Genomic DNA, 70,211 nt, shown 5'->3' on the forward strand with positions numbered 1-70,211 from the left:
CCCGGTGTTCCAGTCCTGCTAACCAGTGTCTTCGTCCCCTCTGTTTGCCTTGGTTTCGGTTCTGCACGTCTGTCCGCCTGCCTATCTCCTGCTGTGTCTCCTCTGTCCTCCTCGGGTACCGGCTGCCGTGGTGAGTAGTTTCCCCTGGGCCTGTCCCTAACGCTCCCTGTATAGGGGGCGGTGTTATGAATGAGTCACCGAAGGAGGAAAAAACAAAAATACAAGCTAAGTCCAGAAAACCAGAGAGGTTGGTAGCTATCGGATTGCAGACCCGTGATCCTATTCACCACAACTAACAGTAGCCGTGGGGGGTTCCTACGGTGCCCTAGACCCCTCGTTCACAGCCGGAGAACTAAATAAGCCTAAAGAAAGGGGAAATCTAAACTGCCCCAGAGCAGACCCCAAAGCAATAGACAGCCCCTAACATGTATTGTCGGTGAAAAGCAGATGAAAACACAAACACAGACAGAAAGACAGGTTGAGCAAACGATGGGGCCCAACTAACTAAATAGTACAGGACAGAAAAGATGCTGGCTGCAATCCGCAAAAAAACCCTACCAAAAATGTCCCAACCGTCTGATAGGGAAAAAGGCCCTGAAGTCGCTAGACTTCAAAATCACTATATCAGCACTCAGGTATATTCTGAAAACAGAGCAAAGAGATAAACTGATCAGAGACAAAAAATGGAGCTCAGCCCGTCCCAACAAAGGCAGGCTGAACACAAAACACGAAGCAAACAGACAAAATCTCATGGAAAAATAAGAGAGCAAAAACTTAGCTTTCAGTAGACAGGACTAACTGGTTGCAAGAGCTCAGAGCAGAAAGGATCACCAGCACCCCTGTAGGGCGTCGGCTGCCTTATATCCACTCAGTGGTTCCGGGTGTCCAATCAGGCTCCACCTGTTCAGATGACAGGTTCTTCTCAACCCAATCAATTTCACTACCTCTCTTCACCAGCAGAGGGAGTTCATCAGACATCAACGGTGAAGGGGAAAATTAACTCACAACAGGGCGGTCCACCTGGTCCGCTTGCCCGGGGAGGTTTGCTTACCATGGTCCAGTGGGTTCACCCTTGGGAACCATCACACCAGCCATCCTCCACTCCATCCATCTGGACCATCGAGCGTTGCACGGCACTCATCGGTGAACAGAACAGTTTGGAAGTCAGTCTTCATGTATCGATTGGCCCACTGGAGCCATTTCTGCTTGTGTGCAGTGGATAGAGTTGGTCGACAGGATGGCTTACGCACAGCTGCAAACCTCTGAAGGACCCTGCTCGGGGGACGTTGGAGGCAGCAGCAGCTTCAAAAATTTACCTGCTGCTATGACAAGGCATTTTTGCAGCTGCTCTTTTAACCTGACGCAATTGCCTGTTGGAAAGAGTCCTCCATTTTTCCTTATCAGCATGCACACGTGTGTGCTGGGAATCAGCTACATACTTCTTGATTGTGCGATGATCACGATGAAGTGTCTTGGCAATGATGATTGTAGTCATGCCTTGGCCTAAATACTCCACAATTTGTTGCTTCTCAGCAGCCGACACATCCTTTTTCTTTCCCATTTTGGCAAAAAATTTAGGCTGCTTAATAATGTGGAACAGCCTTTTTAAGTAGTCTTGCCTTTATTTAGACACACCTGCCAAACTAATTTGCACAGGTATCTGCAATTGCTTTCAGTGATATAAAGAGCCCAGACACACATCACCATCAATGAGTTTAAATGACAAACAAAAAAATTCGAACCTTATCACGCCTAAACTCTTTTTGCATAATTTGGAACACAGTTTAGAGAGGGCAGCACGGTGGCTCAGTAGCTAGCAGTATACTATGTGTAGGACAGCAGGGTAGCTTATCGGTTAGGCATTATATATAGGGCATCGGGTGGCTCAGTGGTTAGCACTAAATTGCATATAGAGCAGCAGGGTAGCTCAGTGGTTAGCACAGTACGATACATAGGAAAGCAGGGTGGCTCAGTGGTTAGGACTGCGCTATAAAGAGGGCAGCAGGGTGACTCAGTGGTTTTCATTGTACTAAATAATTGACAGTACGGTGGCTCAGTGGTTAGCATTGTACTATTTATAGGTCAGGAGGGTAATTCAGTAGTTAGCATTGTTGCTTTGCAGCTCTGGGTGTGCAGCCCTCCAAGGACAACATATGCCAGGACCCTGCATGTTCTCTTTGGGTTTCTGCTCACATTCTAATGACATACTGATAGGGAATTGAGATTGTGACCAATGATAACAGAAGGCTGAGAATGGACTCGGCTCTGATGTAGTCCAAATCCATGAACCTGTGCAGACGTCTCCTCTTCACCCTAAAGCTATGGCCACCAGTTTCCATACGAGGAGGGTCATTAGGAATGGTTTGGTTCTTCTCTGGTTGCTGACCTGGTCTCAGGTCCTAGATCGTCCTCCTGAAGTTCTGGGGAATAGTGGATTCTGTAATCTATGGTGTGTAGCACACGTGTAATAGCCCCAGGCCAGCTGTTTTCTGTCTGTAAGAGCTTTGTAGGATAAAAGTCAGATCTGTAGGAGACACCGAGACGACCTCAGATCCCAGATTGTGTGAAGAGGGAGTGTCTGATCCTGGGGACTCCCTGCAGGGCTCCTCCATCTTCAGCTCTCAGGGATAAAGATGATCTGATCATACATGAAATCCCAGGATTAGTAAATGGTGATGGCAGTAGCCGCCTGAGCACATATAGGGGGTCACTTCTGCCATCTTTCTACATCCCACTCAGTCACATTACAGATGTCCTGGTCCTCGGCTACACACATCAGTCACGTCACTGCAGGAGGCAGCTCTCATATCTACATGTTGGTTTCCATGGATCCTTATCCTGGAGGACTGTGGCATTTCTGAGGAATTGTTGCATATTTCCCGCTAGCAGCCACTAAGGGCCTCCATTGTTTGACCCTGGTCATCTGATGTGACGCAGGTGCAGAGCGTCCCAAGATTCTATCAGAGCAGAGGTCCAGAGAGGAACGGAGCCCGAGCAGATCCCAGGCCATGCCCTGCAGTCAGTAGTATCCAGGAAAACTGTTAGAGCAGAGGACCGGAGCCTGACCAGTCCTCAGGCCAGGCACTGTGGTCAGCACTATTCAGGAAAACTGTCAGAGCAGAGGACCGGAGCCCGACCAGACCTCAGGCCAGGCACTGTGGTCAGCACTATTCGGGAAATCTGTCAGAGCAGAGGAGCGGAGCCCGAGAAGATCCCAAGCCATGCCCTGCAGTCAGCACTATCGGGGAAAACTGTCATAGCAGAGGACCAGAGCCCGAGTAGATCCCATGCCAGGCACTGCGGTCAGCACTATCCGGGAAAACTGTCAGAGCAGAGGAGCGGAGCCCGAGAAGATCCCAGGCCAGGCATTGTGGTCAGCACTATTCGGGAAAACTGTCAGAGCAGAGGACCGGAGTCCAGCCAGGCACTGTGGTCAGCACTATTCGGGAAATCTGTCACAGCAGAGGAGCGGAGCCCGAGAAGATCCCAAGCCATGCACTGCGGTCAGCACTATCTGGGAAAACTGTCAGAGCAGAGGAGCCCGAGAAGATCCCAAGCCATGCACTGTGGTCAGCACTATCCGGGAAAACTGTCAGAGCAGAGGAGCGGAGCCCGAGAAAATTCCAGACCAGGCACTCCACATTACTAAATGAAGGTGCAGAGGCGTCACTCGTATATGGCGGAATTATTATAGTGGCACAAAAGGACACTGAGAAGATATGGAGGCACATGGAGCATTATTAATATGGTGGCACCCAGGGGTATTACTCTTATTGGTAGAATTCATATATATGTATATATTTTTATCATTTAGGAAGGATAGCACGGCAGCCTTGCAGCGCTGGGGTACTCAGTGCAAATCTCACCAAGGACAACATCTGCAAAGAGTCTGTATGTTCTCCCCGTGTTTGCATCTCCTCTGGGTTAGAAGCAACAAAGCTCCGTTCACCTCCTCTCCAGTCCCACCACGCGGATCATGCAGTGCTGCAAGTAGTATGAAGGTGAAGCAGAAGTCCAGCGTGGGTGATATACATAATAAATAACTTATATTCGATTTTCATTAAAAGCACATAAGTCCAAATTCCATCTTTATATTTAGAGACAAAAAACGGGTAATTCCTACCAGCCACAAGACACAAAGCATTTGATTTCCTCCCTGGATAAAACTGGTCTAGAGCCTGTATATTCATCTCCTGTGATGTGGAGGCTCTGGATCCTTCCCTGATCCCTGATCTGACGATTTCAATCCTGAGAAGACATCTCCAGGATCACAGTGATTACACTCTGGCAATACAAGAATTTTTAAATTCCTCTGTGGACTTTCTCCTGAAACTTCTTTTCCTTTAACAAGGAATTTGTTTTGCAGGTTTGTGGAGCCCCGATGGGCGCGAGGTTCTCTCCATCTATCACTAACTTGTATATGGCAGCCTGTGAGAGTCTGTTCATGTTTTCACATGTCAACCCCTTCTCCCCCCACATTAGGTGGCTGGGGCGCTATCTGGATGACTTGCTCCTGATATGGGAGGGACCTGCGGATTTGATAACTGAATTTATCAAATATATGAATGATAATGAAATGAATATGAAATTCACCTATACAACGAGTGGCAGAAACATTAATTTTTTAGATGTTACTTTAGACCTAAATTCAGATTCAATCATCACAATCTCCCCTCTCAGGGAAAGTACCGCCACTAACTCCGTATTATACCCCAAATCATGTCATCCAAGACATGTAATAAAAAACATACCTGTGGGGGAACTCTACAGATTTAAGAGGGATTCTACCACCAAAGAAGCCTATGACAGGAGCAAAAGAGAGGGGGAAGGACAGGATGGCTCATAGGGGTTATCCCAGCTGAATGCTACAGAGGGATGAGCATTGTTGATGATATTGATCGGGACACTATGCTTAATAATGCAAGTAATGACTGCATGTCTGGTGAGGAGCACATCACCTTCACCGCTACATACAGCCCTCAGTGTAAGGAAATCACTAATATCATCAGAAGGAGAATCCCTATGTTGGGCCAGGATAAAAAGCTGAACCAAATCCTGTCCAAACCAGTGCGTTATACTGCTAAAGAAGCTCCTAGTCTGAACGACAGCTTATCCCCCAGCCTCTTTGTTAGTGAAGACAAAAGGTTAAAAGAGAAAAAAAACTGGCTCAGTACAAAAAGTCCATACAAGTGTGGGCATAATATACAGTTGCGGCCAAAAGTATTGACATCCCTGCAATTCTGTCAGATAATACTCAGTTTCTTCCTGAAAATGATTGCAAACACAAATTCTTTGGTATTATTATCTTCATTTAATTTGTCTTAAATGAAAAAACACAAAAGAGAATGAAGCAAAAAGCAAAACATTGATCATTTCACACAAAACTCCAAAAATGGGCCAGACAAAAGTATTGACACCCTCAGCCTAATACTTGGTTGCACAACCTTTAGCCAAAATAACTGCGACCAACTGCTTCCGGTAACCATCAATGAGTTTCTTACAATACTCTGCTGGAATTTTAGACCATTCTTCTTTGGCAAACTGCTCCAGGTCCCTGATATTTGAAGGGTGCCTTCTCCAAACTGCCATTTTTAGATCTCTCCACAGGTGTTCTATGGGATTCAGGTCTGGACTCATTGCTGGCCACCTTAGAAGTCTCCAGTGCTTTCTCTCAAACCATTTTCCAGTGCTTTCTGAAGTGTGTTTTGGGTCATTGTCCTGCTGGAAGACCCAGCTTTCTCACACTGGGCCCTACATTATGCTGCAAAATTTGTTGGTAGTCTTCAGACTTCATAATGCCATGCACACGGTCAAGCAGTCCAGTGCCAGAGGCAGCAAAGCAACCCCAAAACATCAGGGAACCTCCGCCATGTTTGACTGTAGGGACCGTGTTTTTTCTTTGAATGCCTCTTTTTTTCCTCCTGTAAACTTTATGTTGATGCCTTTGCCCAAAAAGCTCTACTTTTGTCTCATGTGACCAGAGAACATTCTTTCAAAACGTTTTAGGCTTTTTCAGGTAAGTTTTGGCAAACTCCAGCCTGGCTTTTTTATGTCTCGGGGTAAGAAGTGGGGTCTTCCTGGGTCTTCTACCATACAGTCCCTTTTCATTCAGACGCTGACGGATAGTTCGGGTTGACACTGTTGTACCCTCAGACTGCAGGGCAGCTTGAACTTGTTTGGATGTTAGTCGAGGTTCTTTATCCAACATCCGCACAATCTTGTGTTGAAATCTCTTGTCAATTTTTCTTTTCTGTCCACATCTAGGGAGGTTAGCCACAGTGCCATGGGCTTTAAACTTCTTGATGACACTGCGCACGGTAGACACAGGAACATTCAGGTCTTTGGAGATGGACTTGTAGCCTTGAGATTGCTCATGCTTCCTCACAATTTGGTTTCTCAAGTCCTCAGACAGTTCTTTGGTCTTCTTTCTTTTCTCCATGCTCAATGTGGTACACACAAGGACACAGGACAGCGGTTGAGTCAACTTTAATCCATGTCAACTGGCTGCAAGTGTGATTTAGTTATTGCCAACACCTGTTAGGTGCCACAGGTAAGTTACAGGTGCTGCTAATTACACAAATTAGAGAAGCATCACATGATTTTTACAACAGTGCCAATACTTTTGTCCACCCTCTTTGTTATGTTTGGTGTGGAATTATATCCAATTTGGCTTCAGGACAATTCTTTTTGTGTTTTTTCATTTAAGACAAATTAAATGAAGATAGTAATACCAAAGAATTTGTGTTTGCAATCATTTTCAGGAAGAAACTGAGAATTATCTGACAGAATTGCAGGGGTATCAATACTTTTGGCCACAACTGTATGCACCTGCTGGAAATACATGGGGGATAGCAAGGAATTTCACTCATCGGTCACTGAAAGGACATACAAAATTAACCCCTACATGACCTGTAACACCCCCATTATGTATTTGTGACCAGCAATATGTGGGGTTTACGGCGCCCCCTGAAGGTCAGAATCAGGAGGCACCTGTCTGATGCAGTGAATAAAATCACTCATAAAAGCTCTGCTGCATCCAAACATTTCATCCAGAAACACAATGGGGATGTCAGTTCATGTGAGGTCTGCTGTACTGAAAGGGTTAAAGCTCCGTTTCGAGGGGGAGATATAAAAAGAAAAAATGACCAACAGAGAGACATGGTGGATGACAGAATCATAGAATCGTAGAGTTGGAAGGGACCTCCTGGGCCATCAGGTCCAACCCCCTGCTCAAAGCAGGATTCACTAAATCATCCCAGACAGATGTCTGTCCAGCCTGTTTGAAGATTCCATGGAAGGAGAACTCACCACCTATCGTGGCAGCTAGAGTTGAGCGACTTTGGTCATATCGGGTTTCAAGAAACAAAATTTGTTTCAGATGAAACTGGTCCGACTAGGGCAAAAAAAGTCGGAGTTTCGCCCGATACCCAACCCCAATGCAAGTCAATGGGGAATAAAAGTCGGCATTGAGTGGATGAATGTCACAGCTCTCTGCCATTTTATATTTATCACAATGATTGAGGCGGTATGACCAATGAAACGCATTTGATTGTAAATGCACTGTAAGCCTGTGACAGTCACTGGTAGGAATTACCCGTTCTTGTGTCTTCGGATATAAAGATGGATTCGGGACTTATGTGCTTTTAATGAAAATGGAATAAAAGTTATTTCTTCTGGATATCACTCACGCTGGACTTCTGCTTCACTTTCCTCCGGGTACTCCGGTTTCCTCCCACATTCCATAGACATAGTGATAGGGAATCTAGATTGTGAGCCCCATCAGGGACAGTGCCGATAATATCTGTAAAGCACTGTGGAATTAATGACCCTATGTAAATGAGTAAAATAAATATCAGCAGCAGCTCCAGGGCATCCAAGTGCCAACGTAGTGAGGGGTCAGACGCTGGCCTGCAGGAGACCGTCAGCTGGGATCTCCTGTACCATAAGCCTGGACACTTCATCCATCAGTGATTTACGGCAGGCTTCATGACTGCTGCACTTACAGCGCCCCCTCCCAGTCATACACAGGAAGAGCAGCTGCTCATAAACAGATGTGACATGGTGAATAATTGGAGACATGTATTCATTACAGAAGCTACAACCTCTCCGTCATCAGCCAGGGTCTCCAACAACCAGAGGCTAAACCCACCCATATCTCTGTGCTCCAGACAGATAGCACTGGTGTCAGGGACTGAGCTCCATGTTAACCCTTCACTCACTTCTTTCTCAGCATTTTCCACAAGAAAAAAGCAAAGAAAAAAAAGTGACAATCTGAGTCCAGAAACTATGACCCTCCAGTGCAAAACCAAGCGACAAAGATGGTTGTCACCTCCCCGGCCTCCTGTGCAGGCTTTTATGGGCAGGATTGGGGGCCCCTGTCTTTCCTCTCCGCACCTCCATCTTCTTGTCATTTCCTTCACATCCAGAGTCCAGCGTCTTGTATCTCAGATGTGGGCGAAGAGCTCATTGGTAAGACCATAACGCTTTCCCTGCCAGGTAAAGCAGATGGGAGGACCAGCATTGGATCCTGCAGCAAACTCAAAGCAAGGACTCAGCTCGAAGGCCAGTGAGGATTTCACAAGTCCGACCCCTCCAGTTCTCTCTGGGGCCGGGTGATAGACTCGTCCGTTCTCCGGTAACATGATGAGTTTCTGGGGCTCAAACCTGACGGTGAGCCGATCCCCTCCCCCGCAGTAGGACAGGAGCTGGGCTCCTGAGCTCTCCTCACTTAGCAGGTGGGTGAAGACCACGGGCCGGTCATCACAGCGGATGTAATTCCTCTCCCTGCCACAGGGGGAGATGTAGGGGAAATCTTCTGCATAACGACCGCTCTCATTCCTCCGAACTTGTTTGAAAAAGAAGACTAGAAATTGTTTATCTGAAAGACAAAATAAAAGTCGGAATCAGCAGAAGGCAGAGATTATAGCAAGGAGCAGAGCGATGAGGACGGCGCCCGGCCACACACCCCTCACACAATATCTACAGTCCAGACACGTCCTCGAAACTGTCAGCGGCACAAGCCTCTCTATAATCCCCCTACAGAGGACACGAGGGGCTGCGGCCGCTGAAGGATCACGAGGACACATTCACGCCACCGACTGGAATCAATGTCTGTGTAATGTCGGATGTGCGGCTCCTCCAGTGACAGCCGCTCCGTCTCGCTGATCTATAGGAACAGATATGGGGGGTCTGCATGTAGAGACCCTCCCATGAGTCTGCCCCACTGAGATCCATACTTGTTTTTTAGGTGTAGTGATGCCCCTTTTCTCCATTATGCCTCAGACTTGCCCCATGAATATCCAATAAGGATCCACCATAGCAGTCTGAATCCGGCTTTCCCGGAAGTTTTGGTCAGGTTTCAGCAGGACCTGGGAGAATTGCGAACTCCTACAGGAGTCTGGGGGTCTCCGCTCTGATATCATGGCCTCGCAGGGTGGTGGGACTGTTATAAATGATGCTGCCCTCCTATCTGCAGCAGAGACATCCAGCATTATACAGTGTCTGGAAGCTGCACCCCGTTCTGCACATACGAGGGTCCGGGGTCACCTGGGGAGGTGTATGTAAAGTCCTGAATCCAAACACTATGAATCTGCAGGTAAAACTAGAAGGAACCCGAGTGGCAATGGATCTGGGTGTAAGTAGACATGACACAGACGCTCAATGCCTTTCAGGAGCTAGTAAAGTATCGTGGGCTGGAGGGCCTGGGACACACAAGCTCTGCACAGGATGATAGCGACGTGCCATACAGACAATGCCGACCAGTCCTCGAGAAAAATGGAGAAGCAGAAGTAATAAGAGGCGACGATTGGTCTGAGCCGTGACAGCTGATGGGCAAAACTGCGCCTTGCTTCCATGGTGGTTCTGATGAACCCAATACAGGAGGACATTTGTAGGACTGAAGTCCTGGTGAGTATTGGTGCCCACTGTCGGCAGACCCCATTCAGAGCATGTGCACACTCAGCCTTTACTGCAGAACCGACTTTTTGAGTTTTGCATTTTTTGAGGATTATTAGTTTTCACTCAGTTTCTGCTTCAAAAGCTTGGTGTGCACACAGCTTTACAGGAATCTGAGGCCACTGCCCCCTGCTGCCCCACACAAGCCCTGCACCCGGAGCTGCGCTCGCTCCTCAGTGTAGCGCTGCACCGTTTAATGTGATGTATAGACAGTGCTCTGCGCTCCAGATGGTGCAGGCAACCAGCCGCCTAATGACACGAGGAAAGCACATTTATAGCACATAATAACAAAGAAAATCCTGCAAAAGGGCCGAACAAAGCAGGAGGCGGACATTCATCTCACGTGTCCCCCGGAGGCTGTAATGTAAAATGTCTGTAAGATCTGTATGTTAAAGTATGATATTTCTAGAACTTTCTAGAATCTCCCATTGCTACACATCAAGGAGACGAGCCTGTCATGTAGCTGCAATCCCCCCTCCCTTACAGCCCCCTCCTTTTGCCCCTTATCAGGCTCTGTGCTTGCTGGTAACCTAAAACCGTCCATTTCCTCTCGAAGAACAGCTAGGGGGAAAATATCTCTTTGTTCTGAAAACACAGGCTGTATGCCAGTATATGGGAAGTATTAAAACAAGTCATATTGAAAAAAGCAGAGATATAAAATGCACATTTCTGCAAAGGGCACGAGGCCAGCTTTCTAAGTCCTAATTTTCACGGTTATAACCTCACCAGAACATGAGATATGGATTGCTCCCAAATGAAGCGTCCTAGCTAGTGCATTCTTGATGTCTTCTTGTTGGATTCGTTAAATCACAAACAATGATGCCCTATGTGTTGTGGCACGGGCTTTTCTCGTTTAGATATAGCTATTCTAAGTTTATCATAACTTGGAGAGAGGGAGGTGGGACCTCTCCAGACCACCCATTTCGTGAGGTCACAGACCCAAAGGGATATGGTAAACCCTCCCAAACTCAGTCAGTTCAGCCGGGGTCCTCATGCCAGAGAGACGTGCCGATGAGTGGGGACGTTTGGTTAAGTGCCCCTCCCCCCTCAGCCACATGGTCTGCCAGACACCAACTCCGCACATGAGTGTTACTTTCTGCTCTTTCATCCACTTTGTTTTATATTTGTATTGTACATATTTAATGTCTCAACTTTATAGCAACTTTTATCTTTACTGTATAATCACTGCCCTTTTGGGAATAAATCGTAAAATTATCAGTTTGTCTCGATGCTTTAAGAAACGAACTATGCGCCTCTTTTAGATAATCGCTACTGATTTCCAGGGGTTTGCCACGGACCCTCTTAATTTAACTCTGTGAATTAAGAAAAGCGTGGATGGTGGCAGTGTGGTGTGTGCGATTAGACTAGTTGGCAGGACAGAAGGGTCTTATATTGCTAAAGGGGGGCTGCGGCCACAGCATTGATAATTCCCTTACTGCGGTAGCTTAATTGTCCGTGCACAACAAGCAGCCCGTCCGGCGACTAATTATCCTAGGTGCAGTTCCCTGACTGACCTGGGGGCACCGGAGAGCTGCGAGTTCCAAAGTGGAACTGAGATAGTGGGATATACATAAATCCCCGCAGTTCTTGGAAGGTTATAGCAGTGGTGGGGCATCCAAAATAACCCCCCTGCGGTAAATTGTTAGAGCAAGGTTAGCTTGCTGCATTTTTGTCACATGGTGCCAGTGGTGGGATAACTAAGATAAGCCCCTACTGTGCCTGTGATAGCCGAGTGCCGGCAGTGTGTCGCGTCCCTCCGTCCGCTGATACACCCGTGTCAGTGGTGGGATTGTGACATATTGGTGACACAGGGTCGCGTTCGTCGCGTTTTGGTGGCAGCGGGACCCCCGTTCGTCACAGAGGCGACGATCCAAGGCTGGGGGCCCCAAATACTGCAGCATTTAAAGGGGAAGCTCACATATACATGCGATGGGAGTCATTAATGCCGCCTTCTACCCCTGGTAGTCGCTCCTGTGATCTCAGTCAGGTGCGGCTTCCCCCATTACACCTCACATATGGTTATTACACTTCTTCACAGTAACACAAATGTTCTGCTACTATGATGTTGTGAGAGACAGAATAGTGAAACGTGTATGTGATGTGGGAGCCAGGAAGAGACGTGGGCACGATGCACAATGTGACTGCTCACTGACATCTGTCCTACCGCAGACAATCTGGCGGAGCAAGGGTTAATGGGCACCGACAGCAGCCTCAAAAGCATCAGAGGGAAATTCTGGGAAGGTGAAACCACATTCTCCATGGAAACAATGGAGGAGACAAGAAAACTTCAGTCACCGCACGGACCATCACCGAGCCCGATCACACAGACAAGTGGGGGAGGTGCGGGCTAATCATTAATATCAACATCTGCAATGCCAATGCCAGCGAGGAATGGGGAAGCTATATATGACCCCAACAGGAGACTAGTGAGTGCAGCTGCTGCTGATTCTGGTGATTGTGGGTGCAGTTGACACTGATCCTGCTGTGTGCTCCTGAGCTCTGAGATCCAACACCTCTCCACCCGGGGACCTGCTCTCTCTCCTACCCAGGGAGGGAGTGTGTTTCCTGGAATGAGTGAAGGAGCCAAGTCCCAGGCTTCTGTTTCCCAGTCCAGGCCGGCGGGGAACAGAAGAAACCAGCAACCGGCCTGAACATCAGAGGACTCAGGGGTGAGACGCTCCACCAGGAGTCACAGCAATGTGGCTCCTACTCCCAAGTCTGCAGAGACCCAGAGAAGCCGTCAGGCTTCCAACATGGAGAAGCCTGCTAGCAGCGTGCAAGATGGTGGTCCTTCCGGAGGAAAGCTGAGTGCTCACGGAGGTGAGGCCAACTTCACAGAGGAAGGTGGGGGACTGCAGAAACCAAAGGAGTCTGTGTCCACCTATGCCTCCCAGGTCATGAGCCACCTCTGTATTAACAGGCAAGTAAGACCATCAGGAGGCTCCGGGAGGAGCAGCGCTGCACAAGCGCCAAAGCTGCAGGTTCCTCCAGAACCCAGGAAGACCCAACTCCAGGCGGAGGTAAAGAGACTGAAGCTTGAAATTAGTGAGCTGGAGGTGAGGAAAGCATTCCTAAGAGAAAAAAGTGGCCCATTTAAAGAGAAACTAATATATCATAGAATCGTAGCGTTGGAAGGGACCTCCTGGGCCATCTGGTCCAACCCCCTGCTCAAAGCAGGATTCGCTAAATCATCCCAGTCAGATGTCTGTCCAGCCTCTGTTTGAAGACTTCCATTGAAGGAGAACTCACCACTTCTCGTGGCAGCCTGTTCCACTCATTGATCACTCTGTCAAAAAAAATTTTCTAATATCTAATCTGTGTCTCCTCCCATTCAGTTTCATCCCATTGCTTCTAGTCTTTCCTTGTGCAAATGAGAATAAAGATGATCCTTCTACAATGTGACAGCCCTTCAGATATTTGTAGACAGCTATTAAGTCTCCTCTCAGTCTTCTCTTTTGCAAACTAAACATTCCCAAATCCTGCAACCTTTCCTCATAAGACAGGGTTTGCAGACCGGTCATCATTCTGGTCGCTCTTTTCTGAACTTGTTCCAGTTTGTTGATGTCTTTTTTAAAATGTGGTGCCCAAAACTGGACACAATATTCCAGATGAGGTCTGACCATGAGGACAGATTTAGAGAAACGGCTGATACCAGAGAGCAAAGACAGATGGGGCTGCAGCCTGAGAGCCAGGTGGATGATGATGATGACCAGCAGGAAACCCCACATGGCAGCCTGCAAAGTCACCCGCAGGCCACATGCAGCGAGCTCCCTGCAGGACAGGCGACATTGGCATCTGGTCGCAGTTCTGCTGACTCTGGGGAGGACAGTGACAACAGCGGCCAGGGAGGGGCACTAATGGTGGAGATCAAGCTCCTGGAGTCCACAGTGTGCCTTTAGAATTTCCATCTTGGTGACGATTTACCAGAGGAGGCACCTGGGGGCCAGAATAAAAAGGCAAAAAGACCAAGCCAAAGCTGCAGGAAGTGGGAATAATAATAATAAATAATCTTTATTTTTATATAGCGCTAACATATTCCGCAGCGCTTTACAGTTTGCACACTATATCATCACTGTCCCCGATGTGACTCACAATCTAAATTCCCTATCAGTATGTCTTTGGAATGTGGGAGGAAACCGGAGTACCCGGAGGAAACCCACGCAAACACGGGGAGAACATACAAACTCCTTGCAGATGTTGTGCTTGCTGCCCCTGAAAGCTATGTATATGCCCCCCTCCCTGTACCCCCTGAGTCAGCTGCAGGGTCAGCTCACTGTATAAGCCCCGTTGCCCAGCCCAGCCTGGGTTCTGCTGAGGATCCGGTGCAAAGGCGCGGGAAGAGTACAGAGCACGGTAGTGAGGCGCAGAGCTCCGTCTCTGCTTGTAGTAGCAGAGACGTAGCAGCAGGTGCATCAGCCGAGAGGCTGGACAGTGAGGGCAGCCCGGCGGCGGGCATACGGTTAGGCCATGATACTATGGTGTGCTCCTCAGTGGGAGGGGGGAGAGTTGTGAATTCTCTTCTGAGTCAGGGCTCCCTCTGATGGTTACTGTGGGTAGTGGAGCTGGCCGGATTGACAGAGGTCTGCCACCTGATGATGACTGGAGATCTGGGGTTACTGATTGGGAGTATTTAAATGAGCAGGCTTCCCTCAATTGTTGCTGGTCTGCTGTCTCCTGCCTGATCCTGCATTTTTTAGCTAAGTTGTTCATTTGCTAATCCTTTGCTTCTGATCTGGTTTTGCCTCTTTCTGCTTTGCTGCACGGGTTCGGTATGCTCCCTGCTGGGTCAGTGCTAGACCCCGCTCCATATGTTACAGCTTGTGTCAGTTTGTTCAGTTCCCTGTTATATTAGTCTCTTTTGCGTTGCCAGTTTACACCAGAATGCTGATATAGTGGGGGAGAGGTCGTGAGATCGCAGGGTTTTTTGTACATCAGACGTGTTGGACTTTTTAGGGTTTTTACATGATTTCAGTGTCTTTCCTATCCTATCTAGTCAGTTCGGGCCCCATCCTTTGCTCAGTCTATTTTCTGCCTGTGTTTGTCCCTCATCTGATCTCACCGACAATATATGTTTGGGGGCTATTTCTTTGGGGTTCTACTCCGGGGCAGTTTAGATTTCACCTTTCTTGCTTTAGGCTTAATTAGTTTTCTGGCTGTGCCGAGGCGTCTAGGGCATCGTAGGTATGCTCCACGGCTACTGCTAGTTGTGTTGTTAGGGTTAGGGGTCTGCAATCCGCTAAGTTACCAACCTTTCTGGTTTCCTGGTGGCCTAGCCTATTTCTGCCATCCTCCTCGGTGACCTGTTGATAACAAGGGAGTGGCCCAGTGTTGGGGGCAGCTCCAGTAGCCTCGGCGCCCCTGAATGCTGTTGCTGCTGATCACTTAGTTGAGAAGCAGCCGCAGTGTGAGGGGGTTGCCGGGGCTGGGCGCTCCGATCCTCCCAAAGTCCTGTTCTGCGTTGGCGCTGCTGGTCAGCAAGATCTTGATATAAGGGATCAGTGGTGCCTCATGTCAATAATAAAGCAGCGGAAAATATCAACTGATGATGCGGAGGGCACACGTAAGACCAGGGGTGAGGTAGCCTCCAGTTCTGTGGAGGAGATTGATGATGCTGAGGTCAAAATGTCACCCCCTGTTGTCACTGGTCCAGCAGGAGTGAATGTATTGGGGGGTATGAATGTGGAAAATTCTTTGTCTAGTGGTGTGGTTGCTGGTTTGGTGGAGAGTGAGGGTGTTATGGAGGTGGGTAATAGTGATACTGTTGGTGTTGATGTGGTCACTGGTCCGGTTGCCCCACTGGTGGAGGCAGAACCCATCCGGAGTTATGCCGCTGTCACCTCCGGGGGAAATAGGGCATCCTCCTCATCTCCGGTGATGGCATGTTGCAGCGGCGTCTCCTGGAGGCTCTAAAGAAGGGGGAGAGATCACTACTGGTAGAGGGTTGAGAAGTTGATCTATCCTTCTGGATAGAGAGGCATGGCCTTGGGGCCTTCTGAGAGCAAAATGGGGGAAAAACAGTGTGGTCCGTAGTGTGCGTAGGAATGTGGTCCGTCTTCGGTGGAGGGGCAGTGATGTATGTCCTCCAAGGTCTAAGGTTGTGGAGCTCCTGCTGAGGATGGGCTTTAAGGCTATTGACATCTACACCTTGATACATCCCTATTCCACGCCTGAGTTTGATGTCAGCTTTGTTTGGCCAGAGGGGCTTGAGCTCTTCTGGTCGAATTATGAATTGGCAAAAAATGAGCTCGGCTGGCAAGACTTTGTCATCCAGGCTTTGTCTCGCTAAAATCAAGTCAAGAAAGTGACCGTGATGACTTGTAACGAGTCACTTTCTTGTTATGACATCATGACGTGGCTTGGCCGATATGGAGAAGTGGTGGAGATGCGAAAGAAAAACCGTGACAAGTATGGTATCTGGTCAGGGGCCTGGACGTTTATGGTAAAACTTAAGCGTTCAGGTGGTACGGTTGCCCACATTCCAACATCTGCCTTCCTGGGTAGGGATCGTACCCAGGTCTTCTACCGGGGCAACCGAGGCTCTGCCACAGGTGCGGCGACCCCACACACTTCAATGCAAACTGCACTGTGCAGAAATGTGCATTGTGTGGGGATATCGATCATCTTGCGGCATCTTGTGTGGAGAATAGGTGCCACCTGTGTGGTGACTTAGGTCACCCATTCAGCCGTTGTCCTCGCTCCTTCCTAATGCAGTCGTGACCCCGGTGGGAGAAAACCATGAGGCTGATTCTGCTGGGGAAGGGACTAGCAGGGGTGAGGGAGCTGAGGGGCCAAGGAGGAAAAGCAATAAAAAGACACCTGCCCAGCTGAGGCGTCTAGACACGTGCAGACAGGAGAGGGAGCTGGGCGAGCCCCGGGCTACTGAGGTAACCCCTGTCCTGGATGCCAGTCTTGCTGCTGAGGCCCCGAGGGATGACGAGTTGGATGAGGAGGTCAGGAGGATCCACAGGGAGGAAACTGCCACTGCCTCCGAATCCTCCCATTATGAAAGTATGGATGAGGATAATAGGCAGTGGCTAGAGGACAAGCATAAGCACGACCCCAAAAAGAACAGAAAGAAGGGAGATAAAACATCTTCTCTTGCTCTGACCAAGGTACCTAAGGAAGGAAAAACTGACTCCCCTCTGGTTGGTCTTTCTAACTGATTCCAAGCCCTTGAGAACATCTTTTCCTCTGAGGAGGACGCTGAGGGTGAGGTTCTTTCTTTGGCAAAGCTTACAGGGGATGCCGAGTCTCCTTCTTCTGGGAATGTAAGGTCCTTGGAGGGAGGGACTGGCCCAGAGTCTGGAGACGAGGACAAAAAGAAAAAAAACGTGGGACTGGACACCTCTGTGTCTTTAAAGAGGGGGAAAGATTCCTTCTCTGAGGCAGATGATAAGCGGAGTGGGAAGAAGAAAGCCATCTAACTCAATCACCAGTGATGGCGGTACCCACTCCGTTGACGCTGGCGTCCATTAATTTCGCCATCATAAAGTCAAATACGGACAGATTTGCGGCCTTTGATTTTCTCAGCCATGGCTGGAGCTGACATTTTCTTTTGCAAGAGACCAGGCTGCCAAACACGGCAGACGTGTTTGAAGCCAAGAGCGAGTGGAGACTCGGGCCCTCCTATTGATCTCTTGCGGAAGAGCCGTGTAGCGGAGTGGCGGTCGTTTTTACCGCATCGGTGGAATGCCGGTGGCTTACTGAGTTAGAAATGGGGAGGTGCCTGATCTTAGGTGTCCTCATGAAGGGACAAGAGCTCTGGCTTATTAACATCTATGGTCCCCAATCTAAGTGGGAGCGGAAATGTCTCTTTATGAGGATAAAGCCCTACCTTTTTAAAAGTCGGCAGGTTGTCATTGGAGGGGACTTCAATACTGTCACAAGGCCCCGAGATAGAGGAGGTTCCAGAGACAAGCTGACTTATGATAGCGTCGCCCTTAATAGTATAGCTAGCGAGGCTCGTCTGGTAGACGTACACGTTCGGCACACCCTGGGCCACAAGGTGTTCACCTATCATAGAGGTAACTGTAGGTCCAGAATAGATAGGTTTTATTTAAAGGAGGAAGCTGTCTCTTCAGCAGTGTCTGTTGTTGAGGTGACGTTCTCCGACCACTGTTTAATTTTGTTTTCTCTGAATGTTACAGAGACCCTCCAGATGGGTAGAGGCTTTTGGAGGCTCAATTCGTCTCTCTTGGAAGAAGCGGAGATAAGACAGTCCTTTGAGGTTTTTCTTCAGAGCCAGGTACCATTACTGGATCTTTGTAGTAGTAAGTCAGAGTGGTGGGAGATGTTCAAGAAAAGGGTGGCGAGATTCTTCCGCCAGCTTTCGAGCCCCAGGAGTCTGAACAAGTACCACCTGTATCGGGGTCTGAGGAGGAAACTCAAGCATCTTTTCTCAAATGGAGGTAGCCACGAGGAGATCTCCAGAGTGAAATCTTTGCTTATGAGGTGTCAGTACAATAGACACGTATCTTTGGTTTTTGAGAGGGATTACGGGAAGTATCACATGCCTGACCCTTATTGAAACTGCAAAATGTCAGTGAATAGTAAAGTGGTTACAGGACTGGTTGACACTGTGCGGTCCCTGAGGCGATCCAGATCACGGAGCCAGGAGGTTGTCAGATCCTTCTACTCGCACCTCTTGGGGAAGAGGGATTTTGATAGGGATGAGATGTCAACTTTCCTGGCTGAAGCAGTCCCCGAACCATGGGCAGACCCCTCTCTTGATGTTTAGACAGAGAAGATCAGTGAAGAGGATGTTAAGTTGGCGATTGAAGGCCTTGCCCCCCAAAAATTGCCCGGTCCAGATGGCTTAACATCTGAATTATATAAGACCTTTAAGGACGCTTTGGTTCCACTCTTGACTGAGGTATTCAATGAGTGTCTTTCCTCGGGCACTCTGCCAAAGTCAATGAGATCTGCCCTGATCATCTTATCAAAGGGTAAAGACCCATCATGCATTGAGAATTGGCATCCCATAGTGCTTCTCAATGCAGACAGGAAGGTTCTGGCAAAGGTGCTGTTTAATCGGCTGGTGAAAATAGCACCCTGACTACTTTCGGAGGTCCAGAATTGCTCTGTTCAAGGCCGCAGCACATTTAGTACTGTGCTCGGTGTCCGTGAGGCAGTGGAGCAGGGTAGGGCTGGTCACTGGAAGGGGTACATGCTGTCATTGGACCAGGCAAAAGCGTTTCGTCGGGTCAATCATGAGTACCTCTGGTTGGTCCTTCTGAGATATGGCCTGGTTTGTTGATTGGCTTAAGACCTTGTATGGTGGGGCAGAGTTTCCCGCTTGAGAATTGGATTGGCAGCTGTTTTGATGTTGGATATAGTGTTCACCAGGGTTGTCCCTTGAGCCCGCTGCTGTACGTGTTTGCGATTGACCCACTTCTTGGGGGGGGTGAGGCGTGGACCATTGGCTGGGATCGGGATGGACTGGGCAGCACCGGAAGCCACTCTGAGAGTGGTGGTGTATGCCGATGATGTCACTGTTTTTTGTTTCCTTTCATGAGGAGGCGTTGTGGCTGATGTCAGAGGTAGATCGCTACTCGTAGACATCCGGGTCCAAGATCAACCAGGATAAGTGTGAGAGTTTCTGGCTGGGAGGAGGAAATCCTGGTTTTGATCTCCTGGACACCCTTCCAGGGACCAAAGTCTCTGCAAAAGTCCTTGGCATCGAATTTAGCTAGAGGGATTACCCAAAACAAAATTGGGACAGCAGGCTAGAGATCGCCAATCAGAAGGTGAACCAATGGAAGGGTTGGTCTCTGACCCTAAGGGAAAGGGTAAACCTGATCAAAACTTACCTGCTTCCTTTACTGATTTATCTGGGCAGTGAGTCCAGTCTCTCTGGACTCGGAACTATAGTTTCTTCTTCCAACTTTTGTGGGGGAATAGACTGAACCTGGTCAGGAGGGAGGTTACTTAACGTACGAGGAGACTAGGAGGTTTGGGTATGGTCAATCCTGTGGTATTCCTTGTGGATGCCTTCATTAAGATCAATATTGCTAACCTCTGGAAAGAGAGGGCTCCTCTGTGGTTATTGTCCTGTAGGGGAAGTTTTCAGCCTTTCTTCCAGGAATGGAAGACGGGAGGGCAAGTGAAGGATCTTCGCACACCGCATGGATATCTTCCGGCTTACACATTGTGTCGCATTGTATGTTAGAAACGCGTATATCTGCACAGAGATTGAAGCTTCAGAGACTGGGAGTTCTGTGGAAACTGTTTGGGTAAGAATACAAGGACAGAACAATGGAAAGGACACCATTGTAGGCATTTACTACAGGCCGCCTGTGCAAGCTGAAGCTATGGATGAACTCTTTATGCATCAAATGGCCAAGTTCTCCAAAAAATATGACATAGTTGTCATGGGAGATTTCAACTATCCAGGCATTTGTTGGGAATCTCTCTCAGGCAAAACTAACAGGTCAAGGAAATTCTTATCCTCTCTTGCTGACAACTTTATCTTCCAAAAGGTAAGGGAGAAAACAAGGGGAACTGCTACCTTGGATCTAATCCTTATAAACAGGGAGGAAATGGTTGAGGAGGTAAAAGTGGCTGGGACCCTAGGAGGTAGCGACCATGCTATTTTAGAATTTTGGATAACTAGAGGCGGAAGACCTGTGAAGACTCAGACGTCAAGGTTAGATTTCAGAAAGGCAGATTTTAAGGGATTCAGAAAGAGAATTGGAGGGATCCAATGGCTGGATATCCTTAAAGACAAAAATGTCCAGGAAGGATGGGAAATCTTGAAAAATGAAATTCTCAAAGCACAGTTGTTAACAATTCCGAAAAGAGGGAAGAATAGGAAGCAGTTAAGGAAACCAGGATGGATGAACACAGAACTTAAGCACATGCTAAAAAGGAAGAAAAAAATGTTTATAAAATGGAAAGAGGGAGGCATATCTAAAGAAGAATATAATGCTGTCTGCAGAACCTGCAGGGCACAAATCAGATTAGCTAAAGCTGAAAATGAATTGAGGCTTGCAAGAGATGTCAAAAGCAATAATAAAGGATTTTGGGGATATGTCAAAAGTAAAAGAAAAGTCAAAGATGCTACAGGATTTTTACAGGATGAAAATGATGAAATGGTAAGACAGGATGTTGAGAAGGCTGAACTTTTAAATTCCTATTTTGCATCTGTTTTCTCTCAGAAAGGAAATGTAACATCAACTGTTATTCACTGTCCTATTAAGGGAATAGAAGAATCCAGGATATCTATAAACAGAAAGATAGTGAGGAAACACTTAGCTAGCCTAAATGAATTCAAGTCTCCAGGTCCAGATGAATTACACCCCAGAGTACTGAAGGAGATAGCAGAAGAAATTTTTGAACCCCTCTCTATAATCTTTGAAAATTCTTGGAGAACAGGAGAAGTGCCAGAAGACTGGAGAAGAGCAAATGTTGTTCCTATCTTCAAAAAGGGGAAGAAGGTGGACCCAGGTAACTATAGGCCGGTGAGTCTGACTTCTATACCAGGAAAGATCTTTGAACAAATTATTAAACAACATGTATGTCAATACCTGGATAAGAATGAAGTGATTAAACAGAGTCAGCATGGGTTTGTAACTAATAAGTCATGTCAGACTAACTTAATTTCCTTCTATGACGGTATCACTGATTGGGTGGATCAAGGAAATGCTGTAGATATAGTATATCTTGACTTCAGCAAAGCATTTGACAAAGTCTCTCATACAATCCTTATTGAAAAAATGATTAAGTATGGAATGGACAAGGCAACTGTTAGGTGGATTCATAACTGGCTTAGTGATCGGACCCAAAGAGTGGTCGTAAATGGCTGCACATCCAGTTGGAAGAATGTCTCAAGTGGGGTACCACAGGGCTCTGTCCTGGGCCCTGTATTGTTCAACATCTTTATCAACGATTTAGATGAAGGAATTGAGGGTAAACTGATTAAATTTGCTGATGACACAAAGCTAGGAGGGATAGCTAATACTAGAGAAGAGAGAGAGAGGATTCAAAAAGATTTAAATAAACTGGAGAAGTGGGCAGCAACTAACAGAATGGTTTTTAACAGGGAGAAATGCAAAGTACTACATCTGGGCAATAAAAATGGAAAAAGCATATATAGAATGGGAGGAATAGGGCTAAGTGACAGCACATGTGAAAAAGACTTGGGTATACTAATAGATCACAGACTGAATATGAGTCAACAGTGTGATGCAGCAGCAAAAAAGGCAAATGCAATTCTAGGATGTATTAACAGAAGCATACAGTCTAGATCACGTGAAGTCATTATTTCCCTCTACTCCTCTTTGGTCAGACCTCATCTGGAATATTGTGTCCAGTTTTGGGCACCACATTTTAAAAAAGACATCAACAAACTGGAGCAAGTTCAGAAAAGAGCGACCAGAATGGTGACCGGTCTGCAAACCCTGTCTTATGAGGAAAGGTTGCAGGATTTGGGAATGTTTAGTTTGCAAAAGAGAAGACTGAGAGGAGACTTAATAGCTGTCTACAAATATCTAAAGGGCTGTCACATTGTAGAAGGATCAACTTTATTCTCATTTGCACAAGGAAAGACTAGAAGCAATGGGATGAAACTGAATGGGAGGAGACACAGATTAGATATTAGAAAAAACTTTTTGACAGTTAGAGTGATCAATGAGTGGAACAGGCTGCCACGAGAAGTGGTGAGTTCTCCTTCAATGGAAGTCTTCAAACAGAGGCTGGACAGACATCTGACTGGGATGATTTAGCGAATCCTGCTTTGAGCAGGGGGTTGGACCAGATGGCCCAGGAGGTCCCTTCCAACTCTACGATTCTATGATTCTACACTACCTTGGTTCTGAAGGTAATTCGCTGGTGGGGTCTGGGAATGTGAGAGATCAGGACTCTGCCAAGGAAACTCATTGACAACAGGCTTCTGTTGACCCATTTTCAGACACTTTTGACACTCAGGGATTGCCCAAATCGGGATCTTGAGGTGGGTTTGCATCTTTTGAATTCTATCAGGATCCCCTCGAAGTTTTTGAACTTGGCTTGGTGCTGCTTCCAGGGGAAACTGTGTGTGAGGGACAATCTAAAGTGCAGGAGCTCTGAGGACAGGAACTGTCCTCGGGAGCATTGTGTTACCGTGCTGGAAACCATGGACCACTTCCTGCTTCATTGTCTCTTCAACTCAGAGGTTTACAACAAGGTGGGCGCCTCCATTGGCTGGTCTCGGCTGGCCGGTCTCTCCTATGCGGAATGAGCCTATGGAGCATTCAGAGACCTTGGTGGCCGGGACCGCTGCACATTAGTTCTAGTCAGCGCAGTGGTTAGGTATCACACGTCGAACGCACGGTGCTTAGTATCGACCCAACGGAAAATCCTCCCAGTGGACGATGTGTTTAGGACCATACTCGCTGACTTGGTGAAGGAGCGCTCTCTGGAGTATGAGAGATTGGGCACACGTAGGGCCGCTCTCCTCTGGAGGGGTTTTTCTTTTAGTGTGCCCTAGTCTGGTCATCTCCTTTCCTGGTGGTGGGCTGCTGCTGACACTGTAGATTTTTGTTTTGTGATCGGTATACAGTGATGTAGCGCTGCAGGCGCCGAACTTGGGCTTTGTGATTTGCTGTATTGTAGTGTTTGTTTCTGTATATATTGTATATAGGGATATAGATTTGGGTGTAGGTGTTAGGTTGGGTGGTGGGAAAAGGGGGGAGGTGGGTTTATCTTGTGGGACTATGGGACACTGGAGTGTTTGGGGAAAACATTGGCACTGCCTGATCTGGCCTATGGAAGTTGGACATGGACTGAGACATGAGACGCAGGACCAGCTCTCAGGTCAGTGGCGGGGTTGGGAATGGTGGGCATAAGTGTGGGGTGTTTAGTTTAGTGTTGTATATATTGGCATAGTTTGTGTTTATTTTATATATATCTACTTATATAATTGCCAATCGGCTCTGTCACAGCTTTCAGCGATTGTGTCGCTTTCCACCAATCCACCGTGCCACACCGGAAGTACGCCGACCGCCATATTGGAATACCCAAGTGATGGGTATTCCAATATGGCACCCGCTGGTGGTACCAGGCCCTTGCGCAGTACCACCAGCGGGACCCCCGCCACTGCAACGACCCCCGCCGCCGCATCCCGCAGCTGCCTGCCCACCCACCTCCGTGCAGCCACAGCTGGCAGGAAAGACCGCGGCTTGTGGCATGTGCTGGAGATAGGGTGCGGGCGCACTCTGGTGGCACTGCACCCCATCTCCAGCACAGACCGCAAACCATCTTTCCTGCCGGCTGTGACTGCACGGAGGTGAGTGGGCAGGCAGCTGCGGGACACACACCCCACACACTACAGACATGAATGTACACACACATACGTATACATATATGTACTCACATATATACACACACATAGACATGAATACATATACACATAGTATAATGTCCCCACACGCACTTACAAACACACGCATAAACAAACACATACACAGAGTATAATGTCCCCACATACACACAAAAGCACGCACATACACTCACGTGCATACACACACACGTATATCCATGCAGATACTCACATACGCACACAGTGTAATGTCCCCACATACACATTCATGTGCACGCACATACACACACAGTATAATGAAGCCACAAACACACACATGCCCGTGCATGCACACACGCAGATATACACATGTAGATACACACACATACAAACACGCATGCACACACAGTATTATGTTCCCACACGCACATACACACAAACACACATACACAGTATAACATCCCCACATACTCATACACACATGCACGCACATATACACACACAATCACGCACATACAAGCACAAACATACACACGCAAGCGCATACACGCCTGTGCATACCCACACGCAGATACAAACATACACACATGCATATACAAATACACACATTATAATATCCGCATACACACAAACACACATGCTCGTGCATACACACACACAAATACACACGCACTCACAAAAACGCGTATACACACAGTATAATGTCCGCACGTATACATTGTGAGAATCATGTGGGAATAGTGGATGAGGGCAGGTATATCTCACCCAGATACCTTTCCTATGTGGCCTAGTCTGGTCAGTATCGCACCTGGGGACTAATGCATAATGGGAGGTGGATATAAAATGATGCCAGGTGGTTGTGTGAGTGTCTCAGCCTGGGGACACAGAGAGCCTGTCTGTGTGAGAGACACACGTGAGTGGAAGCAGTGCCCACTGCAACTGTGGTTTGGCTGGACGGGAGAAGCCCGCCAGTTGGTAGTTAGGTTGTACCTTGTTTAGTTAGTGCCGGACAGGCAAGGATTTGTTTTATGTTTTATTTCCTTTTGCATTGCTTTCACCTTTAATAAACCTGACCCAGTGTCAGTTATACCCGAATCCCAGCTCTGCGCCTGAGTTTCATGCTGAACGCACGTGACCTTTGACCCCAGCAAAGGCGATCCCAGTGTGTTTTATCACATTGTGGTGGTGAACGCGGGCATCACGTTGGAAGCATGAACATGGAGGACAAGGTGAAAGCGCTGGTACAGTCCACCGCCGTCCAGCAAGAAGCTAATCGGGTGATGATAGCCCAGCTTTAGGCCTCTTTCACACTTCAGTTTTTTACAATCAGCCACAATCCGCCAGGTTTTGAAAAAAACGGATCCTCAATTTTCTTTTGAGGATCCGTTTTTTTTCCCCATTGACTTGCATTAATGGCGGATTGTGACGGATTGCTGTCCGTTGCATCCGTTTCTCTCTCTCTCTCTCCCCATACCTGACCACGTTTGAACGGACGGTGGTGCGAGAAAAATGGCCGAAGGCATAATGGGCCGGCCTGATTGCCCCGTTTCTTTCCGGTGAGGCCCAAAAGGCTTATTATGACGTAGAACCTGAAGCCGCGCAGGACTGTTAGACGTCGCCAAAGAATCCTGAGAGGGTCAGGTCACTCCGTTTAAAACGGTGATAGATCACGTATCCCAAATGCAGGACCGTATTGCGGCTGTTATGCCTATCGTCAAAGAACACATGATGCAGGCTCAAGGAGCCCAAAAAAGAATCTATGATAGGGGCGCCAAGATCCGTACGTTTGCACACGGAGATAGGGTGTTGATCCTGGTCCCCACGGTGGACAGTAAGTTCCTAGCAAAGTGGCAGGGTCCCTTTGAGATTAAGGAAAGAGTTGGTGAAGTAAACTACAAAGTATACCAGGCAGGTAAACGGAAACCTGAACAGGTTTATCATGTAAATCTGATAAAACCCTGGAAAGATCGGTCTGCCTTGTCAGCGGAGCTGGCCCGTCCCGTCTGCTCGCATACCGTACCGGAGGTACGGGTTGCAGAGACTCTCTCGGAGCGGCAAAAAACTGAGGTCAGGCAGTTTCTACTTCACAACCAAAAGTTTTTCTCAGAAAAACCCGGGCAGACTACGCTAATGAAACATGACATCGTAACGGAACCTGGTATCACAGTTCATGTAAAACCCTACCGAATCCCGGAAGCGCGCCGTGAAGCCGTTTCCCGAGAAGTGAAGGCAATGTTAGAGTTAGGTGTCATTGAGAAATCGCACAGTGCTTGGTCCAGCCCGATTGTTTTAATTCCTAAACCGGACGGCACCATCCGGTTCTGCAATGACTTCAGGAAACTGAATGCGGTCTCAAAATTTGATGCCTACCCTATGCCCCGGGTCGACGAGTTAATAGATCGGTTAGGAAAAGCCCGGTATATTACGACCCTAGACCTAACAAAGGGGTATTGGCAGATCTCTCTGGCGGAGGCGGCTAGAGAAAAGACGGCATTTGGTACGCCGGAAGGTTTATTTCAGTATGTGTATATGCCGTTTGGACTGCACGGAGCACCGGCGACCTTCCAGAGACTGATGGATCGAGTCCTGAGGCCACATAGGCAGTACGCTTCGGCCTATTTGGATGACATTGTCATTTACAGCTTGGACTGGGAGACTCATCTCCAGAAAGTACAAGCTGTGATTGACGACCTGTGGGAGGCAGGTCTAACCGCGAACCCCAAGAAATGTCACATCGGGCTAGAAGAAGCCCGGTATTTGGGGTATGTAATTGGGAGGGGTATTGTTAAACCCCAGGTTGATAAGATTCAAGCGGTTCAGGACTGGCCGCAACCTGTCAACAAGAAGCAGGTGCAAGCCTTTCTGGGGATCACCGGCTATTATCGCCGGTTCATACCCAATTTTGCAGCCATTGTTACCCCCCTGATGGATCTTACCAAAGGGAAAGACTCTGTCATGATTAAATGGAATTTAGTGGCTGAAGAAGCCTTCCATAGCCTAAAACAGGCACTTTGCTCTCAACCCGTACTGGTGACTCCAGACTTCTGCAACGAGTTTGTGGTACAAACGGTTGCCTCTGATACCGGTATCGGGGCCGTACTGTCACAAGTGAGGGACGGAGTGGAACACCCAGTCCTCTATCTCAGCAGGAAGCTGAATAAACATGAGCAAAAGTATGCAGTCGTAGAAAAAGAGTGCCTCGCCATTAAGTGGGCTCTAGAGGCCCTCAAATATTACCTGGTGGGCCGAAAGTTCAGGCTGATCACTGACCATGCCCCTCTCAAGTGGATGCACTTGCACAAGGAACGGAATAGCCGGGTGACCCGGTGGTTCCTTGCCCTGCAGGCCTACACTTTTATGGTGGAGCACCGCCCAGGGGTACAGATGGGGAATGCAGATGCCCTGTCCCGAGTGCACTGTTTGGCAGGTGTTATTGCTCGACAGGAGTGGTCTGAGCAGAGGGGGGGGGGATATGTGAGAAGCATGTGGGAATAGTGGATGAGGGCAGGTATATCTCGCCCAGATACCTTTCCTATGTGGCCTAGTCTGGTCAGTATCTCACCCGGTGACTAATGAATGATGGGAGGCGGATATAAAAGGATGCCAGGTGGTTGTGTGAGTGTCTCAGCCTGGGAACACAGAGAGCCTGTCTGTGTGAGAGACACACGTGAGTGAAAGCAGTGCCCATGGTAACTGTGGTTTGGCTGGACGGGAGAAGCCCGCCAGTTGGTAATTAGGCTGTACTTTGTTTAGTTAGTGCCTGACAGGCAAGGATTTGTTTTATGTTTTTATTTCCTTTATGCATTGCTTTCACCTTTAATGAACCTGACCCAGTGTCAGTTATACCCGGACCCCGGCTGTGCGCTTGAGTTTCATGCTAAACGCACGTGACCTTTGACCCCAGCAAAGGCGATCCCGGAGTGTTTTATCACAACATGCATGCACGAACATACAAACACATACACAGTATAATGCCCCCACACACGCAGATAGGCTATGTGCCCACGGTGCGGATTCTGCTGTGGATTTTTCCAGGCAGATTTTGCTAAATCTGCAGGTAAAATGACCTGCGTTTTACCTGCAGTTTTAGTGCAGATTTTGTGCGGATTTCCCCTGCAGTTTTCACCTGCAGATTTCTATAATGGAGCAGGTGGAAAACTGCAGCAAAACCGCACAAAAGAGGAGACATGCTGCTTCTTTTATTCCGCACCAAATCTGCGCGGAAAAATCTGCAGAATGTGCACAGCGTTTCTTGTTTTACATAGCCTTAAATGGTACTGTACATCACGTGCAGTTCTGCAGGGCCAAATCTGCTGCAGAACTGCACAGAATCTGCACCGTGTGCACAGGGCCATACAGACGCACATACGCACGCGCATACGAGACACATACACACAGTATAATGTCAACACACATACGCACAAAATGCACATACACACATACATGCAGACACAAACACACATATACACATGCAAGTATACACATACACACAAACACGCACAGTATGTCCCAACACACGTGGATACGTACATACACAAACATGCACATACACACGCACGTGCACTCGCAGAAGTACGCACATACATGCATACAGAAACACACATACGCACAAACACGCCTGTAAAGTACTCACACACATGCACATACATTCACACATACACAAGTACGCACAAACATACAGACACACACGCAACATACATACAAGCATACATGCACACATACACACGCGGACGCCATCTTTGGACACAGGGCTGTGGAGTCGGAGTCGTGGAGTCGTAGTTAGTTTTGGTTGGAGTCGGTAGAAATGTACCGACTCCAGCTTTAAAAAAAATGTATTAATATTTCATAATTGAACTTTCATATGAATTTTATAAATGTTACTCAAATATATATGTTCTATCAAACTATGAACAACAGTGATAAGCAGTTCTGCTGGAGATAGAGACATTTCTTACTTCTTGTGTGTCACTGTTCTCCACTGCCCTTATCTAATCTTATACTTGGTTAACCTCATGCTGCCCCAACCCCCCTACTTACAATGTATGAAACTGAAAGTGAAAATGTGCTGCAAATTCTTAGTAGTAAAGCTCCTCCTCTAGACTAGATCATACTAGGTGTGCGTCTTCCAAGCATCTCACAGCTGCCTGCTACTCAGAAGAGGAAGACTGTAAGAAGTATTATCCTTTCAACAAACTTTGCATCAGTTAACTGTGAGTACATGAGGAATAATAACAGTATTACTGACCACTATATCAGTTGTACGACCTGGCAATAATTTTGTACAATTGTTTTTAGGAAAAACAATTGTCATTTGGATTGTGAATGCAGAATTAAAAACCTGAGAATGTCAAAGAAGCATCACATTAAATCAGCTGTATTTGAACATTTCACCATCACTCAAGATAGAAAACATTATGTCTGTCAGTGTATGACAAATGATCCAGACGAAAACAAATGCTGTGAAGCCAAGATGAGTGCATATTCAGGCAAAGATAAAAATGCTCCTACCAGAGCTTCTAATCTAAAGAGACATTTACAGCGCTTTCATCCAGAAGTACTGAAAGCAGTGGATGAGAAAGACTGCATCCAAACCAATGAACCAGTGCCCAGCTCTTCCAGCCAAAGGAGCAGAGAACTTTGCAGCCATCAGTTGCAAGATATTTTGTCAGTGACAAAGTTACTGTGACAATGACAGAAGATACATTTAAAAAACAGATCATAGAGCTTGTTGTAAAGGATAGTGTGCCTATTTCATTATTTTCACGACCAGCTTTTATGTGTCTGAATGGGGAAATGGCCCGCAAGCTTGGTGTTTCTCTGGAGAGAGAGAGTATTAGAAAATTAGTAATCGAAGAAGCTTTTAAACAAAAGGAAGAACTTAAAAAAACTCTCAAGGGACGCTTTCTGTTTCTTAAAATGGATGCCTGCACACGTCACAGAGTGAACTATTTTGCCATCAATGTCCGATTTGTTTGTGACAAAAATGAAATAGTTACCAAGACATTGGCAGTAAAAGACACCAAAGCTCATCACACCAGTGAGTTTCTCCAGGTCTTGGTGGAAAAGGTTCTGCAAGACTATGAACTTAAAAAAGAGCAAGTTCTTTCTGTCGTAACTGACAATGCTTCAAATATGATAAGTACTATTAAGCTAATGAATGAGTGTAATGATGGTGACCAGCAGCTAGAAGAACATTCTGGGTCCACAGACACAGAAATGTTTGAAATAGAGGAACACAGTATTGTAACTGAGGAGCAAACTGAAGTTGCTTCAGATGAACAGCAACATGATAGTTTAGATGATCTTGCTGAAACTGTGTCAATATGTTCTTTCATTCATCACTGCTGTGTTGTGCATACGCTACAGCTGGCTATAAGAGACAGTCTGCAAGAAGGACATGCTGCTGCACTGATTGGCAAGGTGAGAAAATTGGCTACTGTTGCCAGAACCCCTAAAGTTGACTCAATTTTGAAGAGACGTGCTGGAAAAGGGGCAATTATTGATCAAGCCACACGATGGGGCAGTACTTACTTAATGATTCAGCGCTTGGTTGAACTGAAAACCTTTCTTGTAGACATGGCTAACCCTCAACTGACGCTAAATGAAGGTCAGTGGAATCAGGTGACTGAGCTGGAAAAATTGCTAGAGCACCCATTTACAGTGACTAAAAAATTACAAGCAGAGGACTTAACTCCAGGTATTTTCTTAAAGGAGTGGAAGAACCTGATGTTTCGCCTGTCCCAAAGAGGAGGGTTAATTGCAAGTGGCATTGCTACATCAATGAAACGGAGAGAGGAGCTACTATTACAAAATAACATTCTTTTGGCAGCTGTTTATGTAGACCCAATGCATCGGATTCTTCTAGATGATCAACAGCTAAGTAAAGGAAAAGAAGCTCTGTTTGAAATAGCAGTAAGGATGAAAGGGTTGCAGAACAGTCAGGAGGAACAAGAAGAATTTGGTCGTCCTGCCACATCTTCACCCTCATCATCAACTGATGAAGAATTTAATTTCGAAAAATATTTGGATCACAAGGACCGTGCAAAGCGTTCCCGCATAGAAGAAGAGTCATCCCCATCAAGGAACACAGCCAGTACATTTCAGCAGAATTTTTCATGTGCACTAAAAGAAATTGAGAAATTTGACCATTCATCAAAAATAACAGTGCAACAAGCGATTCCTCTGTATCCTGACATTGTCAGAGATGTTGCCCGAGTGGTTACTGCTTTGCCACCAACACAAGTTAGTGTAGAGAGGTTGTTCTCTGCTCTCAAAATAATTAGATCAGATTTGAGGGCATCCATGAAGGAGGATCTGACAGAGGCAATACTTTTTCTGAGGACAAATTTATAGATTTCTTATTAACTGCATAAAAGTGTTTATTGCATATTTACTTACAGTTTAGAAAAGGTTATAAAAGTTATTTGCTATATTCTAATTGTATTCTAATAAATGTAGTTTTTGCTCTAAGTGGTCTGATTACTTATATGATGGTGAGAAACTGAATAAGCACGATGTTTAATATTTTACAACAGTAAATTTGTTGTTATGAATTGGCCATTTATGAAGGAGTCGGAGCCGGAGTCGCAACTGTGGCTTACCGACTCCACAGCCCTGTTTGGACACTCACTCAGGTATACAAAGGTGGTGGCCGTGTGACACATCACACCGCCACCCCCAGCACCACACAGCTGCCCCCATCGTTATGTCACTGCCCTCCCGATGCGATAACATCAAGCCCACATCTAGCATGAATATAACTAGAAATAGGTCTGATGCAGCAGGGCGGTAATGTCACGATGGGGGCAGGCTTTGCAGCCCAAGTAATTTCACCGCTTTCCGATGCGATAGCATTGGGCCTATTTCTAGTAATATATATATATACACTCACTGGCCACTTTATTAGGTACACCTGTCCAACTGTGTGTTAAGACTTAATTTCTAATCAGCCAATCACATGGCGGCAACTCAGTGCATTTAGGCATGTAGACATGGTCAAGACAATCTCCTGCAGTTCAAACCGAGCATCAGTATGGGGAAGAAAGGTGATTTGAGTGCCTTTGAACGTGGCATGATTGTTTGTGCCAGAAGGGCTGGTCTGAGAATTTCAGAAACTGCTGATCTACTGGGATTTTCACGCACAACCATCTCTAGGGTTTACAGAGAATGGTCCGAAAAAGAAAAAAAATCCAGTGAGCGGCAGTTCTGTGGCCGGAAATGCCATGTTGATGCCAGAGGTCAGAGGAGAATGGGCAGACTGGTTCGAGCTGATAGAAAGGCAACAGTGACTCAAATTGCCACCCGTTACAACCAAGGTAGGCAGAAGAGCATCTCTGAACGCACAGTGCGTCGAACTTTGAGGCAGATGGGCTACAGCAGCAGAAGACCACACTGGGTACCACTCCTCTCAGCTAAGAACAGGAAACTGAGGCTACAATTTGCACAAGCTCATCGAAATTGGACAGTAGAAGATTGGAAAAACGTTGCCTGGTCTGATGAGTCTCGATTTCTGCTGCGACATTCGGATGGTAGGGTCAGAATTTGGCGTAAACAACATGAAAGCATGGATCCATCCTGCCTTGTATCAACGGTTCAGGCTGGTGGTGGTGGTGTCATGGTGTGGGGAATTTTTTCTGGGCACTCTTTGGGCCCCTTGGTACCAATTGAGCATCGTTGCAACGCCACAGCCTACCTGAGTATTGTTGCTGACCATGTCCATCCCTTTATGACCACAATGTACCCAACATCTGATGGCTACTTTCAGCAGGATAATGCGCCATGTCATAAAGCTCGAATCATCTCAGATTGGTTTCTTGAACATGACAATGAGTTTACTGTACTCAAATGGCCTCCTCAGTCACCAGATCTCAATCCAATAGAGCATCTTTGGGATGTGGTGGAACGGGAGATTCGCATCAGGGATGTGCAGCCGACAAATCTGCGCCAACTGTGTGATGCCATCATGTCAATATGGTCCAAAATCTCTGAGGAATGCTTCCAGCACCTTGTTGAATCTCTGCCACGAAGAATTGAGGCAGTTCTGAAGGCAAAAGGGGGTCCAACCCCTTACTAGCATGGTGTACCTAATAAAGTGGCCAGTGAGTGTATATATACATATATTACACACAGTACAGAGCAAAATTTTGGACACACCTTCTCATTCAAAGAGTTTTCTTTATTTTCATGACTATGTAATTGTAGATTCACTCTGAAGGCATCAAAACTATGAATTACCACATGTGGAATTATAGAATTAACAAAAAAGTGTGAAACAACTGAAAATACTGTATGTCTTATTTTCTAGGTGCTTCAAAGTAGCCACCTTTTGCTTTGATTACTGCTTTGCACACTCTTGGCAATCTCTTGATGAGCTCCAAGAGGTAGTCACCGGAGATGGTCTTCCAACAGTCTTGAAAGAGTTCCCAGAGAGGCTTAGCACTTGTTGGCCCTTTTGCCTTCACTCTGCGGTCCAGCTCACCCCAAACCATCTCGATAGGGTTCAGGTCTGGTGACTGTGGAGGCCAGGTCATCTGGCGTAGCACCCCATCACTCTCCTTCTTGGTCAGATAGCCCTTACACAGCCTGGAGGTGTGTTTGAGGTCAATGTCCTGTTGAAAAATAAATGATGGTCCAACTAAACACAAACCGGATGGAATAGCATGCCGCTTCAAGATGCTGTGGTAGCCATGCTGGTTCAGTATGCCTTCAATTTTAAATAAATCCCCAACAGTGTCACCAGCAAAGCCCCCCCACACCATCACACCTCCTCCTCCGTGCTTCATGGTGGGAACCAGGCATGTAGAGTCCATCCGTTCACCTTTTCTGCGTCGCACAAAGACACGGTGGTTGGAACCAAAGATCTCAAATTTGGACTCATCAGACCAAAGCACAGATTTCCACTGGTCTAATGTCCATTCCTTGTGTTCTTTAGCCCAAACAAGTCTCTTCTGCTTGTGGCCTGTCCTTAGCAGTGGTTTCCTAGCAGCTATTTTACCATGAAGGCCTGCTGCACAAAGTCTCCTCTTAACAGTTGTTGTAGAGATGTGTCTGCTACTAGAACTCTGTGTGGCATTGACCTGGTCTCTATTCTGAGCTGCTGTTAACCTGCGATTTCTGAGGCTGGTGACTCGGATGAACTTATCCTCCGCAGCAGAGGTGACTCTTGGTCTTCCTTTCCTGGGGCAGTCCTCATGTGAGCCAGTTTCTTTGTAGCGCTTGATGGTTTTTGCCAATGCACTTGGGGACATTTTCAAAGTTTTCCCAATTTTTCGGACTGACTGACCTTCATTTCTTAAAGTAATGATGGCCACTCGTTTTTCTTTACTCAGCTGCTTTTTTCTTGCCATAATACAAATTCTAACAGTCTATTCAGTAGGACTATCAGCTGTGTATCCACCAGACTTCTGCACAACACAACTGATGGTCCCAACCCGATTTATAAGGCACGAAATCCCACTTATTAAACCTGACAGGGCACACCTGTGTGAAAACCATTTCCGGTGACTACCTCTTGAAGCTCATCAAGAGAATGCCAAGAGTGTGCAAAGCAGTAATCAAAGCAAAAGGTGGCTACTTTGAAGAACCTAGAATATAAGACATATTTTCAGCTGTTTCACACTTTTGTTAATTACATAATTCCACATGTGTTAATTCATAGTTTTGATGCCTTCAGAGTGAATCTACAATTTTCATAGTCATGAAAATAAAGAAAACTCTTTGAATGAGAAGGAAGACTGCAGAGAAAGGTGGGAGAGACAGACCCCAAAAGACGGCAACAGAGGAATATAGGCCAGGCCCATTAAAAAACTGTGAGGAAAGTATGGTTGTAGATGATGAGGAAAAAGCGAATATAATACACACCTTCTTCTCCACGGTATTCACGGTGGAAAATGAAATGCCGAGAGACAAAGAAAACCTGATATTAAGGGTCACCAATCTAACCCAAGAAGAGGTGCAAAATTGGCTAAATAAGATTACAGTAGATAAATCTCCGGGTCCGGATGGCATACACCCACGAGTACTAAGAGAACTAAGTAATGTAATAGACAAACCATTATTTCTTATATTTAGAGACTCTATAGCGACGGGATCTGTTCCACAGGACTGGCTCATAGCAAATGTGGTACCAATATTCAAAAGGCTCCAAAAGTGACCTGGAAATTATAGGCCAGTAAGTCTAACCTCTATTGTTGGTGAGATATGTGAAGGGTTTCTGAGGGATGTTATTCTGGATGATCTCACTGAGAGTAACTGTGTAACGCCATATCAGCATGGGTTTATGAGGAATCGCTCCTGTCACACCAATCTAATCAGCTTTTATGAAGAGGTAAGCTATAGACTGGACCAAGGTGAGTCATTGGACATGGTATATCTTGATTTCTCCAAAGCGTTTGATACCGTGCCACACAAGAGGTTGGTACACAGAATGAGAATGTCGGGACTGGGGAAAATGTGTGTAATGGGTAAGTAACTGTCTGAGTGATAGAAAGCAGAGGGGGGTTATAAATGGTATATTCTCTAACTGGGTCGCTGTGACCACTGGGGACCGCAGGGGTCGGTGTTGGGACCTCTTCAACATATTTATTAACGATCTGGTAGAAGGTTTGCACAGTAAAATATCGATATTTGCAGATGATACAAAACTATGTAAAGCAGTCAGTACAAGAGAAGATAGTATTCTGCTACAGATGGATCTGGATAAGTTGGGAACTTGGGCCGAAAGGTGGCAGATGGGGTGTAACAATGATAAATGTAAGGTTATACACATGGGAAGAAGGAATCAATATCACCATTACACACTGAACGGGAAACCACTGGGTAAATCTGACACGGAGAAGGACTTGGGGATCCTAGCTACTGATAAACTTACCTGGAGCAGCCAGTGCCAGGCAGCGGCTGCCAAGGAAAACAGGACCATTGGGGGCATTAAAAGAGGTCTGGGTACACATGATGAGAGCATTATACTGCCTCTGTACAAATCCCTGGTTAGACCGCACATGGAGTACTGAGTACAGTTTTGGGCACTGGTGCTCAGGAAGGATATAATGGAACTAGAGCGGGTACAAAGGAGGGCAACAAAATTAATAAAGGGGATGGGGGAACTACAATACTCAGAGAGATTATCAAAATTAGGATTATTTAGTCTAGAAAAAAAGACAACTGAGGGACGATCTAATAACCATGTATAAGTATATAAGGGGACAATACAAATCTCTCTCCGAGGATCTGTTTATACCAAGGAAGGTGACGGTCACAAGGGGGCATTCTCTGCGTCTGGAGGAGAGAAGGTCTCTCCACCAACATAGAAGAGGATTCTTTACTGTTAGGGCAGTGAGAATGTGGAATTCCCTGCCTGAGGAGGTGGTGATGGCGAACTCAGTCGAGGGGTTCAGGAGAGGCCTGGATGTCTTCCTGGAGCTTAACAATATTGTATCTTACAGCGATTGTTAGGTTCTTTAGAAGGACGGAAATCTGGGGATTTATTCTGACAGAATTTTATAGGCTGAACTGGATGGACTAATGTCTTTTTTCGGCCTTACTAACTATGTTACTATGACCCCAAAAGATTGTAGCAGAGAAAAATAGGAGACAGACCTCAAAAGACTATAGCACAGAAAAATGGGAGAGACAGACCCCAAAAGACTGCAGCAGAGCTGGTCCTAAAAGTACTGACTCAGGAGGGATGAATTCTAATGCACGGCACAATATTCAGATTTACATTTGCATAATTATTTGTACACCCCATATCATTTCTTTTAGGGTATGTTCCCATGGTCAGTAAGGCTAGTTTCACACTAGCTAAGCTCCGCCCCGGCCACACCTCCTCCAGTCAGCTCCTCCTATGGGCGCATGACGCTTCATGCGACCGGTGTACCCTATATTTAGGGTTGGGTACGCTGGCCATGCGCTGGTATGTTTTTGCAGGCACATGCGCCCTCTTTGCGCTGTGCCGACGTGACCAAACACACCGTGTTGCATTTTTGTGCGCTCGGTGCAGCGCAAAAAAAGGGGGTGCATGCGCCGGTAAAAGCATACCAGCGCATGGCGAGCGTACCCAACGCTAAATATATGGTACGCCGGTTGCATGTAGCGTCATGCGCCCATAGGAGGAGCTGACCGAAGGAGGCACAGCCGTGGGCGGAGCTTCCTAACACTAGTGTGAAACTAGCCTAAACGCTGTACAATGGACGTTCCGTACATCCGCAGCATCAAACCCACAGCGTCCAGATATAACAGCAATAAATTCCATCTCTACTATGAGTTCAGAGACGCCTCCGGCTTCCAGCATCTTTCCAGACCCCTACATGTCTATTTATGTTGCGGAGACGCTCAGTCTCGGCAGCATAAATTACCCATAGGATTTAATTAGATGTGGTAAAACCGCATTATCTTCTTAGTCACATAGACCATTATTTTTAATCTTTAAAGATTCCATAATAACAGGGTCTGTACCACAGGACTGGCGTATGGCAAATGTGGTGTCAATATTCAAAAAGGGGACAAAAACTGAACTCGGAAATTATAGGCCAGTAAGTTTAACCTCAACTGTGGGTAAAATCCTGGAGGGTTTTCTAAGAGATACTATACTGGAGTATCTGGAGAAGAATAACCTCATGACCCAATATCAACATGGGTTTACGGCGGACCGTTCCTGTCAGACTAATCTGATAAGCTTTTATGAAGAGTTAAGTTCCGGACTGGACCAAGGGAATGCAGTGGACGTGGTGTACAAGGACTTTTCAAAAGCTTTTGATACGGTGCCACACAAAGGGTTGATACATAAAATGAGAACAATGGGGATAGGGGAAAATATGTGTAGGTGGGTTAAGAGCTGGCTCAGGGATAGGAAACAAAGAGTGGTTATTAATGGAGCACACTCGGACTGGGTCACGGTTAGCAGTGGGGTACCACAGGGGTCAGTTTTGGGCCCGCTTCTTAACATATTTATTAATGACCTTGTAGGGGGCATAGAGAGTAGAATTTCAATATTTGCAGATGACACTAAACTCTGCAGGGTAATCAATAAAGAGGAGGACAATTTTATATTACAGGAGGATTTATGTAAACTAGAAGCTTGGGCTGATAAATGGCAAATGAGCGGTAATGGGGATAAATGTAAGGTCATGCACTTGGGTAGAACGAACAAGATGTATAATTACGTGCTTAATTGTAAAACACTGGGCAAAACAGTCACTGAAAAAGACCTGGGTGTATGGGTGGACGACAAACTCACATTTAGCGGCCAGTGTCAGGCAGCTGCTGCAAAGGCAAATAAAATAATGGGATGCATTAAAAGAGGCATAGATGCTCATGAGAACATAATTTTACCTCTATATAAGTCACTAGTGCGACCACACTTAGAACACTGTGTACAGTTCTGGTCTCCGGTGTATAAGAAAGACATAGCTGAACTGGAGCGGGTGCAAAGAGCGACCAAGGTTATTAGGGAACTGGGGGGTCTGCAATACCAAGACAGGTTATTACATAGGTTATTACCCTATAAATAGAACACCACAACGCAGACGGCGACAACCCTGGCACACGGTGCAAACACGTTTCCTGCAGCGGTGCTCCAGGTGCGCCGAACATCTGTGGAGAAAATCCAATCTAAACGAAGATTTCATCCATTTTAAGCTTATGCTTAGAACATACAACACTGCCCTCCACCTCTCAAAACAAGCCTATTTCAACACCCTCATCACGTCACTGTCCAATAACCCGAAACGTCTCTTTGACACTTTTCATTCTCTACTCAACCCAAGAGTACAGGCCCCAACCACGGAGCTCCGAGCTGACGATCTGGCCAATTACTTCAAAGAAAAAATTGACCAGATCCGACAGGAAATTATCTCCAAATCTCCTCATACCATGCGCTGTCCTCCCTCCCCCACTGCATCTAGCTCACTCTCTGATTTTGAACCAGTCACAGAAGAAGAAGTAAGCAGGCTCCTTGCATCTTCTCGCCCAACCACTTGCACCAGTGACCCATTTCCGTCACATCTGCTCCAGTCCCTTTCCCCTGCTGTCACCCCTCACCTAACTAAAATATTTAACCTCTCTCTCTCTTCTGGTATTTTTCCCTCCTCATTTAAGCATGCCATCATACATCCACTACTTAAAAAACCATCCCTCGACTAAAACTGTGCCGCTAACTATAGACCTGTCTCTAATCTTCCCTTCATCTCTAAACTCCTGGAACGCCTGGTCCACTCCCGTCTGATCCGCTACCTCTCTGATAACTCTCTTCTCGACCCTCTCCAATCTGGTTTCCGCTCTTTACACTCTACTGAAACTGCCCTCACTAAAGTCTCTAATGATCTACTAACAGTTAAATCAAATGGTCAATACTCCCTGCTAATTCTCTTGGATCTCTCTGCAGCATTCGACACTGTGGATCATCAGCTCCTCCTCACTATGCTCCGTTCCATTGGCCTCAAGGACACCGTTCTCTCATGGTTCTCCTCCTATCTCTCCGACCGCTCCTTTACTGTATCTTTTGCCGGTTCCTCCTCCTCTCACCTTCCCCTTACTGTTGTGGTTCCTCAAGGATCGGTTCTAGGCCCCCTCCTCTTCTCCTTGTACACTGCCCCTATTGGTCAAACAATCAGTAGATTTGGTTTCCACTACCATCTCTATGCTGATGACACCCAATTATACGCTTCTTCTCCTGACATCACGCCAGCCTTTCTAGAAAACACCGGCGATTGTCTAAACGCTGTGTCTAATATCATGTCCTCACTATATCTGAAACTGAACCTGTCAAAGTCTGAACTCCTGGTGTTTCCTCCCTCTTCTAATGTACCTATACCCGACATTGCCATTTCTGTGTGTGGTTCCACTATTACTCCCCAGCAACATGCCCGCTGTCTTGGGGTCATACTTGACTCCGAGCTTTCCTCTGCCCCCCACATTCGATCACTGGCTCGCTCTTGTCATCTGCACCTCAAAAACATTTCTAGAATCCGACCTTTTCTTACTTTTGACTCTGCAAAAACTCTTATTGTTTCTCTTATTCACTCTCGTCTCGACTATTGTAACTCTCTTCTAATCGGTCTCCCTCTTACCAAACTCTCCCCTCTCCAATCTGTCTTGAATGCTGCAGCCAGGATCATATTCCTCACCAATCGTTACACCGATGCCTCTACCTTGTGCCAGTCATTACACTGGCTACCCATCCACTCCAGAATCCAGTACAAACTTATTGCCCTCACCCACAAAGCCCTCCATGGCTCAGCACCACCCTACATCTCCTCCCTTGTTTCAGTATACCACCCTACCCGCGCCCTCCGTTCTGCTGATGACCTGAGGTTAGTATCCTCAATAATAAATAATAATAATAATAATTTTTATTTATATAGCGCCAACATATTCCGCAGCACTTTACAATTAAGCGGGGACATGTACAGACAATAAATTCAATACAAGTTAAGACAATTCAAACAGTGACATTAGGAGTGAGGTCCCTGCTCGCAAGCTTACAATCTACAAGGAAATGGGGGGACACAGTAGGTGAGAAATGCTTGTTAATTCAGGTCTGGCAATTATAATAGGGATTTTCATATAAAGCTGCATGATCCGGTCATCAGCCCGTGTGTTTAAGTGCAATAGACAAGTATCAAGTGCAGTTATGTGCATGAAGGGTGTGGAGACAGATGAATAGTAGGGTGCAGATTCAGAAAAATATTTGGAAGGAGGGAACAGGGCAAAGTTAGCTTGCTGAGTAGTTGATGTGGTAGGCTTGTTTGAAGAGATGGGTTTTCAAAGCGCGCTTGAATAGGTCAGGGCTAGGTATCAGTCTGATCGTCTGGGGAAGTGCATTCCAGAGAGCTGGAGCAGCACGAGAGAAGTCTTGGAGACGGAGGTGCGAGGTTCGGATTACGGTGGATGTCAGTCTTAGGTCATTTGTAGAACGGAGGGCACGTGTAGGGCGATAGACAGAGATGAGAGAGGAGATATAAGGCGGTGCAGAACAGTGGAGAGCTTTGTGGGTGAGAGAGATGAGTTTATACTGGACCCTGTAGCGAATAGGTAGCCAGTGTAATGACTGGCACAAGATGGAGGCATCGGTGAAGCGGCTGGACAGAAATATGACCCTGGCTGCTGCATTCAAGATGGATTGGAGAGGAGAAAGTTTGGTAAGAGGGAGACCGATCAGAAGAGAGTTGCAGTAGTCCAGACGAGAATGAATAAGAGCGACAGTAAGAGTCTTAGCAGTTTCAAAGGTGAGAAAAGGTCGGATTCTGGAGATGTTTTTAAGATGCAGGTGACAAGAGCGACTGAGTGATCGGATGTACGGAGTAAAGGAAAGTTCAGTGTCGAATATGACCCCAAGACAGCGGGCATGCTGCTTGGGAGTTATGGTTGAACCCTCCAGGGTTATTTCGATGTTAGGTAGAGTGAGGTTAGTAGAGGGGAGAAACACAAGAAGTTCAGTTTTAGAGAGATTTAGTTTCAGATAGAGGGAGGACATGATGCTAGAGACAGCAGACAGACAATCCTTGGTATTTTGAATTAGGGTAGGGGTGATGTCAGGGGAAGAAGTGTATAATTGGGTGTCATCAGCATAGAGATGATACCGGAGCCCAAATCTGCTGATTGTTTGTCCAATAGGGGCAGTGTATAAAGAGAAGAGGAGGGGGCCTAGGACTGATCCCTGCGGGACCCCAGAACCACTATATCAATAGTCATAGAATAGAATCAATAGTCAGAACCACCCACTCCCGTCTCCAAGACTTTACACGTTCTGCGCCAATTCTTTGGAATGCACTTCCCAGGTCAATACGATTAGTCCCCAATCCCCACAATTTTAAGCGTGCCCTAAAAACTCATTTATTCAGACTGGCCTATCGCCTCAACACATTAACCTAATCTATCCCTGTGTGGCACAGCCAAAAGTTTGACCATAACCAGGTTCCCCGCATCATGTTCCCACATGCTTTATGCATCCATCAGCCCTCTGTGTCTGTACTGTTACACACTTAACATTATGGCTGATCCAAACAATCAGGGCAACTGTTACCACCCACCTTTCGTGTCTCCCTTTTTCCCTCATAGACTGTAAGCTTGCGAGCAGGGCCCTCATTCCTCTTGGTGTCTGTTATGATCTATGTGATTATTGTTATGCTGTAATGTCTATTGTCTGTACAAATCCCCTCTGAAATGTAAAGTGCTGCGGAATATGTTGGCGCTATAGAAATAAAATGTATTATTATTATTATTATTATTACACCTGGGGTTATTTAGTTTGGAGAATCGAAGGCTTAGGGGTGATCTTATTACAATGTATAAATATATGCGGGGACAATACCAAGACCTTTCTAATGATCTTTTTACTCTTAGACCTGTGACAGGGACAAGGGGGCATCCTCTACGTCTGGAGGAAAGAAGGTTTAAGCATACTCACAGACGCGGATTCTTTACTGTAAGAGCAGTGAGACTATGGAACTCTCTGCCATGTGATGTTGTAATGAGTGATTCCCTACTAAAATTTAAGAAGGGACTGGATGCCTTTCTTGAAAAGTATAATATTACAGGGTATACACACTAGTTTCCTTAATATTGCGTTGATCCAGGGAGCTAGTCTGATTGCCGTATGTGGAGTCGGGAAGGAATTTTTTTCCCCAATGTGAAGCTTACTGTTTGCCACATGGGTTTTTTTTTGCCTTCCTCTGGATCAACATGTTAGGGCAAGTTAGGACAGGATATGGGTTGGACTAGATGGACTTAAAGTGATGAGATGAGCTGATCGCAAGAACTGCCGTGCACGTGACCGCCAGGGACGGGGTTATTTCCGGTCACTAGCCAAGTTCTCACGGTCAGCTAACCGTGAGAACTGAAGCACACGTGACCGACGGTAACCGAGTTATCTCAGTGGTCATCTACAAGCTCCGCTGTGTCTGGATGTCAGGCTGAGTTGTGGCATAATGCCACCGTTCAGCCAAAGGCATCCAGATGTAGTAGGGCTGGACTCGTCGTGGGACAGGATGTATATCTTCTTGGAAGACAGGTATGGTATAGTGTTTTTTATTTTATTTCTCTTCCAGGATATCGAGGGCTTTAGTGGAATAGGCGATGTAGAAAGTATGGTTTAATTAAGATCCATTAAAGGAGTCTGTGTCATTCTTTCAATTTCAGGACTTTATTCTGGCTGTCTTTATTTACCGTACAACTATTGGATTAGTAATGGATAGTTGTCTTATAGACGCTTCTCCATTACAAAGCTGTGGGGTTGATGTCACCTGACCATACAAAAGTGACATCAACCCGACAAATATTACCCTCCTTGACACCGCTACAGGGCAAGTGGGACGAGTCAGGTAAAATGCCACAATGGGCACATCTCTGGATGTGCCAATTGTGGGATCGCTGCGGGCTGCTATTTTTAGGCTGGTGAGGGCCAAAATCCATGGGACTTGTTAGCCTGTGATTACCAGGCCGCAGCTGTCTGCTTTTGCCTTGGCTGGTTAACAAAAATAGGGGGACCCCACTATTTTTGCTAACCATCCAAGATAAGCAGACAGCTGTGGCCTGGTATTATCAAGCTGGTAAGGTTCATGGGTATTGGATCCTTACCGGCCTGAAATACCAGTCCCAGTAGTCGGCACTACTCTGGCTGGTTAGCAAATATAGGGGGCCCCCACGCCATTTTTTTAAATTATTATTTATTAAAAAGTAGTGGACCTCTCTCTGTGCTTTCCTCCACTTCCCGTGTCGTGTACGTCCGGCTGTGTAACAAGATTCATCATTATGTAAATTAGTACCCATGCATAGGAAGTTGCGTTCCCGTACTTAATACGCATGTGACTAGGAAGATAATGCGGTTACACCGCATCTAATGATAGTGAATGGGTAATTTACGCAGCTACATAAATTGACATGCCGCAGTCTGGAAAGACGTGCACATGTCCGTCTCTGCTGGTGAGCCGCGGGTGCCAATACACGCAGAGTGGGCATAGGATTTGCGGAGGTGTTCATAATCGCTGCGGTGTGACAGGTAAGAGCGACCGCCGACTGATCGCTTATCGCCTGTGTGGCAGCTCACTAGCGGCCATTTAGCGATGCACCAGCGATCCTGACCGCGTCATATCGTTGTCGGGATCGCTGATGCATCGCTAAATGTAACGGGGCCCTTAGGGTATGTACACACAGTCAGCAAACGCAGCGTCCAGGTGTTCCAACACAGAAATCCCATCTCCGCTACGCATTCAGAGACGCCTCCGGCTTCCCTGCTTAAAAGGACATATGGAGCGCCTCTCCAGACCACAGCATGTCTATTTATGTAGTGGAGACGCTCAGTCTCTGCAGCATACATTTCCCATAGGATTTAATTAGATGCCGTAACACCGCATTATCTTTATAGTCACATGTGTATTACATGCGGGAACGCAGCTTACGATGCATGTAGACTAATCCCTCCCCCGCTGTCACCTCTGCACTGCATGTCATCCCTCCCCAACTGTCACCTCCGCACTGCATGTCATCCCTCCCCCACTGTCACCTCTGCACTGCATGTCATCCCTCCCCCACTGTCACCTCTGCACTGCATGTCATCCCTCCCCCGCTGTCACCTCTGCACTGCATGTCATCCCTCCCCCACTGTCACCTCTGCACTGCATGTCATCCCTCCCCCACTGTCACCCCGGCACTGCATGTCATCCCTCCCCCGCTGTCACCTCTGCACTGCATGTCATCCCTCCCCCGCTGTCACCACTGCACTGCATGTCATCCCTCCCCCGCTGTCACCTCTGCACTGCATGTCATCCCTCCCCCGCTGTCACCTCTGCACTGCATGTCACCCCTCCCCCGCTGTCACCTCTGCACTGCATGTCATCCCTCCCCCCGCTGTCACCTCTGCACTGCATGTCATCCCTTCCCCGCTGTCACTTCTGCACTGCATGTCACCCCTCCCCCGCTGTCACCTCTGCACTGCATGTCATCCCTCCCCCGCTGTCACCTCTGCACTGCATGTCACCCCTCCCCCACTGTCACCTCTGCACTGCATGTCATCCCTTCCCCGCTGTCACTTCTGCACTGCATGTCATCCCTCCCCCCGCTGTCACCTCTGCACTGCATGTCATCCCTTCCCCGCTGTCACTTCTGCACTGCATGTCATCCCTCCCCCCGCTGTCACCTCTGCACTGCATGTCATCACTACCCTGCTGTCACCTCTGCACTGCATGTCATCTCTTCCCCGCTGTCACCTCTGCACTGCATGTCAACCCTCCCCCTCTGTCACCTATGCACTGCATGTCATCTCTTCCCCGCTGTCACCCCTGCACTGCATGTCATCCCTCCCCAACTGTCACCTCCGCACTGCATGTCATCCCTCCCCCACTGTCACCTCTGCACTGCATGTCATCCCTCCCCCGCTGTCACCTCTGCACTGCATGTCATCCCTCCCCCACTGTCACCCCGGCACTGCATGTAATCCCTCCCCCACTGTCACCTCTGCACTGCATGTCATCCCTCCCCCGCTGTCACCTCTGCACTGCATGTCATCCCTCCCCCACTGTCACCCCGGCACTGCATGTCATCCCTCCCCCGCTGTCACCTCCGCACTGCATGTCATCCCTCCCCCACTGTCACCTCTGCACTGCATGTCATCCCTCCCCCGCTGTCACCTCTGCACTGCATGTCATCCCTCCCCCACTGTCACCCCGGCACTGCATGTCATCCCTCCCCCGCTGTCACCTCTGCACTGCATGTCATCCCTCCCCCGCTGTCACCTCTGCACTGCATGTCATCCCTCCCCCGCTGTCACCTCTGCACTGCATGTCATCCCTCCCCCGCTGTCACCTCTGCACTGCATGTCACCCCTCCCCCGCTGTCACCTCTGCACTGCATGTCATCCCTTCCCCGCTGTCACTTCTGCACTGCATGTCATCCCTCCCCCGCTGTCACCTCTGCACTGCATGTCATCCCTCCCCCGCTGTCACCCCGGCACTGCATGTCATCCCTCCCCCGCTGTCACCTCTGCACTGCATGTCACCCCTCCCCCACTGTCACCTCTGCACTGCATGTCATCTCTTCCCCGCTGTCACTTCTGCACTGCATGTCATCCCTCCCCCCGCTGTCACCTCTGCACTGCATGTCATCCCTCCCCCGCTGTCACCTCTGCACTGCATGTCATCCCTCCCCCGCTGTCACCCCGGCACTGCATGTCATCCCTCCCCCGCTGTCACCTCTGCACTGCATGTCACCCCTCCCCCACTGTCACCTCTGCACTGCATGTCATCTCTTCCCCGCTGTCACCCCTGCACTGCATGTCATCCCTCCCCAACTGTCACCTCCGCACTGCATGTCATCCCTCCCCCACTGTCACCTCTGCACTGCATGTCATCCCTCCCCCGCTGTCACCTCTGCACTGCATGTCATCCCTCCCCCGCTGTCACCCCGGCACTGCATGTCATCCCTCCCCCGCTGTCACCTCTGCACTGCATGTCACCCCTCCCCCACTGTCACCTCTGCACTGCATGTCATCTCTTCCCCGCTGTCACCCCTGCACTGCATGTCATCCCTCCCCAACTGTCACCTCCGCACTGCATGTCATCACTCCCCCACTGTCACCTCTGCACTGCATGTCATCCCTCCCCCGCTGTCACCTCTGCACTGCATGTCATCCCTCCCCCACTGTCACCCCGGCACTGCATGTCATCCCTCCCCCACTGTCACCTCTGCACTGCATGTCATCCCTCCCCCGCTGTCACCTCTGCACTGCATGTCATCCCTCCCCCACTGTCACCTCTGCACTGCATGTCATCCCTCCCCCACTGTCACCCCGGCACTGCATGTCATCCCTCCCCCGCTGTCACCTCTGCACTGCATGTCATCCCTCCCCCGCTGTCACCTCTGCACTGCATGTCATCCCTCCCCCGCTGTCACCTCTGCACTGCATGTCATCCCTCCCCCGCTGTCACCTCTGCACTGCATGTCACCCCTCCCCCGCTGTCACCTCTGCACTGCATGTCATCCCTTCCCCGCTGTCACTTCTGCACTGCATGTCATCCCTCCCCCGCTGTCACCTCTGCACTGCATGTCATCCCTCCCCCGCTGTCACCCCGGCACTGCATGTCATCCCTCCCCCGCTGTCACCTCTGCACTGCATGTCACCCCTCCCCCACTGTCACCTCTGCACTGCATGTCATCCCTTCCCCGCTGTCACTTCTGCACTGCATGTCATCCCTCCCCCGCTGTCACCTCTGCACTGCATTTCATCCCTACCCTGCTGTCACCTCTGCACTGCATGTCATCTCTTCCCCGCTGTCACCTCTGCACTGCATGTCACCCCTCCCCCTCTGTCACCTATGCACTGCATGTCATCTCTTCCCCGCTGTCACCCCTGCACTGCATGTCACCCCTCCCCCGCTGTCACCTCTGCACTGTATGTCATCTCTTCCCCGCTGTCACCCCTGCACTGCATGTCACCCCTCCCCCGCTGTCACCTCTGCACTGCATGTCATCTCTTCCCCGCTGTCACCCCTGCACTGCATGTCACCCCTCCCCCGCTGTCACCTCTGCACTGCATGTCATCTCTTCCCCACTGTCACCCCTGCACTGTATGTCACCCCTCCCCCGCTGTCACCTCTGCACTGCATGTCATCCCTCCCCCGCTGTCACCGCTGCACTGCATGTCATCTCTTCCCCGCTGTCACCCCTGCACTGCATGTCACCCCTCCCCCCGCTGTCACCTCTGCACTGCATGTCATCCCTCCCCCGCTGTCACCTCTGCACTGCATGTCACCCCTCCCCCACTGTCACTTCTGCACTGCATGTCATCCCTTCCCCCACTGTCATCTCTGCACTGCATGTCACCCCTCCCCCGCTGTCACCGCTGCACTGCATGTCACCCCTTTCCCCGCTGTCACCTCTGCACTGCATGTCATCCCTTCCCCCACTGTCACCTCTGCACTGCATGTCATCCCTCCCCCGCTGTCACCTCTGCACTGCATGTCATCCCTTCCCCGCTGTCACCTCTGCACTGCATGTCATCCCTTCCCCGCTGTCACCTCTGCACTGCGTGTCACCCCTCCCCCGCTGTCACCTCTGCACTGCATGTCACCCCTCCCCCGCTGTCACCTCTGCACTGCATGTCATCCCTTCCCCGCTGTCACCTCTGCACTGCATGTCATCCCTTCCCCGCTGTCACCTCTGCACTGCATGTCATCCCTTCCCCGCTGTCACCTCTGCACTGCATGTCATCCCTCCCCCGCTGTCACCTCTGCACTGCATGTCATCCCTTCCCCGCTGTCACCTCTGCACGTCATCCCTTCCCCGCTGTCACCTCTGCACTGCATGTCATCCTTCCCCCGCTGTCACCTCTGCACTGCATGTCATCCCTTCCCCGCTGTCACCTCTGCACTGCATGTCATCCCTTCCCCGCTGTCACCTCTGCACTGCATGTCATCCCTCCCCCGCTGTCACCTCTGCACTGCATGTCATCCCTTCCCCGCTGTCACCTCTGCATTGCATGTCATCCCTTCCCCGCTGTCACCTCTGCACTGCATGTCATCCCTCCCCCGCTGTCACCTCTGCACTGCATGTCATCCCTCCCCCGCTGTCACCTCTGCACTGCATGTCATCCCTTCCCCGCTGTCACTTCTGCACTGCATGTCATCCCTCCCCCGCTGTCACCTCTGCACTGCATGTCATCCCTACCCCGCTGTCACCTCTGCACTGCATGTCACCCCTCCCCCGCTGTCACCTCTGCACTGTATGTCATCTCTTCCCCGCTGTCACCCCTGCACTGCATGTCACCCCTGAACTGCATGTCATCTCTTCCCCACTGTCACCCATGCACTGCATGTCACCCCTCCCCCGCTGTCACCTCTGCATGTCATCTCTTCCCCGCTGTCACCCCTGCACTGCATGTCACCCCTCCCCCGCTGTCACCTCTGCACTGCATGTCATCCCTCCCCCGCTGTCACTTCTGCACTGCATGTCATCCCTTCCCCCACTGTCACCTCTGCACTGCATGTCATCCCTCCCCCGCTGTCACCTCTGCACTGCATGTCATCCCTCCCCCGCTGTCACCTCTGCACTGCATGTCACCCCTCCCCCGCTGTCACCTCTGCACTGCATGTCACCCCTCCCCCGCTGTCACCGCTGCACTGCATGTCAACCCTTCCCCCGCTGTCACCTCTGCACTGCATGTCATCCCTTCCCCCACTGTCACCTCTGCACTGCATGTCATCCCTCCCCCGCTGTCACCTCTGCACTGCATGTCATCCCTTCCCCGCTGTCACCTCTGCACTGCATGTCATCCCTTCCCCGCTGTCACCTCTGCACTGCGTGTCACCCCTCCCCCGCTGTCACCTCTGCACTGCATGTCACCCCTCCCCCGCTGTCACCTCTGCACTGCATGTCATCCCTTCCCCATTGTCACCTTGGCACTGCATGTCATCCCTTTCTCACTGTTACCTCTGCACTGCATGTCATCCCTTACCCCATTGTCACCTCTGCACTGCATGTCATCCCTTCCTCAGTTACTTCGGCACTGCGTGTCATCCCTTCCCCCGTTGTCACCTCTGCACTGCATGTCATCCCTTCCCCATTGTCACCTCGGCACTGCATGCCATCCCTTCCTCACGGTTACCTCTGCACTGCATGTCATCCCTTCCCCCATTGTCACCTCTGCACTGCATGTCTTCCCTTCCTCACTGTCACCTCGGCAGTGCATGTCACCCCTTCCCCATTGTCACCTCGGCACTGCATGTCATCCCTTCCTCACTGTTACCTCTGCACTGCATGTCATCCCTTACCCCATTGTCACCTCTGCACTGCATGTCATCCCTTCCTCAGTTATTTCGGCACTGCGTGTCATCCCTTCCCCCGTTGTCACCTCTGCACTGCATGTCATCCCTTCCCCATTGTCACCTCGGCACTGCATGTCATCCCCTCCTCACTGTTACCTCTGCACTGCATGTCATCCCTTCCCCCATTGTCACCTCTGCATTGCATGTCATCCCTTCCCCGTTGTCACCTCTGCACTGCATGTCTTCCCTTCCTCACTGTCACCTCTGCACTGCATGTCATCCCTTCCCCATTGTCACCTCGGCACTGCATGTCATCCCTTCCTCACTGTTACCTCTGCACTGCATGTCATCCTTTCCCCCGTTGTCACCTCTGCACTGCATGTCATCCCTTCCCCATTGTCACCTCGGCACTGCATGTCATTCCTTCCTCACTATTACCTCGGCACTGCATGTCATCCCTTCCCCCCCGTTGTCAACTCTGCACTGCTTGTCACCCCTCCCCCGCTGTCACCTCTGCACTGCATGTCATCCCTTCCCCGTTGTCACCTCGGCACTGCATGTCATTCCTTCCTCACTTACCTCTGCACTGCATGTCATCCCTTCCCCTGTTGTCACCTCTGCACTGCATGTCATCCCTTCCTCTGCACTGCATGTCATCCCTTCCTCACTTACCTCTGCACTGCATGTCATCCCTTCCCCCATTGTCACCTCAACACTGCATGTCATTCTTTCTTCACTGTCACCTCTGCACTGCATGTCATCCCTTCCCCGTTGTCACCTCTGCACTGCATGTCATCCCTTCCCCGTTGTCACCTCTGCACTGCATGTCATCCCTTCCTCACTGTTACCTCTGCACTGCATGTCATCCCTTCCCCGTTGTCACCTCGGCACTGCATGTCATCCCTTCCCCGTTGTCACCTCAGCACTGCATGTCATTCCTTCCTCACTGTCACCTCTGCACTGCATGTCATCCCTTCCTCACTGTCACCTCTGCACTGCATGTCATCCCTTCCTCACTGTCACCTCTGCGCTGCATGTCATCCTTTCCCCCGTTGTCACCTCTGCACGTCATCCCTTCCTCATTGTCACCTCGGCACTGCATGTCATTCCTTCCTCACTATTACCTCGGCACTGCATGTCATCCCTTCCCCCCGTTGTCAACTCTGCACTGCTTGTCATCCCTTCCCCGTTGTCAACTCTGCACTGCATGTCATCCCTTCCCCGTTGTCACCTCGGCAATGCATGTCATTCCTTCCTCACTGTCACCTCTGCACTGCTTGTCATCCCTTCCCCGTTGTCACCTCGGCACTGCATGTCATTCCTTCCTCACTGTTACCTCTGCACTGCTTGTCATCCCTTCCCCATTGTCACCTCGGCACTGCATGTCATTCCTTCCTCACTGTTACCTCTGCACTGCATGTCATCCCTTCCCCTGTTGTCACCTCTCACTGCTTGCCATCCCTTCCTCTGCACTCCATATCATCCCGGCAATGCATGTCATTCCTTCCTCACTGTCACCTCTGCACTGCTTGTCATCCCTTCCCCGTTGTCACCTCGGCACTGCATGTCATTCCTTCCTCACGGTTACCTCTGCACTGCTTGTCACCCCTTCCCCATTGTCACCTCTGCACTGCATGTCATCCCTTCCTCACTGTTACCTCTGCACAGCATGTCATCCCTTCCCCGTTGACACCTCTGCACTGCATGTCATTCCTTCCTCACTGTCACCTCTGCACTGCATGTCATCCCTTCCTCACTGTTACCTCTGCACTGCTTGTCATCCCTTCCCCATTGTCACCTCGGCACTGCATGTCATTCCTTCCTATTACCTCTGCACTGCATGTACCCCTTTCCCCATTGTCACCTCGGCACTGCATGTCATCCCTCCCTCACTGTTACCTCTGCACAGCATGTCATCCCTTCTCCGTTGTCACCTCTGCACTGCATGTCATTCCTTCCTCACTGTTACCTCTGCACTGCATGTCATCCCTTCCCCGTTGTCACCTCAGCACTGCATGCCATTCCTTCCTCACTGTCACCTCTGCACTGCATGTCATCCCTTCCTCACTGTTACCTCTGCACTGCTTGTCATCCCTTCCCCATTGTCACCTCAGCACTGCATGTCATTCCTTCCTCACTGTTACCTCTGCACTGCATGTCATCCCTTCCCCGTTGTCACCTCAGCACTGCATGTCATTCCTTCCTCACTGTCACCTCAGCACTGCATGTCATCCCTCCCTCACTGTTACCTCTGCACTGCATGTCATCCCTTCCTCACTGTTACCTCTGCACAGCACGTCATCCTTTCCCCGTTGTCACCTCTGCACTGCATGTCATTCCTTCCTCACTGTTACCTCTGCACTGCATGTCATCCCTTCCCCGTTGTCACCTCAGCACTGTATGCCATTCCTTCCTCACTGTCACCTCTGCACTGCATGTCATCCCTTCCTCACTGTTACCTCTGCACTGCTTGTCATCCCTTCCCCATTGTCACCTCAGCACTGCATGTCATTCCTTCCTCACTGTTACCTCTGAACTGCATGTCATCCCTTCCCCGTTGTCACCTCAGCACTGCATGTCATTCCTTCCTGTCACCTCTGCACTGCATGTCATCCCTTCCTCACTGTTACCTCTGCACAGCATGTCATCCCTTCCCCGTTGTCACCTCTGCACTGCATGTCATTCCTTCCTCACTGTTACCTCTGCACTGCATGTCATCCCTTCCCCGTTGTCACCTCAGCACTGCATGTCATCCCTCCCCCACTGTCACCTCTGCACTGCATGTCATCCCTTCCTCACTGTTACCTCTGCACTGCTTGTCATCCCTTCCCCATTGTCACCTCAGCACTGCATGTCATTCCTTCCTCACTGTTACCTCTGAACTGCATGTCATCCCTTCCCCGTTGTCACCTCAGCACTGCATGTCATTCCTTCCTCACTGTCACCTCTGCACTGCATGTCATCCCTTCCTCACTGTTACCTCTGCACAGCATGTCATCCCTTCCCCGTTGTCACCTCTGCACTGCATGTCATTCCTTCCTCACTGTTACCTCTGCACTGCATGTCATCCCTTCCCCGTTGTCACCTCAGCACTGCATGTCATCCCTCCCCCACTGTCACCTCTGCACTGCATGTCATCCCTTCCTCACTGTTACCTCTGCACTGCTTGTCATCCCTTCCCCATTGTCACCTCGGCACTGCATGTCATTCCTTCCTGTTACCTCTGCGCTGCATGTACCCCTTTCCCCATTGTCACCTCTGAACTGCATGTACCCCTTTCCCCATTGTCACCTCGGCACTGCATGTCATCCCTTCCTCACTGTTACCTCTGCACCGCATGTCATCCCTTCCCCATTGTCACCTCGGCACTGAATGTCATTCATTCCTGTTACCTCTGCACTGCATGCCATCCCTTCCCCGCTGTCACCTCTGCACTGCATGTACCCCTTTCCCCATTGTCACCTCGGCACTGCATGTCATCCCTCCCTCACTGTTACCTCTACACTGCATGTCACCCCTCCCCCACTGTCACTTCTGCACTGCATGTCATCCCTTCCCCGCTGTCACCTCTGCACTGCATGTCACCCCTCCCCCACTGTCACTTCTGCACTGCATGTCATCCCTTCCCCGCTGTCACCTCTGCACTGCATGTCACCCCTCCCCCACTGTCACTTCTGCACTGCATGCCATCCCTTCCCCCCTGTCACCTCTGCACTGCATGTCATCCCTTCTTCCACTGCACATTGTAGAGAAAACATTGTCTTCATATTTCCTGCAGATTTGTCCCACTTTCCACCCTGTATTCTGATAACGGGTGCCAGATTTTCAGACGTCAGGTGGATAGAATTTCCCGCAGTCCTCACTGCAGTTCTCCCAGCGACTACGGTCATGTGACGTCCCATACAGTGCGCTGCCAGACTACAACTCCCAGCACACATCTGATTTCTTGACTTGCTGCCTTCTCGTCACTGTTTTATTGTCTCATCTTCTGCCTGTTGCTGTGGATTTAGAGGCTTCTTACTGTCTTTCTAGTGATGCACCAAAGAGCTAAGGATGAACAGAAGGTCAGGTCCCTCCTACACAGGGGTTACTGCAGCACATGACCTTGGCCATAAAGGGGCGCTCAGGATTAAAATATACATTTTATTACCAACGATCCACGGTGTTGTCTGACATCCACCGTCCGTCAGGAGGGGGCGCTGTATCTGAGAACAAGGACGCAGAGCTTTCTTTTTTTTTCCTAATCCAGGACCAACATCCAGATTATGACTGATGTCAGCCCACCCTGCTCACACAGCTGAGGGTTTGTAACCATGTATACGTGCCGTCCATCCTCTGAGAGCGGCACACATCTTGCTCATCACCCAGTGATTAACCTATTGTCTGCTGTCCCCCCGGGATGTCTCCTATATATAGAGAGCTACATAAAGTATAAAGGAGAAATCAGAGAGTGTGTGGTGGTACACAGCCCGACAAGGCAATCGCCAGTATATCCAGCCTGCATGGTCTGTGTATACAGTCAGGAAGGGGACGATGGCCGATCCTCACACCGGGCACTGATAACACAGGTCATGCCAAGTGCCCCCTGGTGGCTGAAGCCTGACACTGCACAGGCTGCTTGTCTCCATCAATACTATAATGATAATAATAATAGTCTTTCTCCAGCTCGGCACACACGGCAGAACGTTACATTACAGAGGGGACGTTAGCGGACAATAAGGACATCATTCACCAGACACAGGAGGGTTTCACAGACCTCGCACTGTCCTGGATCTCAACATACTGCAGTGTCCACACATTGAGTGTCTCCCACACTGTCTCCTCCTCATCATCCTCTCTGTCAAGAGTCCCTCAAGGCTCAGTCCTGGGGCCCCGACTCCTCTACCTCACGACAACCACCACATCCGCCTCCTCCACACCACCACCAGAGCTGACACCACCCCCAACCTGCTGGCTCCTTCCCCACCATCCTGTAGACTGGAAGCCTGCGGGGCCAGACTCAATCCCTCTGACACTATTAGTTTGTTCCGGGCCCTCTCCCCTCTGCCACTCCTGGTTTGGTCGCGTCCTCCCCTCTTCCTCTGTCTTGGTTTGGTCTGGTCTTCCTCTCTCACTCTCTTGGTTTGGTCAGGTCCCCTCCTACCCTCAGTCACTCTTGGTTTGGTCTGGTCCCCCCCATCTGCCACTCTTGGTTTGCTCCGGTCCCCCCCCCGTCTGCCACTCTTGGTTTGCTCCGGTCCCCCCCCCGTCTGCCACTCTTGGTTTGCTCCGCCCCCCCCCCGTCTGCCACTCTTAATTTGCTCCGGTCCCCCCCGTCACTCTTGGTTTGGCCCGTTCCCCCCCCTCGGTCACTCTTGGTTTGGCCCGGTCTCCCCCTCTATCACGCCTAGTTTGACCCGGTCTCCCCCTCTGTCACTCTTGGTTTTGACCGGTGCCCCCCCCCCCCCCGTCTGCCACTCTTGGTTTGCTCCGGTCCCCCCTCTGTCACTCTTGGTTTGGCCCAGTCCCCACCACGGTCACTCTTGGTTTGGTCCAGTCCCCCCTGTCACTCTTGGTTTGGCCCGATCCCCCCCTCGGTCACTCTTGGTTTGCTCCGCCCCCCATCTGTCACTCTTGGTTTGTTGCAGTCCCACCTGTCACTCTCGGTTTGCTCCCGTCCCCCCTCTGTCACTCTCGGTTTGCTCCGGTCCCCCCCTCTGTCACTCTCGGTTTGCTCCGGTCCCCCCCTCTGTCACTCTCGGTTTGCTCCGGTCCTCCACTCTGTCACTCTCGGTTTGCTCCGGTCCTCCACTCTGTCACTCTCGGTTTGCTCCGGTCCTCCACTCTGTCACTCTCGGTTTGCTCCGGTCCTCCACTCTGTCACTCTCGGTTTGCTCCGGTCCTCCACTCTGTCACTCTTGGTTTGCTCCGGTCCCCCCGTCTGTCTGTCTTGGTTTAGTCCGGTTCCCCCCATCTGCCACTCTTGGTTTGCTCCGGTCCTCCCTCTGTCACTCTTGGTTTGGCCCGGTCCCCCCCACGGTCACTCTCGGTTTGCCCTGTCCCCCCCTCTGTCACTCTTGGCTTGGTCCAGTCCCCCTTGTCACTCTTGGTTTGGCCCGCTCCCCCCTCGGTCACTCTCGGTTTGCTCCGGTCCCCCCCTCGGTCACTCTCGGTTTGCTCCGGTCCCCCCCTCGGTCACTCCGGTCCCCCCTCGGTCACTCCGGTCCCCCCTCGGTCACTCCGGTCCCCCCTCGGTCACTCCGGTCCCCCCTCGGTCACTCTTGGTTTGCTCCGGTCCCCCCCTCGGTCACTCTTGGTTTGCTCCGGTCCCCCCCCGGTCACTCTCGGTTTGCTCCGGTCCCCCCCTCGGTCACTCCGGTCCCCCCTCGGTCACTCCGGTCCCCCCTCTGTCACTCTTGGTTTGCTCCGGTCCCCCCCTCGGTCACTCTTGGTTTGCTCCGGTCCCCCCCTCGGTCACTCTCGGTTTGCTCCGGTCCCCCCCTCGGTCACTCTTGGTTTGGCCCGCTTCCCCCTCTGTCACTCTTGGTTTGCTCCGGTCCCCCCCTCGGTCACTCTTGGTGGGCTCCGGTCACCCCCCTCGGTCACTCTTGGTTTGCTCCGGTCCCCCCCTCGGTCACTCTCTGTTTGCTCCGGTCCCCCCCTCGGTCACTCTCTGTTTGCTCCGGTCCCCCCCTCGGTCACTCTCTGTTTGCTCCGGTCCCCCCCTTGGTCACTCTTGGCTTGGTCCAGTCCCCCTTGTCACTCTTGGTTTGGCCCGCTCCCCCCTCGGTCACTCTCGGTTTGCTCCGGTCCCCCCCTCGGTCACTCTTGGTGGGCTCCGGTCACCCCCCTCGGTCACTCTTGGTTTGCTCCGGTCCCCCCCTCGGTCACTCTTGGTTTGCTCCGGTCCCCCCCCGGTCACTCTTGGTTTGCTCCGGTCCCCCCCTCTGTCACTCTTGGATTGGCCCGCTCCCCCCTCTGTCACTCTTGGTTTGCTCCGGTCCCCCCCTCGGTCACTCTCGGTTTGCTCCGGTCCCCCCCTCGGTCACTCTTGGTTTGGTCTGCTCCCCCCTCTGTCACTCTTGGTTTGCTCCGGTCCCCCCCTCGGTCACTCTTGGATTGGCCCTCATACTGATAATGGCCGGTGATTCCCGCCTCCTCCACCAGGCGGCGGCGCCGCCACATTTCCATCTTGTACCTTTGAAGCAGGTGATGAAATTCTTCACTTTGGCGTCATCCAGGAAGAGCTGGAAAATAAAGAGAAGAGATCACGCTGCAGCCGATCACAGCTCTGGGCTCTACAGCCAGGGGCCCCGCGCTCGCACCTGTCCCTGGTGGTCGATGTAGTAGAAGTACTCCCTCGTCTGGGGGTCGGGGTTTTGGCCCTGGACATAATGGAGGCTCCTGCGGGGGCCCCTGAGGGCCGGGGGCGGGGATAGCCGGCAGAGCAGGAGCCGCAGCACGCCGCAGGACATGGTAGGGCGGCCGCAGGGTCACTATGGAAACCGGGGCCGTCACTTCCGGGCACCGCCGGAAACAAGGGCACGGAAGAAAGGATCCGCCTGAGGGGGCCGGAAGTGCTGGACGCATTGCCGCCCCTCCCGGGGACAGGGACACGTGTGTGGTGTAATGTGTCCTATGCAGTTAACCCCTTAAGGCCTGTTTCACACATCAGTTTTTTTTAAATCTGTCAAAAATCCGCCATTTTAAAACTGAAGCAAAACCCGGTTGTGAGACAGGCCTTAGTGACCAGGGGTAGTTTTGGTTTTGCATTTTCGTTTTTCGCTCCCCTTCTTTCCACAGCCATAACTTTTTTTACTTTTCCGTGTATATGGCCATGTGAGGGCTTGTTGTTTGCGGGACGAGTTGTACTTTTGAACGACATCATTGGTTTTACCATGTCGTGTACTCGAAAACGGGAAACAAATTCCAAGTGCTTTGAAATTGCCAAAAAAGTGCAATCCCCCACTTGTTTTTTGCTCGGTTCGCTAGATGCTAAACCTGCCTGGTCATTCTGATTCTCCCGGGCATTAGGAGTTCACAGACACCAAACACGTTTAGGTTCTTTTTTATCTAAGTGGTGAAAAAAAAATCCAGAGTTCGCTAAAATAAAAAAAAAATTGTGCAATTTTCCGAGACCCGTAGCGTCTCCATTTTTCATGATCTGGGGTCGGGTGAGGGCTCATTTTTTCCGTGCCGGACTGACGTTTTTAATGACCCGTTATTGCATTTTAATGCAATGTCTCGGCGACCAAAAAAATGTAATTCTGGCGTTTTGAATTTTTTTTCCCACTACGCCGTTTAGCGATCGGGTTAATGCTTTTTTTTTATTGATAGATCGGGCGATTCTGAACGCGGCGATACCTAATATGTGTATGTGGGGTTTTTTTTTACTGTTTTATTTTGATTGGGGCAAAAGGCGGGTGTTTTGAACTTTTAAGTTTTTTACATTTTTTTTATTTTTAAACTTTTTTTTTTTTTTTACTTTTCGCATGGTTCAATAGCCTCCATAGGAGGCTACAAGCATGTGCAACCCGATCGGCTCTGCTACATATGGGCGATGAGCAGATCGCCCATATGTAGCAGATTTACTGCTGTGCTTTCAGCGCCGACCACCGGGTGGCGCTGAAAGCCATATGCCTGGAGCAACCATAGAAGTCTCAGAGACTTCTGGTTCTCCAGGCAACATGACGCCGACCCCCGATCACGTGACGGGGTCGGCGATGAGCTCACTTCCGGCCCAGCGGCCGGAAATACTATTTAAATGCCCGCTGTCAGCTTTGACAGTGGGATTTAACTAGTTAATAGGCGCGGGTGGCAATTCCGCTCGCGCCTATTGCGGGCACATGTCAGCTGTTCTTAACAGCTGACATGTCCCAGCTTTGATGCGGGCTCAGCGCCGGAGCCCTCATCAAAGCAGGGGAGATGTCTGATGACGGACTGTGTCCATCATTGGACATTAAGGGGTTAAAGGCGTCTGTCAGCGCAGAATGTGCCGATCCCCCGCGCCAGGGGCAACATGGCAGCAGGGGAGGCCAGAGCCAGAAGCCATCACAAAAATCACCGCTGCAGGAACCGTCAGGTTCAGTAATCGCCCGGTGCAGGAACCGTCAGGTGCAGTTATCGCCCGGTGCAGGAACCGTCAGGTGCAGTTATCGCCCGGTGCAGGAACCGTCAGGTGCAGTAATCGCCCGGTGCAGGAACCGTCAGGTTCAGTAATCGCCCAGTGCAGGAGCCGTCAGGTGCAGTAATCCCCCCGGTGCAGGAACCGTCAGGTTCAGTAATCGCCCGGTGCAGGAACCGTCAGGTGCAGTTATCGCCCGGTGCAGGAACCGCCGGGTGCAGTAATCACCCGGTGCAGGAACCGTCAGGTGCAGTTATCGCCCGGTGCAGGAACCGTCAGGTGCAGTAATCGCCCGGTGCAGGAACCGTCAGGTTCAGTAATCGCCCAGTGCAGGAGCCGTCAGGTGCAGTAATCCCCCCGGTGCAGGAACCGTCAGGTGCAGTTATCGCCCGGTGCAGGAACCGTCAGGTGCAGTAATCGCCCGGTGCAGGAACCGTCAGGTGCAGTAATCGCCCAGTGCAGGAGCCGTCAGGTGCAGTAATCGCCCAGTGCAGGAGCCGTCAGGTGCAGTAATCGCCCAGTGCAGGAGCCGTCAGGTGCAGTAATCGCCCAGTGCAGGAGCCGTCAGGTGCAGTAATCGCCCAGTGCAGGAACCGTCAGGTGCAGTAGTCACCTGGTGCAGGAACCGCCAGGAGCAGTTATCGCCCGGTGCAGGTTCCGTCAGGTGCAGTATTCACCAGGTGCAGTTATCGCCCAGTGCAGTAACCGTCAGGAGCAGTTATCGTCAGGTGCAGTAATCGCCCGGTGCAGGAACCGTCAGGTGCAGCAATCGGCCGGAGCAGGAACCGTCAGGTGCAGTAATCGCCCAGTGCAGGAACCGTCAGGTGCAGTAATCGCCCGGTGCAGGAACCGTCAGGTGCAGTAATCGCCCGGTGCAGGAACCGTCAGGTGCAGTAACCGTCAGGAGCAGTTATCGTCAGGTGCAGTAATCGCCCGGTGCAGTAACCGTCAGGTGCAGCAATCGCCCAGTGCAGGAACCGTCAGGTGCAGTAATCGCCCAGTGCAGGAACCGTCAGGTGCAGTAATCGCCCGGTGCAGGAACCGTCAGGTGCAGTAATCGCCCGGTGCAGGAACCGTCAGGTGCAGTAATCGCCCGGTGCAGGCACCGTCAGGTGCAGTAATCGCCCGCTGCAGGAACCGTCAGGTGCAGTAATCGCCCGGTGCAGGAACCGTCAGGTGCAGTAATCACCCGGTGCAGCAACCGTCAGGTGCAGTAATCGCCCGCTGCAGGAACCGTCAGGTGCAGTAATCGCCCGCTGCACTAATCGCCCGGTGCAAGAACCGTCAGGTGCAGTAATCGCCCGGTGCAAGAACCGTCAGGTGCAGTAATCGCCCGGTGCAGGAACCGTCAGGTGCAGTAATCGACCGGTGCAGGAACCGTCAGGTGCAGTAATCGCCCGGTGCAGGAACCGCCGGGTGCAGTAATCGCCCGGTGCAGGAGCCGTCAGGTGCAGTAATCGCCCGGTGCAGGAACCGTCAGGTGCAGTAATCGCCCGGTGCAGGAACCGTCAGGTGCAGTAATCGCCCGCTGCAGGAACCGTCAGGTGCAGTAATCGCCCGGTGCAGGAACCGTCAGGTGCAGTAATCACCCGGTGCAGCAACCGTCAGGTGCAGTAATCGCCCGCTGCAGGAACCGTCAGGTGCAGTAATCGCCCGCTGCACTAATCGCCCGGTGCAAGAACCGTCAGGTGCAGTAATCGCCCGGTGCAAGAACCATCAGGTGCAGTAATCGCCCGGTGCAGGAACCGTCAGGTGCAGTAATCGCCCGGTGCAGGAACCGTCAGGTGCAGTAATCGCCCGGTGCAGGAACCGCCGGGTGCAGTAATCGCCCGGTGCAGGAACCGTCAGGTGCAGTAATCACCCGATGCAGGAACCGTTAGGTGCAGTAATCACCCGGTGCAGGAACCGTCAGGTGCAGTAATCACCCGGTGCAGGAACCGTCAGGTGCAGTAATCGCCCGGTGCAGGAACCGTCAGGTGCAGTAATCGCCCGCTGCAGGAACCGTCAGGTGCAGTAATCCCCCCGGTGCAGGAACCGTCAGGTGCAGTAATTGCCCGGTGCAGGAACCGTCAGGTGCAGTAATCACCCGCTGCAGGAACCGTCAGGTGCAGTAATCGCCCGGTGCAGGAACTGTCAGGTGCAGTAATCGCCCGGTGCAGGAACCGTCAGGTGCAGTAGTCACCTGGTGCAGGAACTGCCAGGAGCAGTTATCGCCCGGTGCAGTAACCATCAGGTGCAGTTATTGCCCGATGCAGGTTCCGTCAGGTGCAGTATTCACCAGGTGCAGTTATCGCCCGGTGCAGTAACCGTCAGGAGCAGTTATCGCCCGGTGCAGGAACCGTCAGGTGTAGCAATCCCCCCGGTGCAGGAACCGTCAGGTGCAGTTATCGCCCGGTGCAGTCATTACCGGGTGCATTTGCCGTCCGTATGCAGGCAGTAGGCGTTGCCCGGCCGTGGGCTCAGCTGGACCCTATAATGGTGACCGGTTCGGACTTTGCGCCGGCCGTGTTGTAATCCGGGGATAATCTTACACTATATGGCGGCAGGTGGGAGGCAGAGCTGTGGAGTCGGTAAGCCAAACCTGCGACTACGACTCTTCAATTTACCTTACACCGACTCCGACTCCGACTCCCACATACATTGCTTATATTTAAGTGAAAAATTTATTGTAGTACAATGTGAACATCAGACATTTAATCATTTCTATGATCCAATAATCAAGATATTTAGATAGAACATAATATCTATTTATTGGAATACAACTTTAGAACACAAAAAACTAATAAATTGTAAACATGTAATATATATATATATATATGTAATCGATATTACATAGTGTATCACTATGTAATAAACTATGTAAGTGGCAAAAAACAGTTTTCAACAATAACATACTAAGGAACATTTGTGCAGTCTATGAATTTGTTCTAAGAAATAGAATCGCCTCCATCAGATCCTCCTTCATAGATGACCTCACATCTGACCTAATAATGTTAAGGCCAGAGAACGACCTCTCTACACTAACTTGGTGTGACGGACAGCGGACCCTGTGCCACCAATATGTCACGATCCCACCACCGACACGGGTTTGTCAGCGGACGGAGGGATGTGACGCACTGCCGGCACACGGCTATCACAGGCACAGTGGGGGCTTATCTTAGTTATCCCACCACTGGCACCATGTGACAAAAATATACAGCAAGCTAACCTTTCTCTAACAATTTACCGCAGGGGGGTATTTTGGTTGCCCCACCACTGCTAACAACCTTCCAAGAACTGTGGGGATTTATGTATATCCCACTTTCTCAGTTCCACTTTGGAACTCGCAGCTCTCCGGCGCCCCCCTTACCCTCAGGTCAGTAAGGGAACTGCACCTAGGATAATTAGTCGCCGGATGGGCTGCTTGTTGTGCACGGGCAGTTAGACTACTGCAGTAAGGGAATTATCAATGCTTTGGCCACAGCCACTCATCCAGCATGTAAGACCCTGCCATCCTGCCAACTAGCCCAACCAACCGAACACACCACGCTGCCACCAGCCACAATTCACTTAATCAAAGAGTTAATTAAGAGGGTCCGTGGCAAACCCCCAAATTAGTAGCGATTATCTAATAAAGGCACATAGTTCGTTTCTTAGAGCATGAAGACAGACTGATAATTTTATCACATTCCCAAAAGGTGGGCAGCAATTACATAGATAAAGTTGTTGCAAAGTTGAGACATTAAATATGTACATTGCAAATATAAAGTAACGGGTGAAAGCAGAAAGTACACTTACATGTGCTTAACTGGTATTAGGCAAACCATGTGTGGCAAGGGGGATGGGCCGCTTAGCCAGACGTCCCCGGACATCTGCAGGTCTTTTCAGCATCAAAACTCCAGCTTCAACTGAAGAATTGTAAGGGAGGGGTATCTTATAGCCTAGGGTCGGTTACATCACGAAAGGGGCAGTCTGGAGAAGTTCATCCCCCCTTTCTCCAAGTTGCAGTTTCACTGTAAAACTAATAATTATATCTTAACGCGGGAAGCTCGTATAAACACACCAATGGTCTAGTTTTTCTCAATTTATCGAATCCAATAAGACAACACCAAGCATGCCGCAATTAGGATTTGGGAGCAATCCATATCTCAGTTTCTGGAGGGGTTAGAACCATGAAAATTAGGGGTTAGAAAGCTGGTTTTGTTGCCTACGCAGAGATGTGATTATCATATCTCTGCGGTGTATGTTTTTTGCGATATGACTTGTTTTAATACATCCCATAGCTGAATTCAAGCCCCTGGTTTTAAACAAAGACATGCTCTCCACTCAGCTTAAATAACATTCTTAGCTACAATAGGAAATGGACAGTGTCCTGTTACCAAATGCAGGCAGAGGGGGGAGGTAAGGGGGAATGCTGCAGCTATGTGACAAGGAGATTTTCTCCTAGAATGGAGGATTCTGGAAGGTTCCAACAAAATCATGCCTTACAGTACATTACGCCTCCCCCTTTTAGAGGGCACTACGGAGGCATTACCTGACGGTAATCGGCCATGTGCACCTCAGCGGGTTCGCCCCGGCGGGACAACCCATCGGCATTACCATGTTCGCTGCCCTTTTTGCGTTGCACAGTAAAGTTGTACTGTTGAAGGGCAAGGCTCCAGCGGAGCAACCTTTCATTGGTTCCGGACACTGTGTGCAACCAGCTCAGAGGGTTGTGGTCGGTTACCACCGTGAAGGTGCGCCCGTACAGGTAGGGCCGCAAACGTTGCAGTGCCCACACCATGGCCAGGCACTCCTTCTTGATGGTGGAGTAGGCCACTTCCGTCAGCAAAAGTTTCCGGCTCAGGTACAACACGGGGTGCTCCTGGTTCCCCGAGTCGACCTGACTGAGCACAGCACCGAGGCCAAACTCGCTGGCGTCGGTCTGAACCAGGATCGGGCGACTGCTGTCGACTGCTTTCAACACTGGTGAGTTGCACAGGGCTGCTTTCAAAGCTTAGAAGGCCGCCTCACAGTCATTGTCCAGTTGAATGTTTGGGGTAGCCTCTGCTTGGTGAGGTCGGTCAAGGGTTTTGCAAGGGAGCTATAGTCCTGCACGAACCGCCTATAGTACCCTGCAGTGCCCAAGAAGGAATTCACCTGTTTCTTGGTCCTGGGGGTGGGCCAGGACACGATTGTGTCCACCTTTTCCGGCTCCGGACTCATGGAACCCCGCCTACCCAGTGTACCAGGTAGTGGACCTCGCTCATGCCCATCTGGCACTTTCCCGGCTTGATAGTCAGGCCTGCCTGGTGAAGATGCTTTAGTACCTCCTGGAGATGCTGAAGGTGTTCCTCCAAGGTGGAACTGAAGATGGTGATCTCGTCCAAGTACGCCACCGCGTACTCCTCCAGTCCCCGGAGCAGGTGGTTGACCATCCGCTGGAAAGTGGCAGGGGCATTTTTCATGCCGAAGGGCATGACTGTGGACTCGTACAGTCCAAAGAGGGTGATAAAAGGCGGATTTCTCCTGCGCCTCAGGGCTCAGGGGAATCTGCCAGTATCCCAGACTCAAATCCATGATGGATATGTACTTTACTTTTGCCAGCTGCTCAAGCAGATCCTCGATGTGCGGCATCGGGTGTGCATCAGAGGTTGTGATGGCATTAAGCCCCCTGTAGTCCACGCAGAATCGGGTGGTTCGATCCTTTTTAGGCACGAGGACTACAGGTGAGGCCCACGCGCTTTTGGACCGTCGAATCACCCCCAGCCTTAACATCTCATCAATCTCTTGGCGCATGACTTTTTGCACCGCCTCAGAGATCCGATAAGGTGTTCGCCTCATGAACCGCTAACTCCGTCCTCCCAGGTCGGTTGGTGAACACGGCCCGGAAGAGGTCCAGGGTGGCCACCAACTGCGACTGCTGGGATACGGTTAACAAACCACTTATCTCCATGTCCTCAATGGACCCATTGGCCTTGGCTTGGGCCAACATTTCCAGGAGGGGATCTTCCTCCCCATCCTCGGGCAGGTTGCAGACCGGTAGGACGCAAGCTTCACGTTCGTGGTGCGCCTTCAATATGTTGACGTGAAAGGCCTTGCACCTACCCTGAGCATGGTCAAGCGTGACCACGTAGGTGACCGGGTTCAACTGTTGGTGGACGACATATGGGCCTTCCCAGGCTGCCTGAAGCTTATCCGATGGTACGGGGACCAGCACCCACACCTTTTGACCCACCTGGTAGGTCCACTCCTGGGCGTTCTGGTTGTACCAGTGCTTCTGGTCAGCCTGAGCCTGCATCATGTCATGCACCAACTGCGTCAAGGTCTGCATCTTGTTACGGAAGCGCATGACATAATCCACGATGGACACTTCTGTGGGGTTTGGCTCATCTTCCCAGGATTCTCTTATCAACCCAAGGGTCCCCGGACTCGCCTGCCATACAGGAGCTCGAAGGGGAAGAACCCGGTCGAGGCCTGCGGAACTTCTCTGTAAGCGAACAGCAGGTGTGGGAGGTACCGCTCCCAGTCGCGCCCTTGGGTCTCAACCAGCATGCAGAGCATCTGTTTGAGGGTACCGTTGAAGCATTCACACAAACCATTGGTCTGTGGGTGATACGCACTCGATACTAGGTGCTGCACCTGCATCTTCTTGCAGAGAGCCTCCATTAGGGGAGACATGAATTGGGTTCCTTGATCGGTAAGCATCTCCCTGGGAAATCCTACTCTGGAAAAGATGGTCACCAGTGCATCAGCCACCTTATCTGCCCTGGTTGAAGACAGAGCTACTGCCTCTGGGTACAATAGTTTACCACGGTGAGAATGTATTGCTTTCCGGAGCTGCTGGGGACGGCCAGCGGGCCTACAATGTCCACCACGACCTCTGGAAAGGCTCCTCTATCACTGGCAACGGGATAAGGGGAGCCTTAAGAGCAGGCCCCGCCTTACCCACATTTTGACAGTTGTCACAGGAGCGGCAGTATTGTGTTACATCTGTCCCCATCTTGGGCCAACAGAAGTGTTGAGACAGCCGTGCCCTTGTTTTGCTAATCCCCAAGTGTCCAGCGAGTGGAATCTCATGGGCAATCCCCAACAACTCAGTTCTGAACTGATAGGGGACGACCAGCTGTCTTTCCCTCAACCACTCCTTTTGGGAATCTCTGGGTACTGTCTTCCGGTACAACCTTCCTCGTTCCCAGAACACCCTCTCCTTATCATACTTGGAGGTGGGCGTCTCGGCCAGAACTCTCAATTTCTCCAGGCTCGCATCTGAGTGCAGAGCAGCCTGGAACTCCTTGCTGGAGGCAGCCAGAAGTGATGTCAGGGTTCCTTCCTTACTGGGACCCTCTGGAACCTGCTCTGGGGTCACCTCTGGTTCAGTCTCTACAGTAGCAGCAGAGGGTCCAGAAGACAGGGCGCTACCTGCGATCTGGGCACTCTGACTGCGTGTGACAGCTGCTACGTATGCTGTCTCCCTGGGGATTTATACAGACCCACCAGTCGGCCTGGCTATGGGCTCTACCTCCCCATTTACCCCCAACACTTCAGGAGCAGTGCTACTTATGGGCCAGTTACATACCTCGGTGGCACTGGTCAGTTGCATGGCATTACCTTCCTCATGGTTCCCATGCACCTCCCCATTTCCTTGAGCACCGTTGCTTGCTCCTGCCAGGGGTTCCTCAGCCGTCTCACTCCGCAGAGTGACGGGGCTGAGCACTTCAGTACCTGTGGACACATCTACTGTTTCAAAGAAATGGTTAACAGGTTTGGTCAGCACAGATACATCATCATCAATCCTAGGAAAAGAATGGTTATCAGGTTTCCTTAGTACATTTACTTCACCATCATTCCTGGGGAGAGAATGGTTATTAGTTGAATTATTGCTCATCAAGTCATTAGCAGGTAGCACACTGATTTTCTCGTCATCATCATCATCACCATCATCATCATCAGGGTCAACGTTACTCTTATCAGATTGGGAAGGGGTGTCAGGGACGTAGTATGCAACCGTCCTCCCCAAGTCAGTCCCCAATAAAACATCAGTGGGCAGGTTTTCAGACACTCCCACTTCCCTCACCTCGCTCCCAGCACCCCAATCAAGGAATACCCAGGCCACTGGGAAGGGACGGCAGGTACCCCCGATCCCGGTGACAGTCAGGGTTTTCCCCTCAAACTCTTCAGGGGTCGCCAGTCCAGGACGGATGAGGGTTCGTTCAGTCCCAGTGTCCTTGAGGCCTTTAGCAAGATGGGCCCCCACCTGGACGGGTTGAACGTTGTCCTCCATCCTCCCAACCACACCTCCCACCATTAGGACAGAGGCGTTGGGCCCAGAGGCCTTGGCTGGGGGGTTCTTCTGCTTTTCCGGACAGGTGGCACTGATATGTCCAATCCGACTGCAGTTGTAACACTGGTGACTGTCACTAGTAGGCCTGGTTTTGGCAACAGGGACAGGGCCTCTGGAGGGACGGCTAGCTGGGGCACTGGGGTTGGTTGCAGGCTTACCCCCTCTTCAGCTGGTGGTGACTGGCCTCCGCGTCTCTGGCTTCCAGTTGGCCTCATAGTTGTCGGCGATCTGCACCGCTTTGTCCGCATTCGTTGGGTCGCGGTCCAGGATGAACTGTCGGACCTCAGCTGGGCAGAGATGCAGGAACTGGTCTTTGATCATCAGGTCCTTTAGCAGCTCAAAGGAATCAACTGACAGTCCATGGAGTCACTGGTCAAAGTGGGTCCTGAGTCCTTGCACCACATAGCTATAGCTATCGTGTGGGCCACGTTGGAGGTTCCGGAACTTCTTTCGGTATACCTCAGGTATCAGCCGGTATTTGGCGATCAGAACCTGCTTGATGGCATCATAGTCGTCATCGTCTTCTGGTGGTAGAGAAGCAAACATCTCCAGAGCTTTGCCTTTTAGCCCTGGGGTCAAGTATCTGGCCCATTGGTCCTTAGCCAGCCGGTACTGTCTGCAGGCTTTCTCAAAGGCTCGCAGAAATGTGTCCAAGTCCCCGTCCTTTTTCATCACGGGAAAATGCTCTGGCCAGGGTTTAGGACTCAGGGCGCTGCTGGGCTCACTGCTTCGGGCTGTGGGGGCATTCCTCCCCGCTGGAGCACCTCCAGTTCATGGGCCCTCTGCGCTTGGCGCTCGGCTCTCTCCTCCCGCTCGGCTCGCTGCTCCTCTCTCTCCTGAGCTTGCTGGATCAGCTTCAGACGTCCATCATGGTCTTCGGCAGGGAGTGCGTCCAAGGCCGCTTGCAGGTAGGGGTCCAGCCTGGCCTGGTTGCATGTGGGGCCGGCTTACGGTGGTTGGACCTCAGATGCAGCGCCACCTTGGCTAGGGCCGGCTTCTGCGCCCGATGGGCTCTGTGCATTGTCCAGCTACACCAGAGCCGCGATCAATTAGCCTCTGGTTTTGTTTGTGGCGTCAATGCCTCGGTACGTGCATACTCCAGCAAGAGTTTCCTTTTTCTGCTGTGTATACCAGCGTTCTCCTTTTGCCGCCATGGTTGCCAAATAAAAGATAGAAAAGAAAAACGAAGAAAAGGGAGGAAATACTCGCACTTACACACTAATGTCTCAGTACTAGTAACCACTGAGTCTGTTCTCCAAAACCTATGATGCAGGATTCCCTCAGGAACCGTGCAGGTCTTTAGTGAGAGGAATGATTGCTCAAACCAAATCACTAATGCTCTATGAAAATCCCACTGCTGCCACCAATATGTGATGAAAACGCACCCTGTGCCACCAATATGTCACGATCCCACCACCGGCACGGGTTTGTCAGCGGACGGAGGGATGCGACGCACTGCCGGCACTCGGCTATCACAGGCACAGTAGGGGCTTATCTTAGTTATCCCACCACTGGCACCATGTGACAAAAATGCAGCAAGCTAACCGTGCTCTAACAATTTACCGCAGGGGGGTATTTTGGATGCCCCACCACTGCTAACAACCTTCCAAGAACTGCGGGGATTTATGTATATCCCACTATCTCAGTTCCACTTTGGAACTCGCAGCTCTCCGACGCCCCCCTTACCCTCAGGTCAGTCAGGGAACTGCACCTAGGATAAATAGTTGTCGGATGGGCTGTTTGTTGTGCACGGACAATTAGACTACTGCAGTGAGGGAATTATCAATGCTTTGGCCACAGCCACTCAATCAGCATGTAAGACCCGTACTGTCAACTAGCCCAACCAACCGAACACACCAAGCTGCCACCAGCCACAATTCACTTAATCAAAGAGTTAATTAAGAGGGTCAGTGGCAACCCCCAAATTAGTAGCGATTATCTAATAAAGGCACATAGTTCTTTTCTTAGAGCATGAAGGCAGAGTGATAATTTTATCATTTACTAGCTGAAGAACGCGGCGCTGCCCGGGCATAGTAACTAACTGTGGTTAGTTATAGGAAATTATAATTATCCTCCATCCCATAGTCCCGTGCCCATATACCCATCATACATATCCTCCATCCCATAGTCCTGTGCCCATATACCCATCACACATCCTCCATCCCATAGCCCCGTGCCCATATACCCATCACACATCCTCCATCCCATAGTCCCGTGCCCATATACCCATCATACATATCCACCATCCCATAGTCCCGTGCCCATATACCCATCATACATATCCTCCATCCCATAGCCCCGTGCCCATATACCCATCATACACATCCTCCATCCCATAGTCCTGTGCCCATATACCCATCATACATCCTCCATCCCATAGTCCAGTGCCCATATACCCATCATACATATCCTCCATCCCATAGTCCCGTGCCCATATACCCATCATACATATCCTCCATCCCATAGCCCCGTGCCCATATACCCATCATACACATCCTCCATCCCATAGTCCTGTGCCCATATACCCATCATACATCCTCCATCCCATAGTCCCGTGCCCATATACCCATCATACATATCCTCCATCCCATAGCCCCGTGCCCATATACCCATCATACATATCCTCCATCCCATAGTCCCGTGCCCATATACCCATCATACATCCTCCATCCCATAGTCCAGTGCCCATATACCCATCATACATATCCTCCATCCCATAGTCCCGTGCCCATATACCCATCATACATATCCTCCATCCCATAGTCCAGTGCCCATATACCCATCATACATATCCTCCATCCCATAGTCCCGTGCCCATATACCCAT

The 70,211-nt window shown here is 50.0% G+C and overlaps 1 protein-coding gene across 1 annotated transcript; it reads right to left on the reverse strand.

The window, feature by feature from the left end:
- Window positions 1-8,064: 8,064 nt before the first annotated feature.
- CUNH8orf82 (chromosome unknown C8orf82 homolog) lies at window positions 8,065-57,477 on the reverse strand. The gene is made up of 3 exons (XM_073543253.1): window positions 57,285-57,477; window positions 57,158-57,206; window positions 8,065-8,878 (listed from the first exon to the last, which is right to left on the reverse strand). The coding sequence occupies exons 1-3, from the start codon at window positions 57,432-57,434 to the stop codon at window positions 8,445-8,447; spliced, it is 633 nt and encodes a 210-aa protein (XP_073399354.1). The 5' UTR covers window positions 57,435-57,477; the 3' UTR covers window positions 8,065-8,444.
- Window positions 57,478-70,211: the final 12,734 nt, after the last annotated feature.

The sequence above is a fragment of the Dendrobates tinctorius genome, unplaced genomic scaffold (genome assembly GCF_039654945.1).
Source record: "Dendrobates tinctorius isolate UK_male_01 unplaced genomic scaffold, ASM3965494v1 ptg000130l, whole genome shotgun sequence".
In the NCBI taxonomy this organism is placed as follows: Eukaryota; Metazoa; Chordata; class Amphibia; order Anura; family Dendrobatidae; genus Dendrobates; species Dendrobates tinctorius.

Bases quoted from the DNA above. Each gene is read 5' to 3' on its own strand.
- CUNH8orf82 (XM_073543253.1), bottom strand. From the start codon at position 57,434: ATGTCCTGCGGCGTGCTGCGGCTCCTGCTCTGCCGGCTATCCCCGCCC. The intron at 57,207-57,284 runs GTGCGAGCGCGG...TTTATTTTCCAG, and splicing joins ACATCGACCACCAGGGACAG to CTCTTCCTGGATGACGCCAA. The intron at 8,879-57,157 runs GTACAAGATGGA...TTTGTCTTTCAG, and splicing joins TTTCATCACCTGCTTCAAAG to ATAAACAATTTCTAGTCTTC.